At 42.3% G+C, this 72089-nt stretch overlaps 2 protein-coding genes across 6 annotated transcripts in view; both read left to right on the plus strand.

The window, feature by feature from the left end:
* The first annotated feature begins 382 nt into the window (after positions 1-382).
* Positions 383-51519, plus strand: UBE2W (ubiquitin conjugating enzyme E2 W). Of its 2 annotated transcripts, none has more exons than XM_075826114.1 (6): positions 383-462; positions 9543-9634; positions 35174-35276; positions 37515-37670; positions 40885-40960; positions 48548-51519. In XM_075826114.1, the coding sequence occupies exons 1-6, from the start codon at positions 448-450 to the stop codon at positions 48559-48561; spliced, it is 456 nt and encodes a 151-aa protein (XP_075682229.1). In that variant the 5' UTR covers positions 383-447; the 3' UTR covers positions 48562-51519. The 2 variants fall into 2 exon arrangements, with proteins under 2 accessions (XP_075682229.1, XP_075682230.1); XM_075826115.1 differs by lacking the exon at positions 383-462 and adding an exon at positions 506-544.
* A 16334-nt stretch (positions 51520-67853) lies between these two features.
* STAU2 (staufen double-stranded RNA binding protein 2) overlaps positions 67854-72089 on the plus strand; it is a 310889-nt gene continuing 306653 nt past the window's right edge. For all 4 annotated transcript variants that reach the window (XM_075826116.1, XM_075826119.1, XM_075826117.1 and 1 more), the window contains exon 1: positions 67854-67958. The gene's annotated coding sequence lies outside the window, so the exon portion shown is untranslated. The remainder of the gene's footprint in view (positions 67959-72089) is intronic.

The raw sequence follows: 72089 nt of genomic DNA on the forward strand, positions 1-72089 counted from the left end.
GGCATGGGATGACACAATTTATTTTCTCATGTATTTATACCTGTAAAATCAGGCACATAGAGGTACAGCACAGACCCATAGCAGGCTATGTATTATGGATCCATAAAACGCCGATTTGTAATACTGCTGTGAGCAGGAGACACAATGATATATAAGGTATACAACTCCTGTCACTTATTTGTTTTATATAAAATATTACATTCACACCAACTTTCCAGTAACCAGTGATATGTTTGTTTTATTGTTTCACTGTTCGGTATTTTTTTTTAATCAAGGTATGACGTAATGAGACGTTGTACAACGCATGCGCATATCAACAAATTATGAATAGCTTGAAACGTAGGCGCCCTAAGCACGCTAAACAACGCGCATGCGGTGAATGGCTTCCGACGTGCAAGTCACGTGAGATGTGACGTCACCACAGGAGGGAGGGGGCGGGTTCCCATCATGGCGTCAATGCAGGTGAGTGCTGCGCGAATTTAACACCCGACTGACCCGGATCCGCACCCTTCCTGTGCCACAAATTGCGGGCGTAATGTTCTGGGTGAGGGTACTGAAGTCACCGGTCTGTATTGTTGCCATTAGTTTACTGTCAGTTTTGTTTCTCTTCCGTGTTGACAGTGTAAATACGTGTTGTGACTTGCCCCCGAATGATTTACCTGCACCTGTCTGGTTATTTCATAGAAAGTAAACTTTGGTATAACTTCCATAAGACGTGGCTCAAACGTACAGTTATTCCCTGATCTACATCTCCCATACACCTGTCCTGTTATACACCCTGGTGTACCTCCCCTACACCTGTCCTGTTATACACCCTGGTGTACCTCACCTACACCTGTCCTGTTATACACCCTGGTGTGCATCCCCTACACCTGTCCTGTTATACACCCTGATGTGCATCCCCTACACCTGTCCTGTTATACACCCTGGTGTACCTCCCCTACACCTGTCCTGTTATACACCCTGGTGTACCTCCTCTACACCTGTCCTGTTATACACCCTGATGTGCATCCCCTACACCTGTCCTGTTATACACCCCCATACTCCTGTCCTGTTATACACCCTGGTGTACCTCCCCTACACCTGTGCTGTTATACACCCCCATACTCCTGTCCTGTTATACACCCTGGTGTACCTCCCCTACACCTGTGCTGTTATACACCCCCATACACCTGTCCTGTTATACACCCTGATGTTCCTCCCCCTACACCTGTCCTGTTCCCTGATGTCCCCCTCCCCTACACCTGTCCTGTTATACTTCTTGTTGTACAGCAGACACATAAACTTGTTGCGTACAAACTTTGAGACCGGTAGAAAAAAAAAAATTGTGTGACCAAGAATTCTAAAACTTGCATGTGTGACTTTGACAATACTGAAACGTACATGTAAAAGTCCCTATGTTCCCCTGTCTTACAGTGAAGTCCTAAACCTGATAATTTTGTTGCTTGAAATAGATTTATTTGTACACAAAATTGGCGTTTGTTTGATAACCATAATTTGGGGAGTTCTATGTAGTTCTGCTAATTCTAGTAAAGCAAAGATCTGGTTTGGGGGGCACATATATTTATAAAAAAAAAAGAGTATATTCAGAAGTTGTCAGCGGGAATTACTAATCTGAGTAGGATTTCTAGACTTTTCTCGGCCAATCTTACATCAGGATTAGAGAGTCACTAGTGCATGTCGGGCCGTACAGTTTCTAAGGCCCCAAGAAGTCTTGTGCGCGAGTCCCAGTAATAAGAATAGGACCTGTACGCTGGACTCCTTGGGTGTCCTATAGCTGCCTCGTCTGCTGTACTGCCCAACGTGCTACTTGTTCTCCTGATGTAAGATTGGGCAGGAGAGCAAAGTTAGGCGCCATGCACACGGGACAAAAATGCTGCGGATTTTCTGAAAATCTGCAGCGGGTGACGGTACCAGCCATGTGGATGAGACTGAGGGTATGTTCACACGTAGTCAACAAAAACGTCTGAAAATCCAGAGCTGTTTTCAAGGGAAAACAGACCCTGCTTTTCAGACGTTTTTTGACCAACTCGCATTTTTCGCTGCGTTTTTCACGCCGTTTTCGCGGCGTTTTTTACGTCCGTTTTTGGAGCTGTTTTCATTGGAGTCTATGAGAAAACAGCTCCAAAAACGTCCAAAGAAGTGTCCTGCACTTCTTTTGACGAGGCTGTATTTTTACGCGTCGTCGTTTGACAGCTGTCAAATGACGACGCGTAAATAACAGGTCGTCTGCACAGTACGTCGGCAAACCCATTCAAATGAATGGGCAGATGTTTGCCGACATATTGTAGCCGTATTTTCAGATGTAAAACGAGGCATAATACGCCTCGTATACGTCTGAAATTTGGCCGTGTGAACATACCCTTATTCACATCTCATCCACATGCTGCTGACACTTTTCTGCATGGAAATCGGGACATGCTGCAGATTTTAAATTGTGCTGCATGCTCATTCTGTTATGGACGTGCACTGCGGATTTCGCCCTTAATGTAAATACATGCGGAAAGTACGCAACAAATTCTGCTACATGTGTGGGTGCCCTTTTTTGTTGTTTGTTTTTCCGCTATTCCATGAATAAACGCCCTTCTAGCGAGATCTTCAGCGCTGTTCATTTTGGTCTTGCTGATTTGAGTCTCAGAACTGCAATGTAGACAAACATTTTACTTTATATGTCATTCAGTGGGTGGAAAGCGGAGTGGCAACTGTTGTGAGTGTTGTTGCTGCCATTGGACATTCTGCAGTTCTCTTGATGCTGGGAATATTAAGATTTAACTTAAAATGACACCAGCTGTGGGAATGCCCCATGGGTTTAGCCAAAAGGCTATTCATAGTAGCGCCGCAATCCGGCATCTGATGTAATGTGGCACTTTTTTTCGTTTTTTTTCAAATAGATTCTGATCTTTGTATACCTTCGTGTGGTATAGTCGGGCCCCTATAGAAGTCTATGGGTATCAAATTATGGCCCCGTACAACTCAGAGTTTGCACAAAGCTGTATTACAGCCATGTGTATGAGGTTTAGGCTGGGTTCACATGACCTATTTTCAGGCGTAAACGAGGCGTATTATGCCTCGTTTTACGCCTGAAAATAGGGCTACAATACGTCGGCAAACATCTGCCCATTCGTTTGAATGTGTTTGCCGACGTACTGTGCAGACGACCTGTAATTTACGCGTCGTCGTTTGACAGCTGTCAAACAACGACGCGTAAATTGACTGCCTCGGCAAAGAAGTGCAGGGCACTTCTTTGCAACGTAATTTGAGCTGTTCTTCATTGAAGTCAATGAAGAGCAGCTCAAGATTTACGAGCGTCTCAGACGCCTCGCATAATACGAGGAGGAGCTTTTTACGGCTGAAACGAGGCAGCTGTTTTCTCCTGGCGGCAGCTGTTTTCTCCTGAAAACAGTCTGGCATTTCAGCCGTAAAAGCCTCTCACCGTGTGCACATACCCTTATATGTATGTGGTCTGTATTACAGCCATGTATGAGGTTTATATGTATGTGGTCTGTATTACAGCCATGTGTATGAGGTTTATATGTATGTGGTCTGTATTACAGCCATGTATGAGGTTTATATGTATGTAGTCTGTATTACGGCCATGTGTATGAGGTTTATATGTATGTAGTCTGTATTACGGCCATGTGTATGAGGTTTATATGTATGTGGTCTGTATTACGGCCATGTGTATGAGGTTTATATGTATGTGGTCTGTATTACGGCCATGTGTATGAGGTTTATATGTATGTAGTCTGTATTACGGCCATGTGTATGAGGTTTATATGTATGTGGTCTGTATTACGGCCATGTGTATGAGGTTTATATGTATGTGGTCTGTATTACGGCCATGTGTATGAGGTTTATATGTATGTAGTCTGTATTACGGCCATGTGTATGAGGTTTATATCTATGTAGCCTGTATTACAGCCATGTGTATGAGGTTTATATGTATGTAGCCTGTATTACAGCCATGTGTATGAGGTTTATATGTATGTAGTCTGTATTACGGCCATGTGTATGAGGTTTATATGTATGTGGTCTGTATTACGGCCATGTGTATGAGGTTTATATGTATGTGGTCTGTATTACAGCCATGTATGAGGTTTATATGTATGTGGTCTGTATTACAGCCATGTGTATGAGGTTTATATGTATGTGGTCTGTATTACAGCCATGTATGAGGTTTATATGTATGTAGTCTGTATTACGGCCATGTGTATGAGGTTTATATGTATGTAGTCTGTATTACGGCCATGTGTATGAGGTTTATATGTATGTGGTCTGTATTACGGCCATGTGTATGAGGTTTATATGTATGTGGTCTGTATTACGGCCATGTGTATGAGGTTTATATGTATGTAGTCTGTATTACGGCCATGTGTATGAGGTTTATATGTATGTGGTCTGTATTACGGCCATGTGTATGAGGTTTATATGTATGTGGTCTGTATTACGGCCATGTGTATGAGGTTTATATGTATGTAGTCTGTATTACGGCCATGTGTATGAGGTTTATATCTATGTAGCCTGTATTACAGCCATGTGTATGAGGTTTATATGTATGTAGCCTGTATTACAGCCATGTGTATGAGGTTTATATGTATGTAGTCTGTATTACGGCCATGTGTATGAGGTTTATATGTATGTGGTCTGTATTACGGCCATGTGTATGAGGTTTATATGTATGTGGTCTGTATTACGGCCATGTGTATGAGGTTTATATGTATGTGGTCTGTATTACGGCCATGTGTATGAGGTTTATATGTATGTAGTCTGTATTACGGCCATGTGTATGAGGTTTATATGTATGTGGTCTGTATTACGGCCATGTGTATGAGGTTTATATGTATGTGGTCTGTATTACGGCCATGTGTATGAGGTTTATATGTATGTAGTCTGTATTACGGCCATGTGTATGAGGTTTATATGTATGTAGTCTGTATTACGGCCATGTGTATGAGGTTTATATCTATGTAGCCTGTATTACAGCCATGTATACGGAGTTAGGGTATGTTCACACGCCCTATTTATGGACGTAATTCAGGCGTTTTATGTCTGAAAAAACGGCTCCAAACCGTCTGCAAACATCTGCCCATTGAATTCAATGGGTCTTACGATGTTCTGTGCAGACGAGCTGTCATTTTCCGCGCCGCTGTCAAAAGACGGCAAATAAAAAGACGCCCGCTTCAAAGAAGTGCAGGACACTTCTTGGGACGTAATTACAGCTGTTCTTTATTGACTCCAATGAAAGCCAGCTCCAATTACATCCGTAAAAGACGCCGCTAAAAACGCGTGCACTTGTCAAAACGTCTGAAATTCGGGAGCTGTTTTCGCCTGAAAACAGCTCCGTAATTTCAGACGTATTTGGCGTTGCCGTGTGAACATGCCCTTATTGTCATTGCTGTATTTGGAGTTGGAAAGATTTTTTTTTTTTCTCCCTATAATGAGGAAAATTGGCCTCTGCCTCATATGGGTTGTTTTACCTTCTTCTTCTGGATCAACAATGCAGGAGAATAGGTTGGACTAACATCGCCTTCCTGTCCGTATGCTACATGTAGACGTGTTATGTGTTATTTGCCTGGACTTTCTCTGACAACCAGGACCAGCCGTTGGGGACGTATTTTGTACCTTGCACTTTAGGCAGTAACTTCTTATGTTCAGGCGTGTTTTGTAGCCTAAAATGCTCGTAAACCGCTCCAAAATGCACTTGAAATGAAATAGATTTTAATGGGAATTACACTGTGTAGTTCTTGTGAACCGTATTTTTACACTTCTGAATTTAAAAACGCCTCGTAAAAATGCGCTTCTTAAAAAAAGTGATGTTACTTCATGAAGCATTTTACAAGCTGACTTTCCATTGACATACGGAAAAAGCTTTGAAAATAGGCCTCAAAAAAAGCTTCGAAAACGCTTTAAAAAATCAAAACCGCTTTGAGAATCCTCTGAATCCAGGTGTTTTTGGAGCTGAGTTTTCAGAGCGTTTTGGAAACGTAATGTAAGGTGTACATTCCAGCCTTTTTTTGTAGTCCATGGAAAATCTGCTTATAAAACACTTTTTAAAAAAAATAATTCAGCAGTGTAAATATACACCTCATATGAACTACACCGTGTATTTCCCATTGAAATCAATGGGAAACTATTTGCAGGCGTATTTCAAGTGTATATCAGAGCGTTTACGGCTGAAAATGAAGCTGTGTGAATGTGCCCTTAGAGGGCACCTTGTGCTCTGTTAAATGGGCTAATTATTATGAGACTATTGAACATTTTTGGTTTACACTGAAGTGAGAAAGTACTAACATACATATTTAGTATAACAATCTCCTCCTTCCACTGACCTTGAGAAATGTTCCCAGACTGACAGATAGTAGGTTATGCTGGTAGCCATTCCATAATGATGAAAGCGTACCCTGGTGGGTTGTCCGATTTCTTCAGGCTGGGTTTACATGTTGCGGAAAAAAACAACGCACTTCGACCAGGACGTGTGTACTCGGTTGAACACACTAGCTTTGAAAACTGCCGTTCTTTTCTCTTTTTTTTATTTTTTATGCAACCATACAGCTAGTTCAGCGTGGCCTAGCATTTATATGTCTTTTACAATGAGGGCATCTATCACTGCTTAATACCACTACTCTATATTTCATTGAATGCCCCCCTGAACTCCATATGGTGAGGGTGTAAACTGTGAACTCTGTTAAACACTGTGGGATGTATTCAACAATGCCGGTTTCTATTGGAATTGTATTGCAAAGAAAACATTTGTCATGCCCCCTGGCATATTTTCCTGGCACTTTTCACTTCTTTCACATTTGGGCATATAACTCATTTTCTGCGCTGAGTATCTCCATTAGCGTGCGTTGTGTTGAGGAATACGGCGCACGCTACATTGAAATTCTATATTGGCATACCAGATGGCAGTAAGCCAGTATTAGTAAATATGCCCCCAAACATGTGTTCCCCACTCGGTTGATATCCCGAGAAGAATTTTACGTGAGCAGCTTTATGGAACCTCCCGTACAGTCCGTCAGCTCGTCAGATGATGCGTTCATTTTTGGGTGTTAGTATTTTGTGGGCAGCATTGTGCTGCTGAGTACATGAAGTGAAGGGGTTAAGCGTGATGAGAAATCCCAAGATGGCCAATTCATTCCTGCAGCTGAGGATCGCAGCGGCTCCATTTCACAGGGCCTGATGAAACATTTGCATTTTGTGTCCTCACTTGATTTTGTGCACATGATCTGCTGCTGTATTAGGAGAATGTAGAAGGGCTTGTCCACACGTAACGGACTTGCAGAAATTCTGCTTCTGAAAAGCCGCACCATATCCTGCGTTTTTTACTGCAGAAAATGGTGCGGAACCGCAATTTAGTTCACGTTTCGCTGTAGGAATTGACCTGCGGTACGAAAAATACGCACCGCAGGTGAATTTCTGCTCGGAAACTTTACACAGTCTGGAAGTTCCCACATACATGAGATCATTGACCGATCCCGCTGAGATAAGTAGGTTTAGCTGACTTTTATTTCAGGTGTATGACCGGCTTTAGGCATCTCAATACAAAAATATAGGAGGTAACTTTTATAATAATGGCGCTGTAGTAAAATGTGCCTAATATAATAGATTCGGGGGCCTCTCTGGCCATCCGTGCGCCAGAAAGTCAAATCTACGCCAGCTATAAACTGTAATAGGTGCGCGCTATAATTGACATAAATTCCTGGTGTAAATTATAGTTAATTTGTCAAAGTATGTGTGGCCCCGCCCTCCTGCTAAGCCCCACCCACCTTAAAAATGTGCCATGAGTGGCGTAGAAAAAGCCGCCACATTTTTTTTTAACACAATACGACACTTCTACACCAGAAAACTGGCGTACGTTGTTTAATCAATTCCTCCCCATTGTGTTGTGTTTGCTCTAACAACAGATGACTTGTGGTGTGTTGTGCGGTTTTACCTTTTTGTTTATTATTGTCGGTCTGCTTCCTGGAGGCTATATGATAAAAAACACTTTATGCATCGTGGATGAGGAAGATATTTTACCAATGATTATTTACAACCCTATCATACCTTGCACAATCCTACTGTCAGGGTGTAGTATTTACACAGTGTAGGACGCAAAGTGTGCTGCGTTACGGGATCTGCGCTAAGCTGCTGTACAGTGTATGGACCGTCCAGAGCGCGCGCCGTAATCGCACTTGTAAGAAAAGACTTCTTGTCCTAAACGCGAGTTTGCAGAACTTCTGCTCCTCCTGGGTTCTGCACAGTCCACACCCTCCGTCCACAGTTCAAAACTGCAGTAATAATCGTGAGCCCAAGCAAAACAAACATGGCAAACACATTTCTAGAATTTAAGAACCTATAATCTTCCTTTTACAGGGATGCCTGACCTCTTATTGATCACTGTCGCGCCCAAACAGCGTACACAGACAATCGCGTTTCTTAAAAGGAGAACTGGCAACGAAAAAATAACACAAACGATACACTTATTATTTCGCAATTTTTGCCACACAATGCGGGAAATGATACTCGTGGTTCTAGATTTTTATTTCTGTTCCTGTGATGGTTAAATTAAAGAGGTCTGAACACAATAAAGGGATTTTGTCACCAATAATATTTATAGCATAGGATCACGAGTGCGGGGATCTCATGTCCCCATTTTTCTGAGATCGGTACCAGGATGAGAGGACCTCAAATTTTTCCACATGTGAATGGGCCCCCTATGTTAAATTCTGTAGGATCGTAATGTCCAGCGGTTGTTGTCTGTCAGCTAATACTGGGAGTTGTAGTTCTCCAACAGTTACTCATAGGTTGGAGGCCATCGCAGTAAGTGATATGAAGCAGTAAGGCTTTGTTCACACAGGGCGGATATGACCCTGGAACCTGCCGGGAATTACGTCTGGAAAACTGCACCGAATTGTGGAGAAACAACCTTTTCATTAATTTTAAGCAAAAAAAGTTGTTTTTTTTCTGATCTGAAATTTTCATGGCGGATTTGCAGCTTTTATGTTGCAAAAATGTGCTGTGTGTTTCAGTTTTACCCCCCAATTGAATTCACTGGGGAAAACCCACAATAAAAGAGCAGCAATTTGTCATTTTATGCTGTGGATTATAAAAAAATAAATAAAAAAAACCACACCGCAGGTCAATTTATGAACAGTTTCTCCGCGTTTTTTTTATTTTTTCTGCTATATATGGACGAGATCTCAAATCTCGTCCGCTTTGCTTCTACTGTAATACAATGCATATTTTCCGCAAGTAAATCCGCTGTGGAAAATGTTCAGTGTTTACGCCCAGTGTGAGCGTACCCTAATAGAGGCTGTAGTCTTGTTTTTATTAGGCAGTCAGATTTCAGGTATTATTTTTTGGGGTCCCTTTGGAGAATGAAAGCAGCACCCTGATTTATCTTCTTGTGCGGCCCCATTGTGATATTTTCTTTTGCTTCCGTTCTTTGCTTTTGCAAACTATCTACCTTCTTGTAAACGGTGTTGATGTGGGATTATAAAATATGGCATTATGTCGATGCAAATGTATATAGTAATGAGGTCTCCTTTAATGCTTTGCAGAAACGGTTACAGAAAGAACTGTTGGCTTTGCAGAACGAACCTCCGCCGGGGATGACCTTAAATGAAAAGAGCGTTCAGAACTCCATCACGCAGTAAGTGAAAAGGATCAATGACTGCTTCCTCTAAATGCATGGCGGTCATAAATAGGTGATGGTTTAATGGGCTTTTCATTACGAAGGAGCTCTGGAATACACCGGCACATTGACCATTGAGGGAGGAATAGCAAAACTGGAGCAAGGAAATGTGGAGCAGTCACCCAAAAATAAAAAGATTCCAGCTCTAATTTTTTAGAGGCCTTTTTGAAAATTATTTCGGAAACTCCATGGCTATTGTCATCATCCACCACTTTTCCTTTGCGCTAGTTTTGACAAATGTCCCCTAAATTCTGTTGCTTTACGTGCACATACATTTTATTATGCGGATGTCCTTACGGATTTATTTTCTGTATCAGTTATGACTTGCGTCCTCCGTAGAGGACAATTGTAAAACCGCCCAAAAAAAGCGAACCAGCGCAAGCTTCTTACAATCTGACTGAACGGAATAGCACATTATCGAAACAGTCTGGACGTGTTGCTCATAGCAACCAATCAGAGGTCATCTTTCATTTCTTTAATAGCGCTGAAAAAATTCAAAGCTGCAGTTTGGTTGCTATGGGCAACAAGGCCAGTCTTTCTTTTCGCTGGGATAAATGAGGCCTAATGTGCTAGTAGGCTAATATAATGGTAGCGGTCATAAATATTTTTTCTTGACCGATACACTAGCTTCTTCTTAGAGTGTCTTATTACTGCTCTAAAATAAATAAAAGGGTATGCCTTGCCTTTAGGGTATGTTCACACTGGGTAGATTTGCTCCTGTTTTTAACACCCCTTTCATATTTAAGGGCATGCTCTATGCTGACGTGGATAGGTGGTAGATTTCACCCTTGCCACAACAAAGGGTGAAATGTGTGTCAAAATCCATATTGAAAATTTATACAAGTATGGAGTAGTTTTTCATGTGGATTTGCTGCGAAATCCTCCTCTGCATATTTGCTCTGTGTGAACGTACCCTTGTTGGCAACTTCAGTCTCTCATTGCGATCATTCTTTAGTGAGTCACTCACACTCCCTAATGCATAAGGTTGAGCTCATAGTGCTAAATCTGCTCACCATGACTGAAACCTGACAAACTATATTATAAGTTAATAGGGTCCGTCAGTCACCGTTGGTATCTGTCATAGGATGCATCTAGCAAAGCTATGGGGCTTTTACTATAAACTAAGCCATGAACGGGGGCCTAACTCTTGCAACATCTGTGTCCACTGCATCCGAGTAGAGCAAGGCAGGAGCCCAGCGACAAACGCCACCGCCAGTTGGCAATACTGCTGCATCTCTTGTGGAGAACTGGCAATGCCGTTCACTATTTAGCAGTACAGCTGGCAATGCCGCAAACCCCCTCCCTAATTACACACACTCGGGCAAGGATTTTTTTTCTTTTTTACAGGGTGTTTTTTTTTCGTCACTATTTTTCATCCTCTATAATTATATAGCCTACTGTAAAAGCTAACAGCCATGAACTAACCAAACATTGTTATTAAGTGGTATCCCGTGCTGCAGGTATTTTCAGTCGTCTATGGGAGCCCTCAGGCTGCATTTTAATTCTATATACTAATGTTGGTGATTCAGGATGCTTTAGAGGAAATGTTTGCTTTTTTTTTTATTTTTTTTTTTTTACTTGAATTGCTTTGTCCTTTTGCTGAGAAGAACTAGAACATCCAGTTATTTGTATGCTACCTGTATAAAAAAATATATATGCTTTTGTTTTTGGCTGGATGAGCGTTGTAGCTGCTTTTTAAAAAAAAAAAAAATATCATGCTTTGCGCCATTCAAACGCCGCCCACTTTTCCGGCCACATCTAGTAAACGGCTGATCTTGCTGGTAGTTGCTTCTGCCCATACATTTCTATTAGGCCGAATTCAGACGAGCGTGTGCGTTTTGCGCGCACAAAAAACGCGGCGTTTTGCGCGCGCAAAAGGCACTTGACAGCTCCGTGTGTCAGCAGCGTATGATGCGTGGCTGCGTGATTTTCGCGCAGCCGCCATCATTATGACACTCTGTTTGGATGTTTGTAAACAGAAAAGCACGTGGTGCTTTTCTGTTTCCATTCATACTTTTGACTGCTGTTGCGTGAATCACGCGCGTCCCACAGAAGTTCTTCCGTGTGGTGCGCATGATTTTCACGCACCCATTGACTTCAATGGGTGTGTGATGCGTGAAATACGCACAAAGAACGGACATGTCATGAGGTTTACGCAGCGGACACGCTGAGTGAAAATCACGGACTGTCTGAACTGACCCATAGACTAACATAGGTCAGTGCGAGGCGCGTGAAAAATCACGCGCGTTGCACGGACGTATATCACGTTCGTCTGAATAAGCCCTTAGGGAAATGTACTATTAGGCCCAGTTCACACTAGGGTTGTCACGATACCAGAATTTGGACTTCGATACCGATACTTCGTGTAGTATTGTGATTCTCGGTACCAAAGCGATACTTTGCCAACAATAATATAAAAAAAAAAAGTTCTTCCATTTTCTGATGTGAGGCGCGTGGTGTGATGAATTTTGAACCTCCATGTGCCTCACATTAATAGTAATTATCCACATCGTGTTTTTCACAGTCATAATGGACTATTGGGTTAATGTGTGAAGTACATGATGGGGTTAATTACTATTAATGTGAAGCACATGGAGGTACTAAATTCATAATACTTCGTGCCTCACATTAATAAGTGAAAGAGAGCAGTTTTTATTTTATTTTTTTACGGTGTGAACATAAATGGCGCTATAAATTTTTTATTTTTTTTTATCAACATTTTTTTATTGTAAATATTTTCTAACTTTTTACAACCAGCCATGGAATTCCACGGCAAACAGGAACAGGAGGGAAGGGAAGGGGGCAGAAAAAAGAAGGGTTGGGAAAGATTGAAAAGTTCAGAAAGAGAATAGTCCCTAGGTCATTTAGGGGTTATTCCAATGAGAGGACTCCAGGGAGCAGGTCATCCAGGGTGAGTCCAAATGGAGAGCTTGCAGAAATACAGAATGGGCTGGTGTCCGCTTACTCTGTGTACAGAATTTCAGACTACTGGGCTGCAGTTTTGTATTAAAGGCTGGCGTTTAGCGGTAGCGAGGAGAAAAATAAATAAATGGGATAGGGATATGGGGACTTGCAGACCATAAACACCCCAATGGTTCAAAAGGACAGACCCATGAGAACAAAGAAAACCAATCACTCAGTGTGTGTGATTTATACCGGGCCACTATAGAGGGTCATCACCAACTAACGTCTGTTCCAGGAACCAGACGGTGGGACAAAAACAATCTCGTATTCGGGTCTTAATGTGTGTGGGGAGGATGTGGCTTATGGGTTGCCAGGTCTCAAAGAAACACATGCTCTCGATTCTTTTTGAAGGGAGATGTTCACCCAATCCATGCGTATTAGAAAGACCAACTTTTCTAAAAACAAGGGGAGGGCCCAGCCAGGTCTAGATAGTTTTTCGGGCAGCAGTGGAAATGCAGAAAATGAGCCTCTTGTAGAGCCAGGGGACGGGAGGAGTGATGTCAGGCAGATGACCAAAAAGAGCCAAACTGGGGGTTAGGGGAATCTGTTGCTTAATGTGTGTGGGTGAAAAGTAGTATCCTAGTCCAGAACGACTGGAACACTGGGCAGGTCCATAAGCAGTGGTACATGTCAGCCACATCTGCCCCGCACCTGGAGCAAGCCAGGGTTGGGACATTTCCCATATGGAAGTTTCGTAGGGGAGAGATATAGCCTGTATGTGCGATTTTTCAAAAACATTTCCCAGTAGGAAATAGCCGGTATGTATTTCAGTACCTTGCCAAGAGTGCGAAGGATCAAATCAGGTGTGAGCTCTGAGTCATGAGAAGTCCAACGCGCCAATCTCGAGTTGAGTGTCTGATAATCAACCTGTTTCCGGAGTAGCGAGTAGTAAGCTGAGATTTGTTTCTGGGGTTTTGTCAAAGTGACAAGCCGATGACAAAAATTGTCGTTCCTCCCTCATGGAGCGCAACACACCAATGATATATCTTTGTGCCTGCAAGAAGTGAAAAAAATGTGGGGGTCTGAATTCATGTTTGACGCAAGTTTGAGAGAACGAGAGAGCTTTACTTGTGGAAGTGTCCACCAAAGCCCCCATCCTCAAAATGCCCTGCGACATCCACTGATGGAAAATCGGGTGTGCCTTTCCCCCTTGAAAATTTGGATTATGACAAAACAGGAGATAAGGGGAGGTTTGGGCTGAAAGATTAAGGTAGCGCCTGACTATGACCCAAGTTTTCCAGACAGAGAGAAGCAACGGGTTGTCCCTAACTGTTATGGGGACTGAGGAGTAGGGGAGATGAAGAAGACTAGGTAGAGCAACGGAGAAACACATGGCTTTTTCAATTTCTGGGGGGGCATGGGTAGAGGAGTCATTAAACCAGTCCTGTAGGATACGTTTCTTGGCGGCAAAATTGTAAAGCCTAATGTTCGGAAAGTTGATTCCCCCATTTAATTTTTGGTGTTGAAGGAGGTATAGCCCAATTCGTGGCTTCTTGTTTTGCCAAATGAATTTGGGGAAAATACTGTTTATTGTGCGTTCATCTTTGGGACGTAGGTGTAAAGGTAGAATTTGGAACAAGTAAAGGAGTCTTGGGAAAGAGATAATTTTAAGGAGGATTGCCCTACCTAGAAATGAAAGGGTGAAATTACCCCAAGTCGTTATGCCAGTATGTAACTGGGCATAAAAATGGTTTAGATTAATGGAGAACCGTTTGGAGGGGGTTTTGGTGATTTGGACACCCAGATATGTTAATGACAGGGTTTGCCATTTTAGGGGAAAAGTGCGTGACAAAGTGGGCTGAGGGGGGCCGGTGAGTAGCAGGGCCTCTGATTTATTAACATTGATGGCAAAGCCCATAATAGCTCCCCTAGATTCTATTTCCTGTAAAAGTGGACCCAGGACGGCGCTATAAATTTGTTGTGCGGGTTGTTATTCATGACTACAGAATGTGTATATTTTATGTATTGAGACTTTTTATTTTAATGTTTATTGTAAAAAATGTTAAACAAAACTAAAAAAAATACACACACTACTTTTTTTTAAAACTTTTCTTTTTCTATTTTTAAACTTTAACCCCTTCACGGCTGCCATACGGCTATATACGTTCCAAATGCCGATGCCCCGTGCAGTTGTCACGTGTATAAACGTTGGCAGCCTGGAACGGGGTTTAATGAGTGCAGTGCTGCTTCATTGTGAGTAGCGCTGCACTCTCATTTCTGCCGGGGCTTTAAGAGCCACGGAATACACCCCCCACTGTAGATAGCGCCACCTAAGCTCCCTCTAGGAGCAGAATCCCGGCCAGAGCTCTGACCGCGGATTCCTTTCCTAGAGGGGACCCCCCCCCGACGGCTGTAAATAGTGCCACCCCCTGCTGTAGATGGCATCAAACCCCCCCTTCTTCCTTTAAATACCACCTCCTAAACTCCCACTAGGAGTGGAATCTCCGGTATCTGAACGCTCTGTGCCGGGGATTCCACTTCTAGAGAGAGCCCCTGATGTCACTCTCCATCCACCATCAGGGTCTCTCTCTAGGAGCGGAATCCCCGTCCGACATTCTGACTGGGTATTCCGCTACTGGAGAAGTCTCTGGCGTCACTATACATATATGGACAGTGATGTCAATGGCTACTCCTGGAGCGGAATCCCCGGCAACAGCGATGCCGACTCAGGCAGGGGATTCCGGTTTTAGAGTCAGCCCCTGACGTCACTGTCCATATATGGACAGAGACCTCGGGGGCTCCCTCTAGGAGCGGAATCCCTCTGCTCTGGCCTCTACAGGGAGCTACAGTGGTGCTATCTACAGGAAGGCGTGCGATCTGCAGGGGGTTGGCGGCGTGCGATCTGCAGGGGGTTGGCGGCGTGCGATCTGCAGGGGGTTGGCGGCGTGCGATCTGCAGGGGGTTGGCGGCGTGCGATCTGCAGGGGGTTGGCGGCGTGCGATCTGCAGGGGGTTGGCGGCGTGCGATCTGCAGGGGGTTGGCGGCGTGCGATCTGCAGGGGGGTGGCGGCGTGCGATCTGCAGGGGGGTGGCGGCGTGCGATCTGCAGGGGGGTGGCGGCGTGCGATCTGCAGGGGGGTGGCGGCGTGCGATCTGCAGGGGGGTGGCGGCGTGCGATCTGCAGGGGGTGGCGGCGTGCGATCTGCAGGGGGTGGCGGCGTGCGATCTGCAGGGGGTGGCGGCGTGCGATCTGCAGGGGGTGGCGGCGTGCGATCTGCAGGGGGTGGCGGCGTGCGATCTGCAGGGGGTGGCGGCGTGCGATCTGCAGGGGGTGGCGGCGTGCGATCTGCAGGGGGTGGCGCGGCGTGCGATCTGCAGGGGGTGGGGCGGCGTGCGATCTGTCGGGGGTGGGGCGGCGTGCGATCTGTCGGGGGTGGGGCGGCGTGCGATCTGCCGGGGGTGGGGCGGCGTGCGATCTGCCGGACACTGGCTCTATTTACATGGGCACTGTGTGTGGCACTATCTCCAGTGGGAATTGTGGCACTATGTGGGCACTGGCACTATCTACAGTGGGAATGTGGCACTATCTACACTGGTATTGCATCACTATCTACATGGGCGCTTTGGTGTTTTTAGTGGCTGGGACAAAAAAAACACCCTTACGAATAAAATTCATAATTTTTTTTTAACGCCCATGAAAAACTGATGGCAAATGGCGGTGAAAAACTGTCATACAGCCGGGAAATGGATTAAAATTTTGAGACCCATTGATTCAAAACAGCCATGAAAAACTGACAGTTGATCCGTTGTTAACTGCCCTTTTTTCACGTCGTGTGAATATAGCCTTATTGCCCTCTTCTTATCCGCTCACAGCGATCCAGGGTGACGGAGAGAGAAGACGACTAATTGTTACAGAGCTGTACTGTGTGTGTGTGTGTGTGTGTGTGTATGTGTATGTGTATGTGTGTATATATATATATATATATATATACCGCATTCCAAATTATTATGCAACTTTTATTTTTCGCTGATTTTCCTAAATAGTCGATGCAAATGACAGTCAGTATAATCTTCAAGCCATCAACTGTTGGAGTATAAGGCTATGTTCACACGGGGTATTTTGCCGAGTTTTTTGACGCGGAAACCGCGTCGCAAAACTCGGCAGAAACGGCCCGAGAACGCCTCCCATTGATTTCAATGGGAGGCATCGGCGTCTTTTTCCCGCGAGCAGTAAAACTGCCTCGCGGGAAAAAGAAGCGACATGCCCTATCTTCGGGCGCTTCCGCCTCCGACCTCCCATTGACTTCAATGGGAGGCAGGAGAAAGCGTATTTCTCGCTGTTTTATGCCCGCGGCGCTCAATGGCCGCGGGCGAAAAACGGCGCGATAATTGCAGCGAAAATCGGCGTGCAGGGAGAGGAATATCTGCCTCAAAGTTCCAAACGGAATTTTGAGGCAGATATTCCTCCCCCAAAATACTCCGTGTGAACATAGAAAATTTTATTGAACAAATCTCCTAATGATAACAGATTTTTTTTTAGAAGTAAATTCAAAATGCACTGTTTCAAATTATTATGCACAACAGAGATCAAAATATTTTAAAGAGAACTAAAATGGTAATTTGTTGAATTTTCAGCATCAGGAGGTCATATTTACAGAAATCAAAAGCTCTTTCAATCCAAAAAAACTTAACAGGCCAAGTTACATGTTAACATAGGACCCCTTCTTTGATATCACCTTCACAATTCTTGCATCCATTGAATTTGTAAGTATTTGGACAGTTTCTGCTTGAATATCTTTGCAGGATGTCAGAAAAGCCTCCCAGAGCTTCTGTTTTGATGTGAACTGCCTCCCACCCTCATAGATATTTTGCTTGAGGATGCTCCAAAGGTTCTCAATAGGGTTGAGGTCAGGGGAACATGGGGGCCACACCATGAGTTTCTCCTTTTATGCCCATAGCAGACAATGACACAGAGGTATTCTTTGCAGCATGAGATGGTGCATTGTCATGCATGAAGATAATTTTGCTACGGAAGGCACGGTTCTTCTTTTTGTACCACGGAAGAAAGTTGGCACGTACTTTGCAGAGGTCATTTTCATACCGTCAGGGACCCTAAAGGGGCCTACCAGATCTCTGCCCATGATTCCAGCCCAAAACATGACTCCTCCACCTCCTTGCTGATGTTGCAGCCTTGTTGGGACATGGTGGCCATTCACCAACCATCCACTACTCCATCCATCTGGACCATCCAGGGTTGCACGGCACACATCAGTAAACACGGTTTGAAAATTAGTCTTCATGTATTTCTGAGCCCACTGCAACCGTTTCTGCTTGTGAGCATTGTTTAGGGGTGGCCGAATAATAGCTTTATGCACACTTGCAAACCTCTGGAGGATCCTACACCTTGATGTTCGCGGGACTCCAGAGGCACCAGCGGCTTCAAATACCTGTTTGCTGCTTTGCAATGGCTTTTTAGCAGCTGCTCTCCTAGTCCTATTAATTTATCTGGCAGAAACCTTCCTCATTATGCCTTTATCTGAACGAAACAGTCTGTGCTCTGAATCAGCCACAAATCTTTTCACAGTACGATGATCTGATCACGCTTAAGTTTTCTTGAAATATCCAATGTTTTCATACCTTGTCCAAGGTATTGCACTATTTCACGCTTTTCGGCAGCAGAGAGATCCTTTTTCTTTCCCATATTTCTTGAAACCTGTGGCCTGCTTAATAATGTGGAACGTCCTTCTTAAGTAGTTTTCCTTTGATTGGGCACACCTGGCAAACTATCACAGGTGTCTGAGATTGATTACAATGATCCAAAGAGCCCTAAGACACCATACCATCCATGAGTTTAAGCCGTTAGCGACCGGCCCATCGTCTTTTTACGTCGGTCACTAACGGGCCTTATTCCGATGCCATAGATTTTTTACATCGCGGCATCGGAATAAGTAAACAGAGCAGGGAGCTGTCAAATCTCCCTGCTCTCAGCTGCCAGAGGCAGCTGAGGGCTGGGAGCGCCCCTGCTCTGCCGGGTGAGATCGATATTAGTATCGATCTCACCCGTTTAACCACTCCGATGCGGTGCTCAATAGCGAGCACCGCATCTGAGTGGTTTTGGATAGAGGGAGGGAGCTCCCTCTCTCCCCCACCGACACCCGGCGATACGATCGCCGAATGTCTGTGTCTCTAATGGCAGCCGGGGGCCTAATAAAGGCCCCCAGGTCTGCCAGTAATGAATGCCTGCTAGATCATGCCGCAGGCATGACCTAGCAGATGCCTGTCTGTTTTAAACAAAAGTATTGCAGTGTATTATAAATGCGATCGCAGAATCGCATATTATAGTCCCCTAGTGGGACTAGTAAAAAAAAAAGTTTAATAAAGTTAATTTTAAAAAAAATGTGAAAAAAATGAAAAACCCAGCTTTTCCCCTTACAAAATGCTTTACTATTAAAAAAAACTAAATAAAGTTAAAAAGTTACACATTTGGTATCGCCGCTTCCGTAACGACCCCAACTATAAATCTATTACATTATTTAACCCGCACTGTGAACGCCGTAAAAAATGTAATAAAAAACTATGGAAAAATTGCTGTTTTCTGTGAATCCTGACTTTAAAAAAATGTGATAAAAAGTGATCAAAAAGTCGCATCTACTCCAAAATGGTACCAATAAAAACTACAAGTCTTCCCGCAAAAAAAAAAGCCCTCATACAACCGAATCGGCGAAAAAATAAAGACGTTACGGCTCTTCAAATATGGAGACACAAAAACAAATAAGTTTGGAAAAAAAGAGTTTTTACTGTGTAAAAGTAGTAAAACATCCAAAAACTATACAAATTTGGTATCGTTGCAATCGTAACAACCCGCTGAATAAAGTTATTGTGTTATTTATATCACACGGTAAACGCCGTTGATTTAAGACGCGAAAAAGAGTGGCGAAATTTCAGGTTTTTTTCTATTTCCCCCCCAAATAAAAGTTAATAAAAGTTAATCAATAAATATGTCCCCCCAAAATGGTGCTATTAAAAAATACAACTTGTCCCGCAAAAAACAAGACCTTATACAGCTATGTCGACGCAAAAATAAAAAGGTTATAGCTCTTGGAATGTGACGATGGAAAAACTAAAAAAATGGCTTGGTCATTAAGGTTTAAAATAGGCCGGTCATTAAGGGGTTAATTGAAACACTAATAATTAAATGTTTATGGCACTTAAATCCAATGTGCATAATAATTTGGAACACGGTGTGTGTGTGTGTATGTATGTGTATATATGTGTGTGTATATATATATATATATATATATATATATATATACTACCGTTCAAAAGTTTGGGGTCACCCAGACAATTTTGTGTTTTCCATGAAAACTCACACTTATATTTATCAAATGAGTTGCAAAATGACTAGAAAATATAGTCAAGACATTGACAAGGTTAGAAATAATGATTTTTATTTGAAATAATAATTTTCTCCTTCAAACTTTGCTTTCGTCAAAGAATGCTCCATTTGCAGCAATTACAGCATTGCAGGCCTTTGGCATTCTAGCTGTTAATTTGCTAAGGTAATCGGGAGAAATTTCACCCCATGCTTCCAGAAGCCCCTCCCACAAGTTGGATTGACGTGATGGGCACTTCTTGCGTACCATACGGTCAAGCTGCTCCCACAACAACTCTATGGGGTTGAGATCTGGTGACTGCGCTGGCCACTCCATTACAGATAGAATACCAGCTGCCGGCTTCTTCCCTAAATAGTTCTTGCATAATTTGGAGGTGTGCTTTGGGTCATTGTCCTGTTGTAGGATGAAATTGGCTCCAATCAAGCGCTGTCCACAGGGTATGGCATGGCGTTGCACAATGGAGTGATAGCCTTCCTTATTCAAAATCCCTTTTACCTTGTACAAATCTCCCACTTAACCAGCACCAAAGCAACCCCAGACCATCACATTACCTCCACCATGCTTGACAGAAGGTGTCAGGCACTCTTCCAGCATCTTTTCAGTTGTTCTGTGTCTCACAAATGTTCTTCTGTGTGATCCAAACACCTCAAACTTCGATTCGTCTGTCCATAACACCTTCCAATCTTCCTCTGTCCAATGTCTGTGTGCTTTTGCCCATATTAATCTTTTCCTTTTATTAGCCAGTCTCAGATATGGCTTTTTCTTTGCCACTCTGCCCTGAAGGCCAGCATCCCGGAGTCGCCTCTTCACTGTAGACGTTGACACTGGCGTTTTGCGGGTACTATTTAACCTCTTAACGCCGAAGGACAGATATATCCGTCCTCAGCAGCTGTTAGTTCGCGCAGGAGGACAGATATATCCGTCCTGTGATGGCGCGGGTACTGTTTACAATGAAAATCAAATAAAACTACTTTTTTTGCCCAAAAAGTGGTTTTATTTAGTAAAAGTGTCAAAACAAATCACACATACACATATATGGTATCCCCACGATCATAACGACTTGAACAATAAAATGGACACATTAAATAAACCGCCGGATGAACGGCGTCCAAAAAAACCGCAAAAAACAAGGGCAAAATTCGCTCTTTTCTCCCATTCCCCCCATAAAAAATAAAATAAAAATTAATCTATAAGTCCTATGTACCCCTAAATAGTACTAATGAAAACTACACATTGTCCCGCAAAAATCAAGCCCACATACGGCCACATCGACGGAAAAATAAAAACGTTACGGCTCTTGGAATGCGGCGATGCAAAAACAAGTAATTTTTTTCTAAAAGGCTTTTTATTGTGCAAACGTAGGAAAAACATATAAAACCTCTACATATTTGGTATCCCCGTAATCGTGCCGACCCATAGAATAAAGTGAACATGTTATTTATGCTGCATAGTAAACGGCGTAAATTTGTAACGTGAAAATCAATGCTGGAATAGCTGCTTATTTTCAATTCTCTCCTAAAATAAAGTTAATAAAAGTTAATCGATATATTATAAGCATCTAAAAATGGTACAATTACAAAATACAACTCGTCCCGCAAAAAAACAAGCCCTTATACGGCTATATAGACGGAATACAAAAACAGTTACGACTCTTGGAATGTGACCGTGAAAAAAACAAAAATAATCCTTGGTCATTAACGTGCAAAATGGCCCGGTCATTAAGGGGTTAATGAAGCTGCCAGTTGAGGACCTGTGAGGCGTCTATTTCTCAAACTAGAGACTCTAATGTACTTGTTTTGTTGCTCAGTTGTGCAGCGGGGCCTCCCACTTCTCTTTCTACTCTGGTTAGATCCTGCTTGTGCTGTCCTCTGAAGGGAGTAGTACACACCGTTGTAGGAAATCTTCAGTTTCTTGGCAATTTCTCGCATGGAATAGCCTTCATTTCTAAGAACAAGAATAGACTGTCGAGTTTCACATGAAAGCTCTCTTTTTCTAGCCATTTTGAGAGTTTAATCGAACCCACAAATGTAATGCTCCAGATTCTCAACTAGCTCAAAGGAAGGTCAGTTTTATAGCTCCTCTAAACAGCAAAACTGTTTACAGCGGTGCTAACATAATTGCACAAGGGTTTTCAAGTGTTTTCTAATCATCCATTAGCCTTCTAACACAGTTGGCAAACACAATGTACCATTAGAACACTGGAGTGATGGTTGCTGGAAATGGGCCTCTATACACCTATATAGATATTGCATTAAAAACCAGACATTTGCAGCTAGAATAGTCATTTAGCACATTAACAATGTACAGAGTGTATTTCTGATTAATTTAATGTTATCTTCATTGAAAAAAACTGCTTTTCTTTCAAAAATAAGGACATTTCTAAGTGACCCTAAACTTTTGATCGGGTGTGTGTGTGTGTGTGTGTGTGTGTGTGTGTGTATGTATATATATATATATATAATATTTTACAAAATAGTGTTTTTTTGCATTTTTAGTGATTTGTCGCTATAAATTAATAACATGGAATTAATTAAGCTAATCTAGAAAATGAAAGGCTCATACGTCTTGTAAAAAAAAAAAAAATAAGTAAAAATAGTTGTGATGTTCGAAGCGGTTCAAAAGATATAGTTTAAAGAAGTGCATATAGGAAATTGAAAATTTGCCCTGGACACGGGCATCAATGACCCTTGGTCATGATAGGGTTAATGTTATGGCAGATATATATATTCCAGTACATTAGCCTGTGTATTGATAGTACACAGGCAGTTGTTTGGACATGCCTAAGTATACCCTAACAGGAAATATGGTCAGACGGCCCTGGGGTCCTTCAACGTCCTGGACTTTGGGCTGTCTGCCCATATATGGTATGTCCCTCGATCGTGTCACAGGGATTCCCTCTGTCGTGATCAAAGGAGTTTCCCCTTGAATGCTGTGGTCAGTTTTGATCGTAGCATTCAAGGGAATATCGGCAGAGATCAGGGGTTTCCCTGATCTCCGCTGTACTGAATGAGCGGCACTGAAGAGAGAGAACATGGGGGTGTTTTGCAGTGCACCCGCCATGTTCTCTGTCTTCAGGGCCGGTGCCGCCATTCAGTGCAGCGCTGGCCGCATCACATCACGCTACTCACTAATTTCATGTATTACAATACTAACCTGTGCGGACGCACAGCTTAGTATCGAAATATATGAATTAAAGGTATTGAAGAGTTTGAGGGTGCACGGCATCGAAATAGTATCGATGTATCGTGCAACCCTAGTTCACACTTTTTTTTTTTTTAAATCACGTCGGAATCCGTGCCAAAGAAACTTCAATTGGAGGCAGAGGCGTACTTTTCCCGGGTGGCTTTTGACCGCTTATGGAAAAAATGTCATTCCCTATCTTTGAGCGATTTTTGCCTTTGAACCTCCGTTGAAATCCATTGAGAAGCAGAAAGAAGGTGCGTTGTTCCTTTGAAGTGTTTTTGGCGCGGTTTTTGCATTTGATTCAATAAACCCTTTAAAAAAAAACAAAAAACGTATAAAAGCACCAAAGAAAGCTGGCATTTTAAAATCTGCTTCAAAAGTTTTGAGGGAAGCAGATTTCTTTTTGCCTGATAAAACTCTGTGTAAACACTGCCTTACATTCCAGGCATTCTAATGAATGGCCCACTATCTAATAAGTGGCCAGACTGGGTCCTCCAAATCTTTGTTAGCAGCTTTCTGGTCTGGTTAAATGAGGGGGGTCCTGAGCCTGTGACATCCCCCTATGATATCCATATGCCCTGCCAAGCATTCAGCCACTGCCCTACACGGTTATTAAGTGTACACAACTCTCTGCCAACTAAGCTCCTCCCAGGATCAAGAAAAAAAATAATATATCATTTCAATGAAATAATGTGACTAAAATAGAAAAAAAATAATGTTGCTCACTGGTTTCCTATTATTATCCGTGTAGAATTGTAGCAAAAAACTGTAGAATTGTCATGACTGGAGTTTGTATAAGGCCTCATGCACACTTCCGTTGGCCGTCGTACGGCCGTTAATAAAGAATCCGTTAAAAACGTAACGCACACGAATGGCTTCCGTGTGTAGTGCGTTGTTTCACGGACCAAATGAATGAAAAGGCCGAGACTGTTCCGTCAAAAACGGACAGGAGTAGGACCTGTCCTATTTTTGATGGAACGGCCACACTGTTCCATTAACACCACGGAAGTGTATGGGACGGTGTCATTTGCTTAAAATGGTGAGTTTCCGTAAGTTACTTTACCCGATGCAGACTATCCCCCTTCTTCTTAAGCATAAGGATATTTTAAAATTAAACTCTTCTTTTACCTTGTTCATTTGGTCACGCAAGCGTCCGAGAATAGCTTTGAGGAAGCTTATGGTCCCTACGGATTTGGGAGGACTTAATCTCCCTGATATTCGTAGTTATAATCTAGAATGTCTTGCCCGCCACGGACTAGACTGGCTACAAGGCTCTACTTTTTACTCAAACTATGCTCTAGTATCAAGGATGGTGGCACCCTGGCACTTATCCTCCCTTTTACATACTGCATTTGGGTCGCTCCCAACCAATGTAAGACGTAGTGTTATTTCGGGATACGATCGTGGCCTGGAAAGCCATCAGGTCCTTTAAGCTCCCACAACGCATATCTAGTGGCGCATCTTGGGCATACTACAACTTCATCACATTTTGCAGCCTTCTGAAGGTCGCAATATGACATTTCAAGAACTGGTAGATAACAAGCATGTCCCGTCTCATCATTACTTGGCTTATGGTCAATTACATAGTTACATAGTTTGTACGGTTGAAAAAAGACACATGTCCATCAAGTTCAACCAAGGGATGGGAAAGGGGAAGTGGGATGGGAAAGGGGAACTAAAAAATTTCTACACATAGCAGTTAATATTTTTTTGTCCTATGAAATTATCTAAGCCTTTTTAAAGCCATCTACTGTCCCTGCTGCGACCAGCTCCTGCGGTAGGCTATTCCATAGATTCACAGTTCTCACAGTAAAGAAGGCTTGTCGCCTCTGCAGGTTGAACCTTTTTTTTCTCCAGACGGAGGGAGTGCCCCCTTGTTTTTTGAGGGGGTTTTACATGGAACAGGATTTCACCATATTTTTTGTATGCGCCATTCATATATTTATATAAGTTAATCATGTCCCCCCTTAGTCGTCTTTTCTCAAGGCTAAATAGGTTTAGTTCTTTTAATCTTTCCTCATAACTTAAATTCTCCATGCCCCTTATTAGCTTCGTTGCTCTTCTTCTTTGTATTTTTTCCAACTCCAGGGCATCCTTTCTATGAACTGGAGCCCAGAACTGGACTGCATATTCTAGATGAGGCCTCACTAATGCTTTGTAAAGTGGTAATATTACATCCCTGTCCCGCGAGTCCATGCCTCTTTTGATACACGACAATATTTTGCTGGCCTTTGAAGCAGCTAATTGACATTGCATGCTGAAATTTAGTTTATGATTTACAAGTACACCCAGATCCTTCTCAACAATTGACTCCCCCAGTGTAGCTCCCCCTAGGACATATGATGCTTGCAGGTTTTTCGTACCCAGATGCATAACTTTACATTTATCTACATTAAACTTCATTTGCCAAGTGGACGCCCAAACACTTAGTTTGTTTAAATCTGCCTGCAATTCACAAACATCTTCCATAGTCTGAACTATATTGCATAGCTTGGTGTCATCTGCAAAAATAGAAATAGTGCTATTAATCCCATCCTCTATATCATTAATAAATAAGTTGAATAATAGTGGTCCCAGCACTGAACCCTGGGGTACACCACTTATAACCGGGGACCATTCAGAGTAGGAATCATTGACCACAACTCTCTGGATACGGTCCTTGAGCCAATTCTCAATCCAATTACAAACTATACTTTCTAAACCTATAGTCCTTAATTTACCCATTAGATGTCTATGAGGGACAGTGTCAAATGCCTTTGCAAAGTCCAAAAACACTATATCCACAGCGGCCCCTCTGTCTAGGCTTCTGCTTACCTCTTCATAAAAACAAATCAGGTTGGTTTGACAGCTTCGGTCCTTTGTAAAACCATGCTGGCTGTCACTTATAATACTATTTATTGTCACATAATTCTGTATATAGTCCCTCAATAGCCCCTCAAAAATTTTCCCCACAATTGATGTTAAGCTTACTGGTCTATAATTACCCGGCGAAGACCTAGAGCCCTTTTTGAAAATAGGCACCACATTTGTCCTGCGCCAGTCCTTTGGCACTATACCACTCATGAGAGACTCTCTAAATATTATGAAGAGGGGGACAGAAATAACTGAACTAAGCTCTTTAAGAACTCTAGGGTGTAACCCATCTGGTCCCGGGGCCTTGTGTACATTTATTTTATTTAATTTAGCTTGGACCATATCTACATTCATCCAATTCAGTATATCAACTGATATATTAACAGCACTGGCACCGGCTACATCAGCTGCTCCTTCTTCTGTTGTATATACAGAGCGGAAGAACCCATTTAGTAACTCTGCCTTCTCTTGATCCCCTGTGACCAACTCCCCATTACCACTATCTAAGGGTCCTACATGTTCAGACCTGGGCTTTTTTGCATTTATATGCTTGAAGAATTTTTTAGGATTTGTTTTACTATCCTTGGCCACCTGCCTTTCATTTTGTATTTTTGCTGATTTTATTACATTTTTACAGATTTTATTAAGCTCTTTATATTTTACAAAGGCTACAGCTGTACCCTCAGATTTGTATTTTTTTAAATGCCCTTTTTTTGTCATGTATTGCCCCTTTCACAGAAGGTGTAAGCCATGTGGGGTTTAATTTTAGTCGTTTATACTTGTTACCTGTAGGAATAAATTTTGCACTATAATTACCCAAAGTAGATTTGAAAATCTCCCATTTATCATTTGTCCCATTATTTGACATTAGTTCTTCCCAGTCTATATCCTGAATGGCCGCCTTCATCCTGGGGAAATTGGCTTTCTTAAAATTAAATGTTTTTGCCCTCCCAGCCTGCGTTTGTTTTTTACAGTATAGGTAAAATGTAACTATATTGTGATCACTGTTACCAAGGTTTTCACGAACATTGACATTCCCAACAAGCTCTGCATTATTAGAAATGACCAGATCCAACAGAGCTTCACCTCTAGTCGGGTCTTCCACAAACTGGCACATAAAATTTTCCTGCAACAGGTTGAGGAAATGTCTCCCCTTTGCAGTTGAAGCCGAACCATGACACCAATTAATATCCCGGAAATTAAAATCTCCCATTATCACTACAGTACCCGCCTGTGCAGCCCGCTCCATCTGTTTATATATTTGACCTTCTATCTCTTCAGTTATATTGGGGGGTCTATAGATTACACCAAAAGTAATTTTTTCAGTGTTTACTTCCCTTTGTAATTCCACCCACAAGGTTTCAACCTCCTCACAATCTTCACCCTCTAATGTCTCATTCACACTCCCCTTCATATCACTTCTCACATACAGACATACACCACCACCTTTCCTATTTGCCCTGTCTTTCCGAAACCGTGTAAAACCCTGTAGATTTACAGCCCAGTCATGTGAAGAGTCCAGCCATGTTTCAGCAATACCAACTATATCTATATCTTCTTCCAGTATTAAGGCCTCCAGCTCCCCCATTTTGCTTGCTAGACTTCTGGCATTTGTGAACATACACTTTAACTTGCCTTTAAATATTTCACTTTCACTATCAGAAATGTGATTATTTGACATTTTGGCCTTTATATTTTCACTGCTGTTTTGTAACGAAAGGATCTCCTTATCTTGAGATCTTTTCTAACAGCGCAATTACGTGACCTATCTACAGTGTGTCTTGAGACCCTCTTGGCCTCCTGGTTGCCTCCCCTCAGATCAAATCCTCCTTGTCCTTATTGTATGGCAAATTGAGAGATCGGCAGGCCAAATACACAACATCTTTAATGTTTAAAACCTGGAACAAAGAGTTTCCAGACGATGATCTAACGCAAAAGATACTCGGAGGCTGGTCACAGGTGAGGAAAGCCGTTCTCCATGAACGGTGGCGAGGAACTCACTTTAAGTTTCTTCATAAAGCCATTTATGGTTTTAATATTCCCCCTCATCCTAATGTCCCAGACAGACTGGTGGCTTGCACAAGATGTGACACTCCGAAAACGGATCTTCTTCATGGTTTATGGACATGCCCTAAATTGGTTCAATATTGGCAAGATATACAGGTGTTTATTACAGACACATGGGAAATTACTTTAGTTAGGGATCTACTACCACTTCTATTCCATGCCCTACCTGACTCCTTTAAAGAGGCTCTGTCACCAGATTTTGCAACCCCTATCTGCTATTGCAGCAGATAGGCGCTGCAATGTAGATTACAGTAACGTTTTTATTTTTAAAAAACGAGCATTTTTGGCCAAGTTATGACCATTTTTGTAGTTATGCAAATGAGGCTTGCAAAAGTCCAAGTGGGCGTGTTTAAAGTAAAAGTCCAAGTGGGTGTGTATTATGTGCGTACATCGGGGCGTTTTTAATACTTTCACTAGCTGGGTGCTCTGAAGAGAAGTATCATCCACTTCTCTTCAGAACGCCCAGCTTCTGACAGTGCAGATCTGTGACGTCACTCACAGGTCCTGCATCGTGACGGCCACATCGGCACCAGAGGCTACAGTTGATTCTGCAGCAGCATCAGCGTTTGCAGGTAAGATCGACTTACCTGCAAACGCTGATGCTGCTGCAGAATCAACTGTAGCCTCTGGTGCCGATGTGGCCGACACGATGCAGGACCTGTGAGTGACGTCACAGATCTGCACTGTCAGAAGCTGGGCGTTCTGAAGAGAAGTGGATGATACTTCTCTTCAGAGCACCCAGCTAGTAAAAGTATTAAAAACGCCCGATGTACGCACATAATACACGCCCACTTGGACTTTTACTTTTAAACACACCCACTTGGACTTTTGCAAGCCTCATTTGCATAACTACAAAAATGGTCATAACTTGGCCAAAAATGCTCGTTTTTTAAAAATAAAAACGTTACTGTAATCTACATTGCAGCGCCTATCTGCTGCAATAGCAGATAGGGGTTGCAAAATCTGGTGACAGAGCCTCTTTAAGTCTCCGCCAGCCCTGCATGCATTTTTGGTTAGAGCTAAATGTAGTTTATTGGCTTGTTGGCTTACTCCGAAGGTTCCAACGATTTGTGAACGTATTGTACAAATGAAAACATTTATTCATATGGATAGGTTGGAGGTTGAACGTACGGCGGAGTCTTGTGCATCAAAATTCTTCAAAAAATGGGAAGTCTCCTGAAATAACGGAATTGATGACCCCTTTCCCTTACACCTCATGCTACTTGAATAGGAGTGTAGCTGGCACGCTGGGTAACTTGAAATGCTAGACAGATTCAGAGGGAATCCGTTTCTAGACAGGGAGGCGTTCCTTTCTGCAATTCAAATATAGATTTATATAGGTAAATGATTTGTTATATTGAAGACTCTTTATACTACTGGGGTGGGGGGGGGGGGGGAGTTTCGCTGTTCTGATGTAATGGTATTTTCTTGCCTGAATGACAACTGTACTATGCAATATTAATATCATACTCTGTATTTTATAATATATATCAGGTACGTGTTTGTGCCTTTTTGTGTTTTTGTAAAAAAAAAAAATCAATAAAAAGATGTTTAAAAAAAAACAAAAAACAGCGGAAGTGTGTATGGCCCCATTGAAATGAATGTCAGGGTGCTATCAGTTAAAAAAAACAAATAGCACCCTGAAGAAAAAAAAACTGGAGTGGGCATGAGGCCTTGGAAGATTTTCTACCTGGGTAGACAAGTGTCCTGATTGTTTATATTCATGAAGTGAGCACCTGTCCAGACCTAGTCCTGCTGACACATCTGAACGACTTGAGAGGAAGCTTTGACACACTGTAAGGGCTTGTCCACACGTTGCGGAATTGCTGCGTATTTTCCGTCCGGAATTGTGGGTGTAAAATACGCAGCAGTATACCGTAGCAGCAAAGTAGGTGAGATTTAACAAATCTCATGCACATGCTGTGTAAATATTCCGAGCAGAAATTGACCTGCGGTGCGTGTTTTTTGGACAGCTGCATGTCCATTTCTGCTGTGGAAAGTGGACTGAATTGCTGCGTTTTTCAGAGGAGATGTCACCATCTCCCAGCATTGAGAAGAACACCGCAAAATCCTCACCAATTTCTGTAGTAAAAAACGCAGGAAATGGTACATATTTGCCGCAGCGGAAACTCTGGTACGTTCAACGGAATTGCTGTAGACATTTTCTGCAGCAATTCCGTTACGTGTGGCCAAGCCCTAAGGGTCCATTCACACGTTGCGGTGCGGTTTGAACGTAAAACTTCTTTTCTACCCTGATGCAAGCCCTAAGATCTTTAACACTGGTATGTTCCTGCTCCTTCAAACTGTTGCCAACCAGCGGTGTCAGACGTTTGTTAGCCTCATGAGACTCCCTTTAATGTAAATGGCCACCTTTAGGGGAGACGCTGTGTGGCAAATGTAGATAGGTGTTTGTTTGAGTACCTGGACTTGATAAGCTTGTAAAACCTGTAAAATACCTTTCTGTATTTACCCATGTGTTACTATAAGCAAAAGCTCTTTAGGCTTTGAGATAAGTGCACTAATGACAGAATCGTTATCTTACTCATTAGTAACACTGTAAGTTCAGATTATATGGTACATTAGTATACTATAAAATGATCAGTACTGTATATAATGCTGTCTGGAGCATTAGTATATTTTTAGTTGTGTATTCCTCTTAGATGGTGGTATATTGTTGGTATAGTCCTATATTATGCTTGGAATATTAGTATATTATGTTCTAGTATATTATACATGATATAGTAATAATTATTATGGTCATCTCAGAACTATGGAGATGTAGCCCATACACACAATATTGATAATTAATAAATTCAAAATGTACTCTATTGAAAATTCATAGTTAAAGGGGTTTTCTGACAAAAATAAAAACGATGTATTTATTTTTATTTTCTGAAATTAATAAAGTTGGTAATATACCTTCTGCTCCAAACCTGCACAGACCGCAGGTTTTCAGTCCATGCTGCATGGACCTGAAAGTTTGGAGCGGCCATTCTTGTAGTGATGTGCTGACGCAGGCTCCGAGGGGGGGGGGGGATCTTCCCGTGTGTGTGTGTGTGTGTGTGTGTGTGTGTGTGTGTGTGTGTGTGTGTGTGTGTGTGTGTGTGTGTTCAATTCAGCCGCCTTCTCCAACATGCCTGATTCAGAGACAGTTTGGTTTAGTTTTTCAATCTGTCACTCACTAGCCTCAGTGAACTAGCCTCCTTTTAGCATCCGTTTGGGTCTTGTAATTATTATTATTTCTTTTTTAAAGCACAAAAAAGTAGCATTGATATCAGAAATTCAAAATCACTATAGTGCATGGCCTGTATGAATTTGATTTACATGGCTTAGCTGTAGGCCAGACTCCGACATGATCTAAAATAAAAAAATTCTAATAATTTTGACGATTCTTTTTACTTGGGGTGGGGTTCTCCCCCAAATGCCTTTCACTACTAAACACCCACTATCTCATATGTATGCATTTTATATGTATTTATGCTGATTCAATACAAGAATGGACCTTTCTCTACTTCTTGTAAGTTCTTGTGTCCCCGTCAGCAGCACGAGTCCAGCACAGTCTCGTGGGCGGCAGCAGCGCTGGAACCCGTGGCCTCCGGTTTGCTAGTGCAGACTACATCTCCTATGAAGGCTCGGCCCATATTGCTCATTCCCTCCCCCTTAGCCTCCGTCTCCCACTAATGTTATTTAGAAAAAAAAATTCTAAGTTGCTGCTGCTCTTTATGGTTCACACAAGTCAAATTTGCTGCGGAAAATTGCCTAGCACATCCAATCCAGATTCCGCTGGGAATTCCTTTTGAAAGTCTGCACCACGTTGTGTTTTATTTGGTGCAGATTTTTGTCTGGATTTCACACTGCGGAGAAGAGGGGATTAAAGATTAATTTGCTGCTGAAATGCATTTTTTTTTTCTTCTGCAAAAAAGACGTGACAATTGTTATTTGTTGCAAATTTTTACTACCCCATTTAACTCGATGGGAAACATTTGCAGCAAATTTGTAACCATTGTGTGGCAAAAAATGTGACATTTTCGGCCACACGTGAATGTGATTTATTGAAACTACCGGTAATCCACTTTGCACATGTTCTGCCCGCAAATCGAGATTTAAAATCTGCCGCAATTACGCTACATGTAAACATACCCTACTAGTATACATATGTACGCTGGCAAATTGCTCTAAAGATTAGTGTTCCCGCCAACATAAAGATGTTAGTGATGTGCCAAGACTTCAAGTCGTCTGAAATAATCAATATAAATCTTCATGGTACTTTGAGATGTTTGTTTGTTTTTTACTGCATCACTACAAATTAACGTTTTATGTGACTGCAACGTCATAATTGTGCGTCACGGCTTCATCTATTGTTTGTCCGCCTATATTTGTGATAATTAGTTGGTTGCCTATGTAAACGCCAGGCCCTCCCACAGATTGACAATTCGGATGCTTGTCTGTCCATAAAAAGCTGGCGTATAGTTGTGAATGTCCATAATTGCTTCTTGTCACAAACACTGTAAGGACTTCTTGTGCTTATTTGCCCTTTTGTTTTTGAAAATAATTTATAGCTGCCTTCTCATGTAGGATGGATTACCGGAATATTCGGTTACGCTCAATGAGATATATTGTACTATATATTCAAGTCACTGGAATTTTGACATTGACCTCTCTGTAAATAATATTTGTATAATCCTCCCGTTCTGACGTCAGAACCTGACGATTATATAGATGAGTGGTGCTGCACAACCCTTCCTACAAAAGTGTCCCAGATAAACACAAATATTTTTTTTGAAATATTACTAATTGATGTCATTTTCCCCAAAGTTTTTTTCAGTTTAATAATTTTGTTAATTTATTATATATTTTATGGTTTACCTCCTGACAGAAGGCAGTGTTTAACACCTTAACGACCGCCCACCGTCTTTTGACAGCAGGCGGTATACATCCTTATTCTACAGCGACGTCTTTTGGCGTTGCTGTAGAAGAGGCTGATGAGCGCTCCTGTGTAACGAACAGCTCCTGATCTTAGAGAAGCCTGCTGATTACAGCTGGTGTCGGAAAACATTCAGGCCCCAGCTGTTTAACCCTTTGATCGCGTGGGCGGTGACAGCGGCAAGATCAAAGGGAACTCCCCGCTTTGATCTCATAATCGGAGACCCGGTGACGTGATCCAACAACGGGGAATCCCTCTGCAGTCAGCCCTGGGGACCTACAAAGGACCCCAGGGCTGTCTGTTCAGTGTGCCTGTTCAGTGTGCCTTCTGTTAGGGCACACTGTGTTGCCCGATCAGCAGCCTGTGTCATAGTGACATAGTGTAATGTATTAGCATACAGGAGCATGCTAATACATTACAAGCAAAAAAGAAAGTTATAAAGTTATCCCTTAATGAGATTAAAAAAAGAAAATGTGTCTTTGTTCTGCATAAAATATATTTTTTATTGCCCCTACACTAAATATAAAAAAAAAACAACCTACACATATTCGGTATCTAAATGACTATAATAACCTGAAGAATTAATCTAACATGTTATTTAGCGTGAAACATGAACGGGATAAAAAATAAACAAGAAAAACTGCAGAAAATCACTTTTTCTTTATATTCAGGCCGTAAAAAAATAAATAAATCTACCTCAAAACTATGAAAAAAAAAATAATACAATTTCTCCCGCATAAAACAAGGCCTCATACGGCCACGTCAATGAAAAAATAAAAAAAGTTATGGCTGCTGAAATGCAGAGAGGTAAAAACTGAAAAATGTAACTGGTCATTAAGGGGTTAAAGGAATGCTAATAAACCTAGAAACAAATCATAAAAGTAAACCTGAGAACATTTACTACACTGTTCCAATAATTTTTGTATTCTCCTAGAGCAAATAGTCTTGCACAGAGCACAGGGTTAATTTCCTTCCGATCTCAACTATTTGTGGCCAGCAGATGACCGAGAAGGTGGGGCTTAGTCTAAAAGGTGGGGCTTAATATTTTGTCTCTTATTGCAGACTGAGCAGTGTGGTAGGCTCGTTCTACAGCCAGTTGTCTCAGTCAGACATAAGATTGAGAGTTTGAGAGAAAAACGGCTGACCTTCTAGGAGACACAGAAAGACCGAAGCAACTAATTCTTTATTATTTGGCCACTAGATGTCAGCATATTTGAACATTTTTATTTTTACATAGCCATGACCAAAAAATATATATACAAGAAAGTGTCCATTTATGATCTTGTTTCTTGAAAGGTTTTTTGTCAATGTCAATTTTTGGCCACAATAGAATATATTTTATAGTTTTTGAGACCATTTTAGTTACATTCAACTGTAGAAATGATGCCCTGGTGGTCTGCACACCACGATGCTATGGTATGTGATCCCTTATTGAACAGGTCAGCATGAGCTCCATATGAGCTTTCCTAAATATCTTTTCTAACAAATATAGCTTACAACTTGTGACTGACAAGATATCTGTATTTTGATTTGCTATTTTTTTAAAATTAATATTTATTGGGGAGAGTTGGGTAAATTATTATAGTTCTATTCTGCAGATAGACTGCATATCAGAAGGTAGGAAACTTCTCTTGCTGCAGACAGCATGCAAACACTACATGTACTGCCGGACAGAGATCAAATTTGAAGAACAGCACATGGATGCTATGCAAAAAATATAGGAATTGCTCGCAAAGCGTTTATTTGACGCGTTTTACACAGCGAACAATGCGGCAAAAGCATGCTTTAAACTTCCCATTGACTTCAATAGAAAAACACATTGTAGTGCATACGACACGGTTTTTTTTACGCGCGCGTGTTTTTTAAAAAAAAAAACCTCGCTGTGTAAAGAAAGACGTATCGGGTAAATTCTTGGCGCATAAAACGCGCCGAAAACGCACCTAATTCCCATAGTCAATGGGAATCCGAAAAACATGCCAAAAAAGCCTGTACGTTAAAAAGGGCTTTCAAAGACGCTAGCATTTTTGCCGCGTTTACGCGTCGTCGTTTTTTTTTTGTTTTTTTTAGCGCTGTGTGAACAAGGCCTTAAAAGCAGTTCTTTTTCCTGCAGCGTGTGCATTGTGGTAGTCCCTGTCTCTTGTCATTTATTTTTCCTACACTTTTTCTTTTTCAGGTGGATAGTAGACATGGAAGGAGCTCCAGGGACACTGTATGAAGGAGAAAAGTTTCAACTTCTTTTTAAGTTCAGCAGTCGATACCCTTTTGATTCCCCTCAGGTAAGATATTTGTAGGCTTCATGCACACGACCGTATTACAGATCCTTAATACAGCACCCATAGAAGTCTATATCAGATATTACATACTGTACATCCACGTGCCCCTGATTTCATACAGCGGCAGATTATTATTTTTTCACAGGATTATAAAAAAGTCATGCTGTATTACAGAGAGATCTTCCCCTGGAAGCATTGCTTCTGCGGGGGAATACAAAGGCATATGGGTAACAAAATAGTAAAAACAACTGCGTAGGATTATTCAGTGGCTGTTCATGCATTTTTATTCAAATAAACCAAATATTAAAAAGTTTACTTATGTATGGAAAATTAATTCAAAATTAAATTTATGGTATAAATGTCTGAGATGCAGATCCCACCTCTCGTTTCAGATCCTCTTTGTTTTTTTTGGTTTTTTTTAGCCACAGTAGAGTTCAATGGGAGGCGTCTTTTTCCCGCGAGCGGTAAAACCGTCTCGCGGGAGAAAGAAGGGACATGCCCTATCTTCGGGTGTTTACGCCTCTGACCTCCCATTAACATCAATGGGAGGCAGAGAAAGCGTATTTCGCAGAGTTTTATGCCCGCGGTGCTCAATGGCCGCAGGCGACAAACGCTGCGAAAATCTGCGTGCAGGGAGAGGAAAATCTGCCTCTAAATTCCGAAATGGAATTTTGAGGCAGATTTTCCGCCTGCAAAAAACTGTGTGAACCCAGCCTAACCCCTGCACAGCACTGTACTTTTACGGGGCTGGCTGGAGGTACTGAGCCAGCGCCATCAGCAGTGGGTGTCGGCTGAAACATATAGTGGGACACCCTGCTGCAGCGGCCAGGTACAGAGCGATCTCTTATTGCAGCCGTTTAACCCCTTTGATGCCAGATTCCATAGCGACTGCAACATCTAAGGAGTTTGATAGTGTTTCACTAATTAGATATTCGAAGATATCGCAAAATAAAAATGTCACACACGATAGCTAAGAGAATAACAATGTGACTTTACTGTGTGTGTGTGTGTGTGTGTGTGTGTGTGTATATGTATATGTGTGTATATATATATATGTATGTGTGTATATGTATATATATATATATATATATATATATATATATATATATATATATATTATCTCTACAAGACAAGCAACAAAATATATAGAATGGCATAAAAAGTAAAGGAATGGTCACTTAGCTTTAGGCCTTGGGGAAAGCTTTGTTGCGTTCCCCAAAACCCAAGGAATATCTCATGGAGTGTAGTGTAATCTCTAGACATCTGTTTCAAATGCGTTTATCCCTCCTTGAGGGGCACCACCGTTTATACCCTCCATGCCCTATTCACCGCAGTTAGTACAAGATTCTCCCAAAGACCCTTGTTCTCACCAAAGCTCCCTTATCGGCAGGTGTGTATGTGTGAGTACATGATGTGAACTCCTACTCTTAGGAATGCATAATGTCCTTGTGCTACCTCTGTCATCTTATCGGCACCCCTCGCCAATTTGTTGCCATAGACTGGAGCCGATTAGGCTAACGCTGACATGTATAATACACTGCATTACATAAGCAGTGCGGTATATTATGTAAGTGATCAAATAATCCCATATTCAAGTTTTCTTGGTAAACTAATAAATATTGTAAAAAAATCCCAAGTAAAATAAAAAAAATAAAAATTGCACTTTTTGACACTGACCAATGCTTTTTTATGGTCACATTTTATAGCTATAAAATTACCACGTCGTTTATCCTGCAAAAAACAATGCCAGAATGGCGTTTTTGTTTTTTTTGTTCATCACGCCTCACAAGAAAATGGAATAAAAAGTGATCAAAAAGTTTTATGTACCCCAAAGTTGTACCAATGTAAACTTCTTCAGATGGTTTAGTGAAAAAAAAAAAAAAAGCCCTTCTACAGTTCCGTTGACAGAAAAATAAAAATGTTATGTGCTGGAATGTTGCAGCACACAGAAAAAAAAATTATTACAAAAAAGTGTTGTGCGCAAGTAGCAAAACCTAAAAAAATACAATATAAATTTGGTGTTGCCATAAAGCTACTGACCTGGAGAATAAAGCGAACTTGTTGTTTATACAAAACGGCGAACGCCGTAAAAACAAAACGGCAATGGCTGAATTGCTGTAGAAGTTTATTTGGGGGGGGGGGGGGGGTGTCTGTGTTTTGTCTCATGTATTAGGCTTAGATTCATCATTCCATGTTCTCACTTGCTGCCTAATATCTTAACGGTGGTCCTCTTTATTGCAGGTCATGTTCACTGGTGATAATATCCCTGTCCATCCTCATGTTTATAGCAACGGTCATATCTGTTTATCTATTTTAACAGAAGATTGGTCTCCTGCGCTGTCCGTGCAATCGGTTTGTCTTAGTATAATCAGCATGCTGTCCAGTTGCAAAGAAAAGGTACAGTGTGAACCTCGATATCCCGACGTCCACCGGCACTGCACTGAAGCTCTAGTTTGGAGCCCAAATAAAACATTGTCTAACAATTGGGATTTATTATAATCTTTTGGTTGACAAGCAGAAACAATGCAATGTGGGAAATTTCCCTGCCCTTACAATTTAATGGCAGGCAGCAGAATACAGAATTCTTGGCAGCCTGTATTCTCTCACAGAATACAGGCTGCTGTACAAGGAACCTACTGATCACCACTACATGGCAATAGCAGGGAATTGTAATTCTCTGTCTTGCTTGTAAAGGAAGAGATTGTATTAAACATTGATAGGGAATCTTCAAAGTAATTGCAATCAAGAATTTCTCTTTGAGTTTTATATATGTGATTTATTTTTATTTTTTCTGTCATGCACTAATGTTAAAGGCTATATTAACTTTTGAAAGGCAAATTTTTATGAACTTAGATGTGATAGTTTACAGGTGGATCCTGTGTGTCAGACACGCAGAATCTGCTGTCGCTGAACCCGTCAGGCCCACGGGACTGACGGATTCAGTGAATACCGAGCAATACAGAGCAGCTGTATCTTAAAGTAAAAATAGTTTTTAATAAGTATTTACAAAGTTACATCTGTGTCTTTTTTTTCCAGCTTATTAACTATGTAACACTGAGGCACCTTTTTATGCAAACATGTTTTTTTTTGCCTTTCAATGGTTTACATCGCTTTTAAAGGCTTTTTCCAGGATTTAACATTTATGGCCTGTTCTTAGGATGGAGTATCAGGGCTGCTGGAGTGCCAAGACCCTGTCACTGCAGCACCCATCATAGCTCTGCCCTCGTCCCTGCCTGGTACTACAGATTAGCCCTGGTCACTTATATAGAGTGCAGCTTCAGTACCGTAAACAGCCATACATACATAGATAGCGTTGTTTGGGGTACTGCATGGAAGAGTCACAAAGTCTCAGCAACCCCCAGTACCTCCCTTTTAATACATTGATGTTAATATAATACCTTACATTTTAAATAATCCAAACACACTGTAGCGTATATATATTTTGGGAGAATAGTACAACTCCAAGCCCAGAATATTGTCATTCTTGCAGGTTAGGCGGGTCACGCCATAGCTGCATTAAACTGGTGTTTCTAATGGCATCTGTTTAGATAGCATGGCTGTATCACGTCAGCGCCCCCCACTGTAGCAGGAGAATTGTGCAGGGCAGTGTATTTTATCGGTATAAAGATTAAATAAGGTCAGTTAATTAATAGCGCAGGAATGTGACCTAGTTTTTTCTGCTTACTCATATTCTCAGCATGCAACCTGTGCACCTTGATGAGTAATCGCTTTGTACTCAGCCGGCGTCACCAGGGTCAGTCCTGTCTGAGATCATAGAACTCTTGACTTTCTCTTAACAATGAAACGTGAATTATTTACAGCGTTCCCCCAGTTACGATATATGTGCAAGACTTACCAAGATGTATCATTTCATCATTTATCTCCTCCGCTGCTTTTCCTAAACTCTGCTGATATTGCTGCAGGGACCTGCTCATCAAAGAAGAATTACAATCAAAAATGTTTTGGGGCTTCCCTGTTTGTAACTCGGGGGGCTTAAACAACACTGTGGTTAAAATACTCTTCTATGGCTTTATCTTGTAGTTTCAGCTGCCGTTCCGTCGCATGACGCCCGCTCTGACTGAATATTACAGAATCTGCTAGGTGAACAAGAAGTCAGTCTTTGTATTACAGCCTTGATGTGAGTCTCATAGCAATGAATAGAGAGACACTGGGGCAGATTAATAAATCTATTGCATCTTTACGCTGGCTGTGCAACACTGGCGGGCCCCATCCCTCCCGATCGGACATAAAATGTTAAAAAAAATGACTTATTTCACTTCTCCGCCCGGATCCTTTCCGGCTCCTACATCAGGCGCATCAGTAGCGCATAAAAGGTCCTGACACCGAGCAGCTTTTGTGGACATTCAATGCGACGCAGATACACGGGTCACAATGTCCGACACCAGGATGGTTTTTGCTGAATGACTTATAAAGCCCTGACGATATGTGACATCAGGACCTTGTATGCGCTATGGCCTAATGTAGGAGCCTGAGAAGATCCGAGGAGGAGAAGCAGAGCAGTGAGGTTAGTACATTTTTATTTATTTTTTGAATATTTGATCATTTTGGTGGAGAGTACAGGGCCTGGTAAGAACCTACCTGACCACAGAGTGAAATCTACACCAGATAGCAGCTAGTGTAGATTTCCGCTATAACGCACGCCAGTTTCTGGCATAAATGGCGGAAAAAAAAATCGGGCTGCAGTTGGACACGCCCTTTTACTAAGATCCATCTACTTTTTTGCAAGAAAAGTATAGAGAGTGGTGTAAACAGCCCAAAAGTCACACTTTTTCCCAGAAATTTCAAATTGAGTAGTCAGCAAATTTTCTACACACGAAAACTGGCGTAGACAAGTTGATACATATGCGCCCCCCCCCCCCCCCTAAACTGACTTCATGTCCACACAGCAGACGCTGTAAGATTAATTTAGTCTGAGCGAAGGTAATTGGATGAAACGGCAGCCCGGGAACGGAGGCTGAAACGACAAGATAAGCGATAGAGGAGTTTTCTATCCACAGTATGTGTCGCTTATGCCACCTCAATTACAAACATTTTTCTTGGGATTTTTCTTGAAGGATTTTCATGCTCCTAAAATGAAGTAAAGGTGACGGAGTGGGCTGTGCTTTTTAGGCTCCTATATTCAGTATGGAAGGCTTACACTTCGGCGCCTATCATAAACAATAGAAGTTATGCCACAGAGGCTCCTGTTCTGAATATAGGAGCTTTGGAAATTAATCCCATGCTCAGCCTCTTCTGTATCTTATGAGAAGTGTACAGCATCTGCTGCAATATCAGATAAAGCAATTTCATGGCATAGCCGGGCAGTATGGGGCATCACCCTAAGGTCTTGTCCACTCATTTCGGGCGGTTTTTCAACAGAGTTTGTGTTGTGTGGCCCATCCATAGAGTAAATGCTGCTGAATGGAGCTCTGGGCAAGATCTATGAAATGCTTCCACTGATTCCATTTATAATGTGTTAGGAAATTTCTGATAATGCAGTTCCCAAATATTGTGTCAAGAGCACCTTTAAGCAACTCCACTCTATTGGAAATGGTCAGTAGCTCTGAATTTATATTGTTGTTTTTTTATACTTTCTCATTCTTGTTTACAGAGAAGACCTCCAGATAACTCATTTTATGTAAGAACATGCAACAAAAATCCAAAGAAAACAAAATGGTGGTATCATGGTAAGTGCATGAGGCGTGGTATAGAGAGATTCCACTAAAGTGTATGACAAAAGTGTGTGTGTGTATCTTTTAGTTAATGGGTTTGACCATTTCAGCGACTCCCATTGCTTAGAGGTACATAAAACCATGTGTGCTGCATTTTCCATAGACCAAACATAACACTGGCATAGGGCACCACCTCTCCAACCGGACAGTTCATTGAATTTCTGCCTACCTTAAGGCTGCCAGCTGCGCTGTTATTACGAAGTGATATCCTCTGCGAGCTACAATGCTGAGCTGTGAAGAGGCAGGCCACACACGCGGAATGGGAGCTTTTAGTAATGAAGCACAGAGCATGTGACATTTGCCCTGTGGGAACACAATTTATGGGCCTCAGGAGCTTTACTTAGTGGTTTCCATGGCTGAGCAGCCACACACAAGCCTGAGATCACCTTATGGACTCACATGCAATGTCTGGAATAGTGTAAAACGTGACTCCACTGCAGTAGTGAAAACACGTTCTGTCATACGTGACTATTTGGAATTCTATTCGAGTAAACTGTGATTGGTCAGAGCTGGAAAAAGGCTTTTTGCATGGTGCCAGGTATAAGATTTTATGGGGGAGGGATGATGGTCTGGGGCTGTTTTTTCATGGTTTGGTCTGAGCCCTCTGTTTCAGTCAAAGGATATCCAATGATACAGCATCCAGAAACCACAAAGAGACATTTTTGCTTCCAACTTTGGGTATGACCCTTTCTTGTTTCATAATGACTGTGTGCTCCTCGGCACAAATGATCCATAAAAATGTCTTCGTTCAGGCTAGTCAAGTTATTTCATGCCAAACTTGGCAGAGACCTGTCCTCAACCCCATCAAACCACTGAGTGCCGAAGGGCTAACTAGGTTTTATCTCCCCAACATCAGTGCCCAAGCACTCCATATTAATGGCCATGTTTTTGAAATGACAAGTTTGGTTGTCCATGTACTTTTGGCCATGTAGTGCATATCTTGAGAATTTGGTCAGTCAGTTAAATGCAAACTATTTAGGAAAATGTCTGATTCTAATTGGGGAGGGGGAGCAGTTAGTAATTTCTTAAAGTGGAGCTCTCAGACAGGACTTCCTGTATAACATGCTGCCCTCAGATATGACAGCAAGAGATGCTGGCCACAACTATAATATATATATATATATATATATATATATATATATATATATATATATATATATATATATATATATATGTGTGTATGTATGTTCGCTCGTTCCATTGGGGAACACAGACCTGAGGCTGGACACTAAGAATTAAAAAAGTGGCCCCTCATACATGATATACCCTGCCTACAGACACTGAGCTTTTTAGTCTTCGCTTAGTGTCCGTAGGAGGCAGACACTTCTGATGTTGCAGCAGAGTCTACCATTTTTTGTTAGTTTATTTTTATTCTATTTTTTCCTTTTACAGCTGGGAAATCTGATGACTGATGTCTCCCTGTTTTACCCCTCATGGCGGGCACACGGTGTTGTCATCATACAAAAGCGCCATTGCTCTCCCTGCCTATGAAGACAAGTGGGACAAGAGTGTCAGCTCCTCCATCACCCACCAGCCTAAGGAGCACCTCTTGCAATCTCTCCTACCCATGTCTCTCCTTACCAAAGTGTGATCCACGGAGGGGGAGCTCCTGCTGGTCGCACATCTGGGAGAAAGAGGATGAAGAGGGAGAGTGTTACAGCTACCCCCTCTCCCACCCGGATCTCCGCTTAATAGCACTGCAGAACACACTTTCTAGGTTCCCCTGGGAATCTCCCTGCTGGTCGCTTACTTTTTTAGGGGTTTACAGACTCCTAACTTCCTTTATTTCTTTCTTTAACAGGCGCCATTTTCTGCTGGTTAGAGCCGGCGGTGCCATTTTGCGGCTGTGTGTACCCAGCAGGGGAAGGGCCCTCCGCTCATCCAATTATGTGACCACTCGCCTTTTTTCATTCTGCCCTCATGGGGATTCAACATCTCTCCGATTAAGTACTCAGGAGCACATAACCGCCAGCGATCAATCGCAGTGGTTTGGGAGAATGGCCTAACTTTCCCTCCCTCCCTCTCTCTTTCTCTTTCTCTGTTTCTGACAGATACTGCTGGGGACACAGGACCTCCTGTCCACCATGCCTTGCTGTTTCTTTTTGCCTTCGGACAAGAGCAAAGCAAATTCTCTAGCCCTCAGTCTCTGAGGTTTTTTTTTGCTCGAAGTAGGAGTGTGTATTTTCTAGCCTTGATAAAGGCAACGATTGCTTCCTAAGTGTAGTATTCTATTGTGCAGTACCTGAATGGTATCATTGGCCATTTCACACCAACAGTTTTTCCCAGTGTGGGGTGTAGTGATCCCCTCTACCTCAATGTCTGATCCTAACGGAGAACCTTCCCGCCAGACACCTATTACAGTCCATCTTGCCTGCTCTAAATGCAGCACTAAGTTTCCCTGAGGTCCGCCTGCTATGTGAATCATGCTTGCCAAACGCCTGTGGCTCCTGCACCCCTACTAGCCCCAGCGTTGCCCATGCCTGGTATGGTAGGTTTTGGTCTGGAATGGGCCCACTTCTTTTCTAGGACCATAGATAACCTTGCGGACATAACTCAGTCCATGATGGGCATGGTGGTTCACCTTTCTGACCTGCCTTCCCCGGGCACTCTGTTCATGCCTTCCTCAAGTGACAGACCCCAAAAATGGGGCAGGTCCGCTCCATTGACTTCCCTTTCACTGTCATTTTCTGCCTAACTCTGCCCCCACCAACACCACCACCTGAGTTGCAGTCCAGTGCCTCCTCTCCTCTTATCAGAGGGCTGAAATTTTCTGTTTCCGATATGATTCGGTGGACAAGGACTACTACTCTGCCTATGCCAGACGCTATTTATTTCAAGGATGCTCTGGATTTCCATGTGGGATACTTTGCAAAGTCCGCCTTTGAGTCCTCCAGTTATGCCTTACATACTATTTTTGCCTCTACCTGATTCAGGAGACCTGCCACTGAATCGGCACATAAATAGTCATGGCTTTCTCTCCAGGACTCCTTCAAGGAATTGGTGGATCTGGCCCATCTTCTCTTTAATGGGTCCAAGTACCTGTGCAAAGCTGCTCTTGACCTTGCCCGAATGGTGGCTCAGGCTTCGGCTTCTACCATTGCTATCCACAGAATGACCTGACTAAATGCGTGGTCTGCAGCTATAGCTTCAAAGCGGTCCCGGACCGCGATTCAATTTTCTGGTTCCCATCTCTTTGGGACCAGATAGGAAAAAATAATCTCAAGGGCTACTGGTGGCTAGAGAACCCACCCTCCCCAGAACATGGTCAAATGGACCGCCCCTGTCAAAAAGCCAGGTCCTTGTTTTCGATCCTTTTGGTGGGTTTTCCGATACAGTCTTCCAGACAACAGGCACACCAGAACCAGAAGTCTCAACCCCGAGCTTAAAGGGAACCTATCACCAGCATTTCACCTATTGAACTTTACTTATCCCTCACTGGTCACTGCTATCAAAAGTTTATTGCCCTTATCCCCTCTCCCAAACTCCCCCTGCGACTGTAAATAACGGTCTGCCAACATTTCACGCTTTTTATCGTAATACTCCGGTGTCCCTTTGTGCGCACACACTAGTATAGGACATCCATGCACAAGCGCAGGATTTTGTGTGCTTGGGGAAGATGAGGAGCTGTCAATCAAAAGTAAGGAGGCGGGGTAAACTGAGAGACTTGAAGATTGAAGATATGACTCTTTTATGCTCATTAGCCTACGGTGTGGGAACACTAAAAAACTGAATACTAAAGCTACAGAGCCGACTAAAAAGACTGTTGTATAGAAATTATTTTTCACCCACTACCGCCAGGTATTGCTGGTTTAATAGGTGAAATTCTGGTGACAGGTTCCCTTTAATCCGCTAGAGCTAGTAAGTCTGCTTCCGTCTGAAGGTGCACCTCTACTCAATTAAGTTTTCGTGGGGGGCAGACTTCTGCATTTCAAGCACGTCCGGTTCTCCCACATTTCGGATGCTTGGGTTCAGGAAGTGGTATCCTCAGGATACAAAGTTGAATTCACCAGTCTGCCCACAGAGCGTTTCTTACAGTCCCCTGTTCCTCGGGCCTCCTCCAGGGCGGCCGCCTTTTTTCGATCAATCTGCTCCTTCAAGGTATCATTAATCCGATGCCCCTGACCCAAAGGTTTCAGGGGTTCTATTCCAACCTATTTGTCATACCAAAAAAGGATGGCTCTGTTCAACCCATCCCGGACCTCAAGCGTCCTAACACATATGTCAGGGTCCGCTATTTCTGCGTGGAATCCCTTAGATCAGTCATCGCTTCCATCAAACTGTGGGGGGGATTATTTTCTCAGTGGACAACAATGATGTGTATTTACCAGTCTCGCCAACGCTTCCGGTGCTTTGCAGTGTCGCCCCACCATTACAAATTTGTGGCTGTTCTGTTCAGCTTGGCTACGGCCCTGACAGTCTTCACAAAAATCCTGTCGGTCGGGATGGTGCTTCTTCGGACCGGGGGGTTGTCAGGCACACTTTGTATGGGTTCAGTTGGATTGTCGACCGTTCCAAATCTTGCCTGTTTCCCTCCCAGCAAATTGTGTTCCTGGGCATGGCCTTCGACTCTGTCTGCGAGAGTGTTCCTTCCTCAGGACCAGCTGTTGCTTCTTCAGGACAGAGTTTGCTCATTGCGCAAAACCTGATGTCATCCAGGTTCAATCGCTAGGTTCCCTGCTTCATCTCCCAAGTTTGGAATCCAGAGGCCAATGCTGTGGACGCTCTCATGGCTCTATGGACCTGCTTCAGGCTCCTGTACATGTTCCCTTCACTGCCTTTCCTGCCTCAGCTACTCCGACGGATCAAGGTCAAGGGGATTCTGGTCGGCCTGGTAGTCCCAGATTGGCCGGGTCGTTGCTGGCACGCAGACATGAGTCCCTGCTGGCCGACGTCCTGTTGCCCTAGCCTCTCCATCCCAACCTCCTCTTTAAGGGACCTCCCTTCCACCAAAATGTATGGTCTTTACTTTTAATGGCATGGCTATTGAGGCCGCCGTTCTCAGGGCTTGTGGTTTGTCTGGGAATAGTATTCTCACTATTCTCAAGACTAGGAAGCCTTCCTCAACACGCATTTACCATCCATACCTGCAAGACCTACTTTTGTTGTTGTGAGGATCACTAACTCCTTACTCTGCAGTTTTCTCGAACCAGAGTTCTCTCTGTCCTCCCTAAGGTCCCTGGAGGGACAGGTGTCAGTGCTTTCCATCTTGTTTGGTCGCCTGTTGGCATCTATGTGTGACATCAAGACCTTTCTGTAGGGGGTTGCTCAACCGAATTCCATATTTATCGTATTCTGATTCTTTCTTGGGATATCGATTTTGGTTGTTCTGCAGTATGCTCCCTTCGAACCCTTGTGAGAAGTCTCCCTTTGTCGTCTTTCCTGGAAGGTGGTTTTATTGTAGCGGTGACTTCCATCCGAAGGGTCTCTGAATTGGCAGTTTTGTCTTGCCACTCTCCATTCCTGACTCTTCATCTGGACATGGCTGTTCTCAGCATGGTGCTTTAGTTTTTGCCTAAGTTTTTTTGGGCTTTTGACATAAATGAGGACATTGTTCTGCCGTACTTTTGTCCGTCTCCCAGTCGTACGAGGACATGTTCTCTCCATAACCTGGATGTCTGCACCTTGTGGAGTTACATTTCTGTAACTTCGTCCTTCTGGAGGTCAGATTCTTTGTTTATCCTCCCGGAGGGTCACGGGAAGGGGTTTGCTGGCTCTAATGCCACTATCGCTCGATGGATTCGGATTGCTATTCCCGAGGCTTACCGGGTTTGGGGTAAGGTTCCCACATTTCTGATCACTGCACACTCTACCAGAGCAGTTGGGACTTTCTGGGCTGTGCGCATTCAAGCTTCTGCTCTTCAGGTGTGCAAGGCGGCAACACGGTCTTCCTAGAACCTGACAAAAGTGTGCTATTAGGTGCACAATTTTGCCTCTGCGGACACTTCCCATGTTTGTTTGCAAGGTCTTGCAGGCATCTGTGAAATAGGTGGCCATGTCCTTTTTTGTTCTTGCCCCTGGGGACTGCTCTAGGACGTCCCGGGGTCTGTGTCCCCCCAATGCAACGAACGAGAAAACAGAAGTTTGAGTACTCTCCATATAATCCTTTTCTTGTCCAGTTTGTTGGACATCGCTCCCATCCATTGTGGTTCAAGGTTTTGTTCATGGTTCAGTTGGAGAGATTCTCCTCTATCGTTTTGACTTGGCGTATGTTTACGTGGGCATATTGCAAGCGTATTTTACACATCGTGATACGCCCTAAAATACGCCTAGAAACCGCTCCCATGAACCAGGTGTTTTTTAGGCAAATTTGCCAAACGCTTTTGAAGTGTTTTCTTCAAAATAGAGACATGCACTTCTTTACGAGGCATATTTTTACGCCGCATTTTTTGTTTTACGTAGTGCCATAAAATTATGCCTCATATGCACCATACAGCTTTTAACCAATGAAAACAATAGGAAGCTATTTGCAGACGTTTTTTCAGAGCGTAATGCGACTGTTTTACACTCCAAATACGCCTAAAAAAAACTCAGAGCAAACATTAACTCTTACATTGTCTCTGCTGCTTGTAGACTGAATAACTCCGTGTCTGTAGGCAGGTTACATCCTGTAAGAGGTGCCACTTTTTCAATTCTTAGTGTCAAGCTTCCTAGTGGCAACAGCATATCCCCACGGTCCTTGTCCCCCAATGACCCGGAAAGGGAAAATAATGTTACGGTGAGTACTCAAAAAAATCCTGTTTTTGAAGCCTGATTCACACGAGCGCTGCGCATCTCGGACATGAAAAACTGCCGTTCACGTCCGAGGTGCATCCGTGCTCAGCGCTGCGGGACGCGATGTCACGCATCCACCATAGTTGAGTATGGCGTGATGCGTGAAAAGATAGGACATGTCCTGTTTTCCCTTGGACCCTTCACACGGTCCGTTGAAACAACGGCTGTGTGAACGGCCACATTGAATTACATAGGTCCGTGGGACGGCCGCTGTTTCAACGGCCATCCCACGAACGTCTAACACGTTCGTGTGAATCAGGCCTAAGACTGGGAGCTGTATACAGGGCAGTCTGTCAATCCTTTTTAAAATATCGGAGAAAACGATGAAAAACATTGGGGCAGATTAACTACTCGGCCGTACGTGCCGTGTGGCACATTTTATTAAATTTTAGTCACTCAACATGGCGTGGCGGAGCATAGTGGGGAAGAGGGCATGACTTAAAATGCAATATGAATCACCAAAAATTCCTCTAAATTGTTGCAAAATAACTGGTGTAAACTAAGCCAACCAAGAGGTGGTATAAGGAATAGTGAAGTGCCAATCATGCAGCATTGTCTTACTTCTCAGATGCCGCAGTCGCTATTGATTTTTTTTACTTTTATGGAGCCGGCGTATTATACAAATAGGCGACTCCCCACCGGAGTCAGCGCATGCAACCACTCTGACTGCTTCCTTTTTTGCACCGCCGGCGTCACATTCCCACAAACTCCGGTAGGCATGTTGTGATGTGCGATATTTATATCCTTGTTTTCTTATTTTTTTTATCACAGATGATACATGTTGATGCCAGCCTCAAGCCCCTCTAGAAGAAGATAATCCTGCTGAAAACAAGCACTTTGATCCTTCAAGTCTTTGAATTTTTACCTTTGACAAGAGGTGACTGAATTAACAGAAGACTACTTCCTTTTTACTGCATTTTTACTAGCGTGCATTGTGGCGCATGTCGATCGCGGTCTCAGCACATGCAGCTGACATGCTTTTAGTCATGCTGGATTAATGCAGGCATCAGGATGAAATTCCATTTTACTTTTTCTTATGCTTTCCAAAATTTCCCAGGTCCTCATGTATTGTGCAATAACTTCTAAATGCATCGGGTTAAGAAGGAACCCTTCCATTACATTGCCATCCATGACATCAGGATACTATGCACTGTGATTCTAAAAATGGCAGCATGGCCCAACATGCTTGACCTGAAGGACTGCGAAACGGGAACTCTGTATATTTATTATCTTGTTTCCTTAGTCAGGTTGTTTGTGAATGTCTTCTGATGAGTGCAATGGACAGGTACAAAAATCTCAACCGCAGGGGGTAACCTACATAAGTTGTATATAGCTATTGATAGTATAGAGAAGAGTGTGTGACGTACGCTGGGCTTTAGGCAAAGTGTACCCGCTGCCTATATAAAACTAAGGTCCTGCAATTTACTATCTGCACTAGTAACATTACTAAAATATTTGGTGGGAAGTGTTTCATGCCTCAGTGAGGTCATTCATTTGACGAATGTCAGGAACACCTACAAAATGGTGTCCCCACTGCACATATGTGGTGGCGGTCTGAATGTGCCGCAGTCTTTACATAGGCCTGAGTTACCACATTTTTGCTTTTTTCTGTCATTGGAAGCTCCTAGTTATGTTTTCTATCCATTGGCGTGGGCCCTGCTCCGTCTCATATTTATGTTTAAAACAAAAACACATTTTGTCCCTTTTTTCTTTATTGTTATACTTCATGTTTAATTAATTTAAAACTTTACTTAGACCAAGCGACGTTGTTATATGTTTTTTTTTGATGCTTCTGATCATCAGTAGAATAGACTTTACTGTGCAGTGGAAAAAAAAATCTCTTTTCTTAGCCCACACTGATAAGTCCACAGTCCTCTTCCTCCAGAGCTAAACAATCTCCTAGAGCGAAGTATTGTATTTTTGTGGTTTCATATGTTTATTTTTTTCCCTCCTGTTATACCACAGCATATTGTGTACAACAGTGAAAATACAAATGATGGGTGGGCGGAGTGTTTTTTTTTGTTTTGTTTTTTTACACCGCTATATTCCTTCGTTTTCTGTATGGTCATTTATAGCATTGCAGAGATCTTAATATCCAGAAACCTGGGGCCCGAAAATTGGAATACAAAGCTCCCAGTGAACTATTAAAGAGGCACTTCGGCTTTGTGTCTCCCCCTGTGTAGTGACCTACCTGGTGCTGTATTCCACGGGCCACCATGGGGGTCACATGATTTTCATTCTGACTCCATGTATCCTATGGTTTCTGCTGTAGGAACCGGACGTCAGGCTCTCAATGCAAGTCTATATTAGCCCTGATATGTCGGTCTTCCATAGAGAGACTGACATCCAGTTTCTGCAGTAGATGCTGTAGGATTTGTGTTATCCAAGTATAGATCACGTGACCCCCCACGGCGAAGCAGTGGCCCGTGAAATACAGCACCAGCTAAGTCGCTACACATCACTACATTACATTTACGCACAGGGAAGCGGATAAAGCACAAACTTAAGTGCTCCTTTAAGGTTATGGCGGGAAGCGAAGACCTGTTGTACACGTGTAATATCTTGGTTATTGCCTTTGTTTTTCATACAGTATCTGCAAAGGTAAAAGATTATGGTTTATTTTAGGCAAGCAAGTTGTCCCATAGAATTTCTGTTACAGTATTTCAATGTTCGTGGGGCACTATTAATTTGTTAAATGGCTTTTCCCACGGTTTTAAGTAATGGAATTTGGTTAGAATATTACATATTGGGACCACCACCAGTCCTTAGAAGGACCTGTGATGCTCTGCACCGCGACACTCCCAGCCACCCACTATACATGGAACTGCAATCCAGTCCCATTTACTTGAATGGAGCTGTGTTGCAGTTTCCTGGGATGGACAGGAGTGCTACTATGCAGGAAAAAAAGGTCGGGCCCCCACCAATCATAATGTTATGGCATATCCTACAGATATGTCCTAACATTATCCGATCGGAATACCCCCATAACATGCTGGGTCTAAATTGGTGAACCGTTGGGCCAATTGCTGTTGGGACATAATGGATTTGGTTGTTTTTGCTTTTAGCGGTGAAAGGGGTTTTACTGCTTTATATAAATAAAGGTGTCTGTATGATTGTACATGTGTATACTGTGTCTTGCATTGCTTGTATGTAAACACACAGTAGCTTTACTTCCTCAGATGATTCTCTCCTGCTGTTTGAGAACGTAAAGTGATTATTCCAGTTAGGGGTTGTACTTTATCAGTGGCTGATCTCAGGTCCTGCGACGGTGACCACAGTGATCAGCGGTTATCGCTGGGTGAAGCAGTCGCGAAGTCCCTTTTTGTAGGCCGTCCAATTAATTGAGGCACGTGCTAATTCTTCCAGAACAAGAGTTTATATAAACTTTGAACATTTTCTTATAAAGGGGTTCTCAAAGTTTGTATATAAACAAACAAACACATACTTGGTGAAGGTATCCTAGGATGTTGCACATGGAGCATAATATAATCAGTAAATCCTGTATTGCGGGGAAAAAAACAAATTTCATTTATGCATAGAACTTGGGGAAATTACACTGTGGCCTTGGGCAAATTGACCTATTAAGTTACTGAGCAGCATCAAACCTTTGCATGAAGGATACAGAGCGGAGTTGGTAGCTTTGAAAGTCGGCAACAGGCAAAACATTATTTCTTTACAAAACCCATCATCCTGTTGCTGGGTTTAGTGGATTGTTCTTGGTCAAATAAATTCTTTTTTCCTTATTGGTTGTGTTTATTAATAGTCTTTCAATTCTTCCATCTGATACACTGTATATATCATTGAGGTTTAGGGCAAGTCCTTGTCATACAGAGACTGAGATCCATAAACCACCATTTGTGACTATAATTTGATATGTAGAATAGCAAGCTAACTGAATTTAGATAAACTAAGCTACTGAGCTTGTTCATGAACCTTTATATATACATACTGTATATATGTCAGCTAGACTGAGGGCTTGGCTGACAGCGGCTCTTGTCTGTCTCTGACACACAATCTAACACGAATACCGATCAAATCTAAGTTGATAAACTTCGGTTTGATTGGTATTCGGGTTAGATTCAGTGTTCTAGGCACAAAGGAGCTCTTGTTAGCTGAGCAGTCAGTCCAGCTGACTGATTTGGCTTACAGCAGCGTTATGAAGCTTCTTTGTATAGTGGATACATAGAAGCTGCAGCACTAAAAACGAAATAAACATTTTTTTAAATCTACATTTATTGAAAATGTTAAGATGCACGAACACATACTTTACATCAAAAAGGCTTCACAGCCTTTAAAAGGATTTTACTGTATATTGAAGCAAACGGTTACAAATGTTCCTACTAGTTGAAGAACATGTCTATTGTTTAGAGTACAAAATTAAATGTGACGTGCACTGGGTGGAGAATACGGTTCTTCTTTTTACTGAATATCTGTCACAATTGTAGGCAGATTAGACCGAGAAATCTTGAAGGAAACCATGTAAAGTCTGAGATACCTTTTATGATTTTTCATTCTTGAAGAACAACAATCGAAAACATATATAACTATATCACTGAACATCTATAAGTAGATTCTGCAATAACATTAGGTGAAATGTGCTTAAATTGCAGAGTCCAAATTAGTAGTTTAACCATTCCAAAATTCAAGTAGAAATGGTCTATGCATTAGGCCTATATGTATACTTATGTTTCTGCACAATTTTTATTAAACTTGAAGCGACTCTGTGACATTAACATCTTTGTACAAAAAGGCTTATTTTCTTACATTGAAGCGCACGTTCAGGTGACTTTTGGGTGCGTTCAATCCATCAAATCAGAGGGTTGTTGATGAACTTGCAGCCGTGATAAATGTAGGTGTAGGTTTTTAAGCCGAGTATTTCATACCAAGGGACCTTTTGACAGTGGGAAATCTACATGAGAAATAAAATGCCGGAAGTCTAATAGTTATCCTAGACAAAGAATGACTCTGTCAGCGTCAGATTATGGCTAGACTGTCTAGAGTATGCAATTTTTTTTTTTGTTTGTTTGTATTAATCGTTCTGGACATCTAAAAAAAAATAAATAATAAAAATCCACAGCCCCGGACCACAAGTGGGTGCACGCCTCAATAGGACCAGGTTCACGGTACTCAATACTCGGCAATCGAAAAATAGACAGGGAGGCAGCTCTTCCAAAACCTGGAAGTGCTGCCTCCCTGTCTATTTTTCGATTGTCCAGGACGATTAGTAGTCTCGCTCGGTTCTGGACGGCCAGCAGCATCATCTCACCTGGATGACATTGGTCCAGATGGCCAATTTAAAGAGGACTCCAGCCTTCTCTCCTTGTCTGCAGATCAAGGTACATCCTTTGTCTGGCTATTGTTCCTATTACTATTTGAGTTTGTTTAAATTTTATTTTTTATTATCTTTATTATAATGATTTAAAATCCATGACACTACTTTTTACATAGCCAAAATACAATCTACGTTTCCAATTTACAACTCCAACCATCCTGTCCCCACCTTAGAGTGTAACCAAGGAAAGAGAGTAGAAAAGTAAATTCAATAGATTGGTGCATTTATCAAATGTGCTCTTATATATGCTTCAGTTTCAACTTCTATTTTTGTAGCTTCGCTTGCATTTCCATCGTGTTTTTCAGCACATTGCAGATAATTCTTTGTTGGCACCCAAGTGCAATGCGAGGAGGGCCCGATTTTTGTTTTTGTTTTGTTTTTTCCAGTATTAACTTAATAATCATCTTGTAATTTGCAAACCTTTTAATCCCACTAGAACATTAGATCTTGTTCCTCCTATGTCCCATTTACCACCTAATAAAATCTATACAAGCCTTCTGATGGTATATGAATTTTGAATGCTTTATTGATCTTTACTATTTGGACCCAATAGCGATCCTTTTCTGCAGATCAAGGGACATACTTTGTTTAGCTATTGTTCCAATTGCTATTTCATGATGATCCTGACCTTGACCTCCGCTTTGTTCCTGGATTACGCTCCAGTCTCACCCTTTTGGATTTGATACTTGGGTTTTACTGGTATCAAATGCTAGCCTGACTACGGTTCTCTCTCGTCCTCTGGCTTTACTGCTTCCTAACTACTAATCTACTGATGACCCCTGGGGCTACCTTCCTCTGCTACAGTGCGCTCGGCGACCTGGGAATCCGATGTACATACCTCGTTACAAGGGTTAAGTGTGAAGAATGGGAACATTCCTTAGACTCCGCACCCCAGTCTTGCCAGCACCAAGACAATTGCGGCTTAGAGGATCTACTTTTCTAGTGAGAACTGTATCAAAAACCTTGCAGGTCACTTTATAGACCACCTACCAAAATTAGCTCTGAACAGTCCCAGAACACGTATAGCAAATAGCTTTTAGATGCACCACACTACTAATTTAATAGGGAGACAGAGGGATATATTTTTGTGTAGTTTAGAGGGGAAGTGATGCAACCTGGACAATAATTTTTTAGCACACCTCTTAATATTGCTGCCAATGGAGAATTTGTGAGTGAATTCAAAGTCTCTGATTGAGCAGGGGGCGAAGCTTATCTTCACCCTATTTAGTCTGAAGAAATGGTGACCTATAGGAGCTGAACTGCTACATGCCCTTTTAGATGGGGTCCAAGATCTGTCAATTCTAACGGGGGACAGCAGGACGACTATAAAATGTGAGTTCTAAGGATCTTCAAGAACCCAGCGGTGTAGGGTCTGTGATGGCTAGTAGCTTTTTATTGGACATCCAACTGGTACCAGATGGAAATTGTATAGATCTATATTTACCTGCATTCTACCACTGCTGGAAGGTCCCTGTTTACAAGCCAGGAGTAAACTATGGGTTCCCTAGAATAGGGAATAACTGAGAGGGAGATAACGGCTTAAGGGAGCAGCCTCTTACAAAGCTATAGGGTGCAAGCTGAGGTCCTCCCTGGGTTCAGAACTCCGCCATAGGAACAAGTGGATTTGGGGAGAGGATTATTTAATGGAAACTGATCCTTTTGGAGATGAGAAGCTTTGTAAACTTTTTTTTTTTTTTCTTCTAAATGTGGCAGAGTAACTCAGTCCTGAAGTGACAAAAAGAGGCAGGGAGCGAGCTATTCAGGCTGGTTTACCTGCCCATATAAATTTTGTCAAATCCTGCTGTAACAATGGAATCCAATCAGAGGGTGGCGAACGACACATTTCCTAATTCTAGTCAGAAGTAGTGCACAGTTTGGTAATAGTAGAGAAGCACAGGAGAGCTGTATCATTGCAAGCCAGAATAATCAGGCACAGAAAGTACTGGGCTGTGGGTTAATATAGGACCGCAATTACCGTGATTGGCCACAAGGCAAATTAAATCCATTATCTAATCATAGAATTTCACCACTGAATTTCTGACCCAATTTTTTCGTGAAGGTATTCTGAGCTTCAACTTTCTTGTGGAGAGCCATGCCTTCTACACCATAAGAAAAAGGTTTGCAATGGTTATTTGCGGTTTTCTTGTAGCGAACTTGGCCTTCACACACAGTGTTTGTCAACCTCTTGATTTTGTTGCAAGATAGTCTGTTCGTAACGGCTGGTACTAAGGAATAGGGAGGTTAGAAATGACAGTGGGGTGAAAACAGAGGGTAGCAAAATATGGTCTCTTAGGAATGTTGGAGTTGAAAGAACGTCAAACCAGCATCCCAAAGATGTCTTGATCAGAACTGCAGATACTGTTCCAAAGCAGGGTATGCTCAGTTTTTCAATTAGACTATGGGAAGGCTGTGGATAAATGTACTTCAAATCCAAAGGTGGTACAAAACCTTTTCTAGAACTTAGAAGTAAACTGGATGCCACTGTCAGAAACCATATTGTCAGGTATGCAATTAGTGGTGCCGTATGATGGCGACATTGCAAATGTCCTGTAGCCAGAGGTGCAGCGTAGTGATGTGGTTGGCTGTGTGCGCCCTCTGTTGGGGAGGTGGATAAGATCTTGGATTCATAAATGTTTCTTTTTGCTTTTACATTTTCCAATGTAAAAATGTGATTGTTTGGCAAAAATGTTTTCTATTCTATGTAGAAAATTTCTCGTACAAAGGTTCTACAGTTTCTTCGACAGAGAGCAGTACCTTTTTTAATGCGTATAAAGTGAGCCCTATTAGTAAGACTATCGACTCTTACCAAAAAAAGTGTTCTCGTCCCTAGAAGATCGTAGTTCTACTATAAAATCCATAGAAATAGACCCCAAGGACAGGAAGGAATTAGAAGAGGTTGAAGTAATCCTAGGAATGAGGTGTCTTGTTCCTAGCACAAGTTTAACAAGACGAAACCTATTTATGAATCCAAGATCTGTAACCTGCTGTAAGTTTAACAATAAGAAACATTTATAAATATACATTGCTATCTCGGCCACCACAAAGAGTGTGACAAAAGTTCCTTAGTCTTATGTATTCCCATGTGACTTGCAAATTTAAAGTCATGGTCTGGACGTGAAACCTCTAGTCGAGCAACCTTAGGAACATAATGACAATGACAAAGTCCAGTCCCTATCTTTGAGAACTAAATGTATGCCACTGGGAGGATTGGCAAGGAAAGGATTTCCATCATAACCTTTGATGCATTGTAGTAATCCACTGGAAAAGGCTGTCCCTACAAAGTACTTTGTGGGTAGAATGGTTGGTCTGAGAGGTGTAATCCTGAGAGGCCTTCAAGAACATCCTGGACATGGCATTTGCTTGTCTGTAGGAAACAAAATCTGGATTAGGATGAACGAAGATAGGAGCTGAGATAAAAGGTGTCTTTGGGAAAATGCAGCTTCAGCACTCAAAGACCACTTAAATGTAATTCCTTTCTGGGTAAATTGTATTACTGGACAAAATTATTGTGACATTCCTAATGAACTTATGGTAGTTTGCAAAACGTACAAATTTTTAAGACTCCTGTTCTTTGGCGTAGGCCAGGCTAATATTGCTTGGATCTTATCTTGATCAATGCGCAACTCTTTAGGAGAAAGTATGTACCCCAGAACCTGAATCTCTGTCTTCTATAATCACACTTTTCCAGTTTAACATACTGTTGATTTCTCTGACTGCTCAAAATCCTGCTACCTTCCGTAAAATGTTCTTCAAGGTTCTCGAGAATATTAATATGCCGTCCAAAAAGGCCACCACAAATCAATGCAAAAGGTCCCGAAAGATATCCGTATTGTGAACACCTCGCAGATGCACCTTAGAAATAATCTTGGTTGACTGTACCCTCTCAAGTAACTCAGGGTTAGGTGGAAGAGGGTAACGATTCCTGACCGTTATTTTATTAAAGGGGTATTCCCATCTTGGACATTTATGGCATATCCCCAAAATTTGACATTAATGTCTGATAGAGGCGGATCCCACCTCTGGGACCTGCAGATTTCTCTAGTATGGGCCCCTATGAACCAGTCTTACCTTATGCCGCTGATGCTGTGCTCCGGCTAGTAGTCTATCATGATTCCCACATGCACATATTAAGCCCTGCCTCCGACAGACCTGAGTGCCCCAGGCCGCCATGACTACTTTCGGCACGTCGTTATCGCATCGTGGGGGGTGATGGCACGTCAGATGGGGCTGCCCCGTCCTAATGTCAGACGCCGCAGTCGCTATTGACCACAGCATCTAAGGGGTTGAACAAGCGGGATGAAGTGTCGCTGTAAGATACAGATGATACGTTCATTCTCTGGAGTGGAGCTCGATACTTCCCCTCCCGACCTCCACCGTATATATGCGGCGGATATCAGGAAGGGGTTAAAATAAAGTTAAAAACCATTTACTCACCTTCCCAATCACCTGGTGCTCTTGTGGTTACGCTTTCTTGGTCCCCAGCCAGTCTCTGTTTATCGGCCTGTCCTCTTTACTACACTATTCAATACAAAGGAATTCTGCAAAAAATTTACACGGCAATACGTTTTTGTTTTTCTAACATTGGCCTACTGTAAAGCATATGACATGAGTTTCTCATTAGCCCTTCATGACGTGTACGTTAGCTGGATGCTATAATGGCCTTTGGGTCACGGATGCCTAACAGTGGCATCCTTCACCAATAGGCTAAAATGGCATCCAGTTATATGTCATGAAAAGGTCATGGGAGTTCATGACTTAAATGCTAAATGTAACACATAATAGTCTGTGGGTGACAAATGCCACAGTTAGGCATCTGTCAAAGCCTACCTTTATTGTATAAGTTGGGAGCTTTTCCTTGCTTGTAAGTCAAACATAGGCCAAAAAGTGATGTCAATAGGGCCTAAACAGTAATGACTTAAAACAAAATGCGTATACAGTATTAGGCCCTGTTCACACAGGAATTTTCAGGCAGATTTTGACCTGCCGGCAGAAAACTTGCCTTGTTTTTGCCGCGTTTTTCTGCCACAGCCATTGAGCGCCTCGGGCAAAAAATGCTGCGAAAACAGCTTTCTCTGCCTCCCATTGATGTCAATGGGAGGTTAGAGACAGAAGCGCCTGAAGAAAGGGCAAAATGCCTCTGCCTCCATTGAAATCAATGGGAAGCATTTTTTGGCGTGGTTTCCGTGTCCAAAACCGTGCCAAAAAACTCGGTGTGAGCTAGGCCTTGATGTGATATTCTTGCCATCAAGAATACCGGGACCCCCAAAGAATTATGTAAATAAGATCCGTCAGGATTCCTTCGGATCCGTTCAAAAATCAATTTATCAAATATGGCATCGCTATGAATGGAAACCATGATACTAGTGTGAACAGAGAATTAATGTCCTGTAGTGACCAAGTCCGGGTCCAGACCTTAAACCTTTTTATAGTAGGATTTAGGGTATGTTCACACGCTTAACAAAAAACGTCTGAAAATATGGAGCATTTTTGAAGCTGAGAATGAAATTTGGAGCTTCTTTTGAGGCTTCTTTTCAGACGTTTTTTCAGGCGTTTTCCATAGTGTTCAATGGAAAATCGGCTCCAAAAAACGCCTCAAGAAGTGACATTCTACTTCTTTTTACGGAGCGTCTTTTTACGCTCCGTTTTTTGACAGCGAAGCGTAAGATAAAGGCTCGTGGGAACAGAACATGGTAATTCCCATTGAAAGCAATGGGCAGAAGTTTGTAGGCGTATTAGGGGCGTTTTTTCAGGCGTAATTCGAGGCGTAAAACGCCTCAATTACGTCTGAAAATAGGTCGTGTGAACCCAGCCTTATTGTGAATCCCGCTCCAAACAGTCACTGATATGGAAGAAGTAGGGATAACCTCAGATGCTCAACACGAGCGCATGGAGCGGAGGAGATGCTGCTGAATAGTCTCATTGCTTTGCCATGAACTTTTTCCACTGCAAGCACTCTCAAACTGGGAGCCACAACCAGTAATATGCCACATGGCTTAAAGAGGCTCTGTCACCAGATTTTGCAACCCCTATCTCCTATTGCAGCAGATCGGCGCTGCAATGTAGATAAGAGTAACGCTTTGTTTTTTTTTTAAAACGAGCTTTTTTGGCCAAGTTATGACCATTTTTATATTTATGTAAATGAGGCTTTCTAAAGTACAACTGGGCGTGTATTGTGTTCGTTACATCTGGGCATTTTTACTTCTTTTACTAGCTGGGCATTGTGTATAGAAGTATCATCCACTTCTCTTCACAACGCCCAGCTTCTGGCAGTGCAGATGCACAGCGTGTTCTCGAGAGATCCCGCTGTGACGTCACTCACTTCCTGCCCCAGGTCCTGCATCGTGTCGGCACCAGAGGCTACAGTTGATTCTGCAGCAGCATCCGCGTTTGCAGGTAAGTAGCTACATCGACTTACCTGCAAACGCTGATGCTGCTGCAGAATCAACTGTAGCCTCTGGTGCCGATGTGTCCTCGCTCGTCCGACACGATGCAGGACCTGAGAGGAAGTGAGTGACGTCACAGCGGGATCTCTCGAGAACACGGCTGTGTCTGCACTGCCAGAAGCTGGGCGTTGTGAAGAGAAGTGGATGATACTTCTATACACAACGCCCAGCTAGTAAAAGAAGTAAAAACGCCCCGATGTAACGAACACAATACACGCCCACTTGTACATAACTTTAAACACGCCCAGTTGTACTTTAGAAAGCCTCATTTATATAAATATAAAAATGGTCATAACTTGGCCAAAAATGCTAGTTTTAAAAAACAAAAAACGTTACTCTTATCTACATTGCAGCGCCGATCTACTGCAATAGGAGATAGGGGTTGCAAAATCTGGTGACAGAGCCTCTTTAAACAATATTTAAAGGCTTCGTCTCCCCTGATTACTCTGTTGCCTGGAGGAAACGCGTCTGGAGAATCTTTCCAAACTTGAGGATGTGAACAGGATTCCATCTTAATCTATCCAACTCGATTGAGAGAGATCACAACCGGAACGGGTAGGGGGGTATATACAACAAACCCCATAGTTACTACAAGTCCTTTATCACGTGTTGCATAATATGTGGCTTTTTTCTCCATACAACATGAGGGTTACACTCCCACTACTTATGCTTATTTAACCCTGTCTTTTTAATCATTGAGGATGTCATTATAATGTCTTTTTTTTTCTTTTTGCATGTAGTTTTGTTTTCTATTTTATATTATACTTCAGTAAAAGTTATATTTTATTATAAACTTCAGTCCTTTTCCAGTGATTTTTTTTTCTGACTTTCTGTGGAGTACATATTGCTATATATCAATCAATCCCCATGGTGAGGGATCGTTTTTTTTACACCAATTTCTTCAGAAGTAGGCAAGAAGAAACCCAAGCTCTGTGCATTGTGGTATTCTAGGTCATCAATGTGTTAAGAGATGGTAGAGTGACCATCACCCACGAAAAAAAATAACTACATGCACAAACGAATGATTCATATTTGTTAATCAAGAGAAACGCAAAACTTTAAAATTGTTATGGAAAAGGGCAAAAAAGCTTGTGTTGATGTTTTGTAAGACCTCTGCTTAGGGATGTATGATAAGCTTATGGAGTAATCCTGGAAAGTGACAACAAGGAGAGAGGAGCCTTGCTGGGGACTTAGGATAGGGGAGCCATGCTGGGGACTATTGTAAATGGTGAGTCATGTTGGGAAATGACAAGGAGAGGAAAGCTAAGCTGGTGAATGATAAGCGGATGGAGTCATCCTGGGGAATAACAAAAAGAAGGGGATTATCCTGGGGACTGAGGATACTGTACTGTACTCTAATGCAGTACTGCAGTGATTTTTATACTGTGTTATAGAACTAAAAGTCCTGCCATGTGCTACAAGTCTCTGATGGGGTAAACTTGGAAGACACAGGTAGAAGAGCACTGCAGTATACTGATTATATTGAATTTACATGTTATACATATGTTATAAGACTAGGTACAGGCTAGAACAATACTTCTCAGATGCGGGGAATTAATAAAAAAAATGTCACTTAAAGCCGTGTATGCTAACTGTATCGTGATAACATGACAGTACATGATTTTGGGTTGTTTCATCATTTTGTGTGTACTTTGTTCCAGTTTCTGTATACTTTGTTCCTTGAGATGACCACCCTCATTATACACAAATTTCCTTGTGCATTTTTGGTGGTTGTATAAAAGAGGTTTGGCTGTATATCATTATAGGTTTTAGAGATGCATTTTTATATAGTCATATAGTTAATTTTATTTTGTTAATTTACATTTTTTCATCCCCACCTTCCAAAAGCCATACATTTTTTTTTCTTTCCATCAACATAGCCATATGAGGGCTAGTTTTTTTTGCGGGATGATTTGTAGTTTTAATGCCACCCTTTAATGTACATAATGTACTGGGAAACTGAAAAAAAAAATTCCTTTTGAGGTGAAATTGGGGAAAAAAAAAACACCTCCCATTCTTTTTTTGGGTTAAATGTTATTCTATGGGTTGATCTGATTAAAGAAATCCCAAATTTATAGATATTGTTTTTTTTAATGAGCAAAATATTTTATTCAAAATGACATATACATACAAGAATGATAAAAAGAATCCATGAACCAACAGGTTAAAAAGACCAAACCGCCATACAATGTATAAGGAAAGTAACGTCTGAAGTTGACGTGTAATAATGACAACCAAGAGATATGATCTAATAATCAGGGTACATACATGCATGAGTATGAAATGAAACATTAATGAAAAAATGCAAGAAAATATATGAACATCAAGCACATACCCATAGATCAACCAGATGGAAGCACGGCGATGTGTCTGCCCCAACGCGCGTTTCGGCGCAACTGCCTTCGTCTGGGGGTAGCCAGACGAAGGCATTTGTTCTCTTTTCGGTCATATATTATGTTTTGGATGCCTTATGGGTATACACCCCTGGATCTGGTTCATATTTAACATGCTTGCTGACAGCCGCATTCTTACTTTATTTTGAACCTTTTTAGATCCATGCTGTGCTTTTTGGTCATATTGTTTTTTTTAATGTTTTATCATTTTTGGGCCAGGGAGTCACGGGTCGGATAAGCTGTGTAAAATTACGCAGCGTATCCAACCTAAAACCGCACATTCCGTCCGAAACAACCGCACCACACTATGGTGCAGTTTTTCTGGCAGAATTTCCACTATGGAAAGCTGCGGTAGAAAAACCCCCCAGCCTTTATACATACTTGCAGTTATGGTGACGCGCCCCCCCCCCCCCCCCTTTGATGTCCAGTCTGGCCTCCCTGGATTACACTGCAGCCTATGTGAAACTTCGTCACAGGAGGCCGGACTGGAGGAAGAAGCAGGGAGTCCTGTGTGTGTGTGTGTGTGTGTGTGTGTGTGTGTGTGTGTGTGTGTGTGTGTATATGTATGTATGTGTGTATTAGAATATTTTTTTTAGTTGAGATTTTTGCAGCGGTTCCGCCTCAAAAGTCAGAACACTTGACTATTTGTTGCAGGTTTTGCATCCTCATTGAATTCAATGGGGAAGACCTGATTTCAATTCCGCACCGCAGGTCAAGTTATTAAAGTTTTTGCTGCGATTTTCAAAGTCTCATCCACTTTGCTGCTACTGTAAATGCTGCTGAATTTCCACACCGTATTCCGTTGCGTAAATTCCGCAGCTATGGGGGTATTCTACTGTGTGGGGGTAGCTGTGAGGCATTCTATTGTGAGGAGGCAGCTGTGGGGCATTATACTGCGTGGGGGCAGCTGTGGGGCATTCTACTGTGAGGAAGCGGTTATGGGGATATGTTACTTTGTGCGGCAGCTATTGGGGCATTATACTGTGGGGAGGGCAGCTATAGGAGCATTATACTATGTGGGGGCAGGTAAAGGGGCATAATTCTGGGTGGGGCATCTATGGGGTCAATATACTGTGTGGGGACAGCTATGGGGACCTTATCCTGAGTGGGCTGCTATTGGGGCATTATACTGTGTCGGGGGCACTAAGGGTTTTTTTGCAGTGTAGGGGCAGCTATAGGGACTTTATCCTGTTGGGGCATTATACTGGGTGGGGGCACTAAGGGGTTATACTGTGTAGGGGCAGCTATGGGGGAATTATACAGTGTTGGGAGGCACTATTGGGGCATTTTACTGTGTGGGGGCAGCTATAAGGGAATTATACTCTATAGGGGCCACTAAGGGGTCATTATACTATGTGGGAGGCCCACTGGGTTGAGGCCCACTCTGTGTTTCTGCCCCCACTGTCCTAAACCCATAGCTACGCCTCTGTCGGCCACACATGGCCCACCATCAGCAGTCATAGTCCGGCCTCAGTGACGCACAGCAACAGGATACTTTGAGCCCGCCTGCGCAATTGTCGCTGTTTTCGATGTTTCAGGGACTTATTTTTCGAATGAAGCAAAGTAACGACCTCTAACTACGAATGATGTTGACATATGTCCAAAGAAACGGGGCTAAGTACATTAGTGGGGGGTCTCAAACAAGTCTTGGCCTAAAAAGTGGGTTCTGTCCTCAAAGTTTGGGAACCACTGCTCTAGGGGACTTGAACAAATGATCGTTGGATCGCTTGCACGATGTACTGCAATATTTATGAATTGCAGTATATTGTGTCGTCTTCTACTGCCTCTGGGAGGTCTAAATAGAAGCAGAAAGATGGCAAACCTTGGAGCCTTTTTAATCCTTCCTTGTTGATTCAGAGGAAAGCAAAAGCCCCCAAGAGGTGAATGCCAATTTCCTCATTAAGGAAATACTTAAAATATGGAAATCAGAATAAATACCTGGATCAACGTCCCATCTCCAGAGCCTAGCGCTCATAAACTTCCTCAATGAATCAACCATCACAACATCCTGTGGCAGCGAGTTCCATAGTCTCACTGCTCTTACAATAAAGAATCCCCATCTTTGATGATGGCGAAACCCTTTTACCTCTAGACTTAGAGGATGCCCCTTTGTCCTTTTTACAGGCTTTGGTGTAAAAAGATCATGAAGATCTCTGAACTGTCCAATTATATATTTGTACATTGTAATTAGTTCACCCCTAAGCCAACTTTTTTTTCTAAGCTGAATAACCCCCAGTTTGATAACCTTTCTTGGTACTGCAATCCGACCATTCCCTTAATTACCTTTGTCGCCCTTATTTGCACCCATTCTAGTTCAGCTATGTCCTTTCTATACACAGGTGCCTAAAATTGTACAAAATATTCCATGTGCCGTCTGACTAGTGATTTGTAAAGATGCAAAACTATGTTCTTGTCATGAGCATCTGCCTCTTTTGATGCATCCCATGATTTTATTTGCCTTGGCAGTATCTGCCTGGCAATGGTTGCGAAAGTTAAATTTGCTGCCCACAATATATCCAAGTCTTTTTCAGTATCGGATGTAAGGAAGTGACTGGAAAGGTGGTAGATGGTGTCTATATTCCACCAAGGTTTCTCTTCTATACACGGTGAGGGGCTCCAAGTATCATACAACGCATGTTGTGTGAAACGTATGCTGCTTGGAGCTTGGAGATTTTGTGTCCAGTACCTATTTTCCTCTGCATTGGCCTCATTAGTAAATGCAGCTGTACTGAGGCCTATTTAACCCCGCGCTGCACTGTGTAAGGTCTCTCTGTGCAGAGCAGTGTTGCTGCTCAGAAGCTGCTTACGAACTGAAGGTACAGGTTGCTGCTGTATTGTCTGTAAGGCCTCATGCACACTTCCGTCAGCCATTGTATGGCCGCTAATGACTGTTTAGTCAAACACAGGCCGCACACGGATGGCTTCTGTGTGCAATCCGTTGTTTCAAGGACCAAATTCAATGAAGAGGCTGAGAATGTTCCATCAAAAACTGGCAGGAGTAGGACCTGCACTACTTTAGACAGAACGGCCGCACGGTTCCGTTAAAACAACGGAAGTGTGCATGGGCCCCATTGAAATGAATGTGTCAGGGTGCTATCAGTTGAAAAAAATGGATAGCACCCTGATGAAAAAAAAAACTGAAGTGGGCATGAGGCCTAAGGCAGAGAGGGAACTCTACTGTTTAGTCAGTGCTTGGACAAGCAGGATTTTGTTTTGTTTTTTGTTTTACTTTGTGCAACTTGTATTTCTTGAAAGCACCTAAACTGTCAATAAAAGCCAGAAAGGACCCGAGCTTTGGACACTTGAAACCTGTCTGTGTCTTTGTAAAGTCTGACTTCGCTCTGGCCAGTGAGCTAAATCTCCACACCGTTTAGTGCAGGATTTTACCGTTTAATGCATAATTGTAAAATTTGTTTCCTTGGCCCAAGTACATAACCTTACATTTATCCACATTAAACTTCATTTGCCATTTCTCTGCCCAAACCTTCAGCTTCCCCAAATCCCTCTGTAGTATTCCCTCTGGTGTCTGAATTAATTGTGAAACTAGAGCTCCCAATGTAGTCTGATAATAATCAATTGTAAAGTCATGCTGGGAGTTCTACTCTTACAGATTCTGTTTTGGTTTTTTTAAACAATAACTAGGCCTTAACTCATCCTAACTTTTACAGGGAGCTGGTAAATGTTCTTGGGTGTTGGGCATTAAAAAGTAGGCTATGAAGCACAGCATTTTTTAGTTAAGCCCTCTCATTTTGCCAGTATAGTATCTGCGGGCATTGGGTGGTACTGTAGGTAGAGTAATGGGGTTACCTGGGGTAACAGCAGGCACATTGATATGGGTAGCAGTAAGATGGGGCGGTTTATGTTGCTATAGAGGATGGGGATGACTGCAGAAGTGAGGAACCAAAGATGTCGTCTGGGCAGCAACCTCTGCAGTCCTCTGGAAAGTTCTCATATGGGTGTGGGCTGGATGGAGAAGAAAAGAAAAGAGACTCCAATTATAGAAGATGTCACTTATAAGTCACTTGCTGTAAAGGTTATGTATTCTTCCCGTGAATGTGTCAAATCAGTACTCTATTCACTTGTATAGCATACAGAGCGATGACCTACTGCAGAATGCCTATATAAAACTGATATTGGACCACTTTATGGTCATTGTATGGCCACATTACCGTTTATATTGGTCTTTGTATAGTGGTAGCTTATACTTATCCCTGACTGACGTGTTCGCCTATACCTAACTGTGTGATTAGGTGTTTCTGTGTTGCACTTTTATTTTCCTTCTATTGTTAATGGTGTGGCTGACATATTTAAGGGAATGGTGAGGATTGTGACTAAACATACTTCCCCCCCCCCTACATTTTAATCCTGAACCCGCCTCCACTTGGAGTGGTAGGTATGCTTTAAATCAGGGGTGCACAACTCAGCCATTCTGGGGCCCTATAACAATTAAGACACAGACATGCTTCTCTGTGCCCCGAATGGTGCAAAGAGATGCTGCCATTGTGGCTGTCACAGTTTTGGGTGACACGGGTTGTCGCTATTTTTGGATAGTCACTGTGAATACACATTGCTAAGGGAAGCAGTGTGGTTGTTACTATTATGTGGGCACTGTGACTATCACTGTTCTACTTTAAACAACTTTTAAAGGAGAGAAAAACCTGATACACTGGCCCACATTTACTAATGCCGTCTTAGTTAGACAGCGTAAAATTGGACCAGACAGGCACAAATTGTGCCAAATTTATCACAGTAGTGCATGTTGCATGATTATTTCGGTGCATCTTGCATGACCTTCTAGACACTTTTCTCTTCCTTACACCACTTGTAATTTTAACAAATTTTGTGCTGTTTTTTTAGGTGCACATTGGCACATTTTAAGGCCCGTCCCTCATTGACAAACCATGCCCCTTTCCCATTTCTAGACTCAGACACAGTAGTAAATCTGCCCCACTGTGTTATGCTTAGTGCACAATGGGTAGTGCAAGACCCAGGGATTCTCTTTGGTGCTCCTAAGAAGCGCACATGTTACTCCCCCGCTCAACTGCTAAAACCTACCCCCCTCCCCACATTATAACAAAAAAGGTTTGGTGAAAAACATGTCACCGATTTTTTTTATTTTTGTACCTTTTACAGAACAGACAGGGTTTTCCGTAACTATAAAATTGTCCCTATGTATGATCGGTAAATTAGATTGTTAGCTCATGTGTGTTTGCAATCTGTATACAACGCTGTGGAATATGTTGGAGCTATTTAAATAATGGGAAATAGGCCTTCCTGGGAATTGTACTTTAATAACTGCTAGAGATCCCCGGTTGCAAAGAGACCACTGATTTACTTACGGTTTACCTAGATGTCACTTCAGTGTCTTTGCAACCTGTCATAAAACATGACACACATTCATTGCAGATTTTAAGAATGTTGCACAACAGAAATGATCTGCTCCTCCTGCCCTCACTGCCGTAAATATAAATGAAGGAAGTTGCTGTGTTTATTTCTTCCAAATATTGTTTAATACTGTGACTGCTTTCTGTGCTTCCAGCAACTTCTTCCCCTCCTCCTCCTCTTTCCTTTATCCCATTGCTTCTGTGCTTAGCTTCCTAGCTCTCCAGTAAGCAATTATTCTATTGCACTACCGAGCATGACCATCTAGTGTCGCTAGCGATGTGAATAATGGCTGCTTTTCAGTGCCGACGAGCGTGAGGGCGGTGGACAATACCACGGAACAGACAGGGGGGACATTTCCGTTATATTTTCTAAAATACCCATGCAACCCGTCGTATACGAGTGTAAAGGAGGATGAAGCAATAATAAGTTCTATTGAGCTAATGTGTAGTATGTGGTATTTATTAACTCCAATGTCGTTGAAGTTTCGAATACAGATATATTACAGTATCCCCTTTTCTCCGACTTGGTTCGTGCAGCTGCTGTCAGGGGAGGGGGCGGTGCGTGGACGCTCATTCTCTTTAGTGTTTGTCAATGTTGGAGGTGTGAGCAGCCCGGCCCGGGACAGCCAGGTAACTGTGCAGCGCGATATAAGGGCTGGTTATTGTCGTGACATTCTAGTGTTTGCAGCACCGCGGATAGCGGCTCATCCCCGGGTATCACTGCACCTAACAAGCTGGTGAATGTATCATCCTAGGGGTTAGGTACCCAGTGCATCATAAGGGACATCCATAGAATGTAGGGTAGTACCATTTACTGTAATGTCATGTGTGCTAGGCTGCCCAGTATAGTGTATGCGTGTGTGTATGTGTATATTTATATATAATATATAAAATTATATTGCATGTAACTACAGCATCATTTAATCCAACGTGTGGTGTGTATGTGTGTGTGTATACATACGTGTGTGTGTATATATATATATATATATATATATATATATATATATATACATTATATGAAATCAAAATTTATAATCTATTGCATGTAATACTGCAGCATCATTTAATCCAGTGTGTGTGTGTGTGTGTGTGTGTGTGTGTGTGTGTGTGTGTGTGTGTGTGTGTGTGTGTGTGTATATATATATGTATGTGTTTTACACACGCACTGAGGAGCACTTACTATGGAGGCCGCCGCGCAGTTGCCTTGGGCCCTATAAGTAGTGGGGGTTTTATAACTTGGTTCTGATCACTATGGTCCTCACCTACATGATTACTGCAACATTAGTAACAGACGAGGGGAATTGCATAGGGTAACCAGCAACACAATGAGGGGTAGTGTGATGGCATGAAACCAGCAGCGGGCACCATTTTGGTTTTTGCTCTGCACCCCCTGCACAATTCTGTAACGAGTGTCGGAACATTTTCTAGAAGTGTCGCATTATATGGGGTAATGCTAGTCAATGTATAAGCCTAGACAGGAAGCTGAGTATCCATTGTGTTTGATGGGAGTCATAAAAATCCACGAACGTAGCTTTGCGAGAGCTTGTTTTTTGCGGGATGTTTTTTTTTTTTTTAATGGCACCACTTTGGGGTTCATATAATCTATTGAATATTTTTTTTTTGGGGAGGGCAGAAAAAACCCCTAATAATTCCACCATGGTTTTTAAGGTTTATCTATTTACAGCGTTCAATGTGCGGTGTAAATAATAACGTTATTCTCTGGGTTGATACTATTTTGGTACCCACACAAGTAGCGGATTTTCTGGGTTATGTGCAAATTTTGATGCAGATTTCCCCCTTGGACATTGAAAAGGGTGAAATCTGCAGTGAACATCCAGAACAGCGTGAGCGTGCTTTAGATCTGAAGATCCACAAGACTCTCTATTTTTTCTTTTCTGCATAATTAATACTAGATTGTTAAACATAATAAACATTTTTTTTTCTAATCTGTTTTTATTTTTGATGCTAGATTTTTTAATTCTATTTTCTAAAAATGATTATGGGGCAACCATCTTGCCCGCTGCTGTTAACAGCATTTAGTGAGATGCTTTACAGCAGCCACATGGACCTTAGGAACGTATTAACAGGAGGGGTCCCATTGATTTGTATGGGAGAGTGTTGTGGGCATGCTCTGTGACCTGCGCAGAGGTCATTGTGCAGGAAGGGATGGGAGGGGAGCGGTGTCCATCATCTAGTGTCAATGGTGGATCCTGCAAGATTTTATATATATATATATATATATATATATATATATATATATATACAGTGAAGGAAATAAGTATTTGATCCCTTGCTGATTTTGTAAGTTTGCCCACTGTCAAAGACATGAACAGTCTAGAATTTTTAGGCTAGGTTAATCTTACCAGTGAGAGATAGATTATATAAAAAAAATCACATTGTCAAAATTATATATATTTATTTGCATTGTGCACAGAGAAATAAGTATTTGATCCCTTTGGCAAACAAGACTTAATACTTGGTGGCAAAACCCTTGTTGGCAAGCACAGCAGTGAGACGTTTTTTGTAGTTGATGATGAGGTTTGCACACATGTTAGATGGAATTTTGGCCCACTCCTCTTTGCAGATCATCTGTAAATCATTAAGATTTCGAGGCTGTCGCTTGGCAACTCAGATCTTCAGCTCCCTCCATAAGTTTTCGATGGGATTAAGGTCTGGAGACTGGCTAGGCCACTCCATGACCTTAATGTGCTTCTTTTTGAGCCACTCCGTTGTTGCCTTGGCTGTATGTTTCGGGTCATTGTCGTGCTGGAAGACCCAGCCACGAGCCATTTTTAATGTCCTGGTGGAGGGAAGGAGGTTGTCACTCAGGATTTGACGGTACATGGCTCCATCCATTCTCCCATTGATGCGGTGAAGTAGTCCTGTGCCCTTAGCAGAGAAACACCCCCAAAACATAATGTTTCCACCTCCATGCTTGACAGTGGGGACGGTGTTCTTTGGGTCATAGGCAGCATTTCTCTTCCTCCAAAAACGGCGAGTTGAGTTAATGCCAAAGAGCTCCATTTTAGTCTCATCTGACCACAGCACCTTCTCCCAATCACTCTCAGAATCATCCAGATGTTCATTTGCAAACTTCAGACGGGCCTGTACATGTGCCTTCTTGAGCTGGGGGACCTTGCGGGCACTGCAGGATTTTAATCCATTACGGCGTAATGTGTTACCAATGGTTTTCTTGGTGACTGTGGTCCCAGCTGCCTTGAGATCATTAACAAGTTCCCCCCGTGTAGTTTTCGGCTGAGCTCTCACCTTCCTCAGGATCAAGGATACCCCACGAGGTGAGATTTTGCATGGAGCCGCAGATCGATGTCGATTGACAGTCATTTTGTATGTCTTCCATTTTCTTACTATTGCACCAACAGTTGTCTCCTTCTCACCCAGCGTCTTACTTATGGTTTTGTAGCTCATTCCAGCCTTGTGCAGGTCTATGATCTTGTCCCTGACATCCTTAGAAAGCTCTTTGGTCTTGCCCATGTTGTAGAGGTTAGAGTCAGACTGATTAATTGAGTCTGTGGACAGGAGTCTTTTATACAGGTGACCATGTAAGACAGCTGTCTTTAATGCAGGCACCAAGTTGATTTGGAGCGTGTAACTGGTCTGGAGGAGGCTGAACTCTTAATGGTTGGTAGGGGATCAAATACTTATTTCTCTGTGCACAATGCAAATAAATATATATAATTTTGACTATGTGATTTTCTTTTTTTTTTTTTTATATAATCCATCTCTCACTGGTAAAATTAACCTAGCCTAAAAATTCTAGACTGTTCATGTCTTTGACAGTGGGCAAACTTACAAAATCAGCAAGGAATCAAATATATATATATACAGTGAAGGAAATAAGTAATATGCGTTACCTTTCATTGTAATCCTGCCTTGTGATAATATTGGGATGACTGCAGAGAAGTGATTTTTACAGAACAGGAAGAGTCATTCTCAAGATTTTAGGATTATTTTTTTTATTCTAATGACGTAGAAAATGTAAAAAAATATTACCAAAACTTCCTAAAAAATGTTTAACATTAAAATTTCATCCACTTGCTTGCAACAATCTTCTGCAGCAGACTTTCTGCCCACAAATCCGGATGGAGAATCTGCTATTGATGAGATTTTTATTGTTCCATCCACAGAGCTGTGTAAGAGCTTGTCCACACGTAACGGAATAGCTTTAGAAAATTTTGTTTCCGTTGAAACTAATAAACATTTCGCTGCGGAAAACCCACACCATTTCCTGCGTTTTTTTACTGCAGAAAATGCTGCGGATTTGCAGCGTTTTTTTTTCCAAGTCTGTGAGATGACATCTCCTCTGAAAAACGCCGCAATTCACTCCAGTTTCCGCAGCAGGAATGGACATGCTGTGGTATGAAACATACGCGCCCTAGGTGAATTTCGGGACGGGAATTTTACGCAGCGTGTGGATGAGATTTGTTAAAACTCACCCACTTTGCTGCTACTGTATTCTGCTGCGTATTTTCCGCCCGCAGTTCTGGAAAGAAAAATACGCAGCAATTCCGCTACGTGTGGACGAGCCCTTGTGTTTGCTCTTTTGTGAGACGAGTGGAAGTTTTCGTTGTTACCAATTTGGGGTACATACAACTTTTTGATCAATTTTTATTTTGTTTTTTTTGGGAAGCAAAATAAACAAAAAAAAAAAACCAATTCTAGCATTGTCATTAACCCCTTCCCTCTTTAGCCACTTTTGACCTTCCTGACAGAGCCTCATTTTTCAAATCTGACATGTTTCAC

Source organism: Rhinoderma darwinii, chromosome 5 (assembly GCF_050947455.1).
Source record: "Rhinoderma darwinii isolate aRhiDar2 chromosome 5, aRhiDar2.hap1, whole genome shotgun sequence".
In the NCBI taxonomy this organism is placed as follows: domain Eukaryota; kingdom Metazoa; phylum Chordata; class Amphibia; order Anura; family Rhinodermatidae; genus Rhinoderma; species Rhinoderma darwinii.

Excerpts from the sequence above, each read along its gene's own strand:
- UBE2W (XM_075826114.1), top strand. Across the intron at positions 9,635-35,173 it reads GTTCAGAACTCCATCACGCA|GTGGATAGTAGACATGGAAG; the intron begins GTAAGTGAAAAG and ends TTTCTTTTTCAG. Across the intron at positions 37,671-40,884 it reads TGTCCAGTTGCAAAGAAAAG|AGAAGACCTCCAGATAACTC; the intron begins GTACAGTGTGAA and ends TCTTGTTTACAG.